The 55,251-nt window shown below is 30.6% G+C and overlaps 4 protein-coding genes across 4 annotated transcripts; 2 read left to right on the forward strand and 2 right to left on the reverse strand.

Moving 5' to 3' along the window:
- Positions 1 to 28,556: 28,556 nt before the first annotated feature.
- Positions 28,557 to 32,527, forward strand: LOC148311926 (uncharacterized). The gene is made up of 2 exons (XM_088278224.1): positions 28,557 to 28,604; positions 31,475 to 32,527. Exons 1-2 carry the CDS (start codon positions 28,593 to 28,595, stop codon positions 32,426 to 32,428), a joined length of 966 nt encoding a protein of 321 aa, XP_088134350.1. The 5' UTR covers positions 28,557 to 28,592; the 3' UTR covers positions 32,429 to 32,527.
- Positions 32,528 to 35,502: 2,975 nt separating this feature from the next.
- On the reverse strand, positions 35,503 to 43,765 carry Srp54k (signal recognition particle 54k). Its single transcript, XM_088278225.1, has 7 exons — positions 43,569 to 43,765; positions 43,287 to 43,463; positions 41,966 to 42,195; positions 40,041 to 40,191; positions 38,960 to 39,108; positions 37,965 to 38,223; positions 35,503 to 37,025 (listed from the first exon to the last, which is right to left on the reverse strand). The coding sequence occupies exons 1-7, from the start codon at positions 43,644 to 43,646 to the stop codon at positions 36,558 to 36,560; spliced, it is 1,512 nt and encodes a 503-aa protein (XP_088134351.1). The 5' UTR covers positions 43,647 to 43,765; the 3' UTR covers positions 35,503 to 36,557.
- A 170-nt stretch (positions 43,766 to 43,935) lies between these two features.
- Positions 43,936 to 45,611, forward strand: mRpS2 (mitochondrial ribosomal protein S2). Its single transcript, XM_088278228.1, has 3 exons — positions 43,936 to 44,068; positions 44,218 to 44,325; positions 44,903 to 45,611. Exons 1-3 carry the CDS (start codon positions 44,050 to 44,052, stop codon positions 45,547 to 45,549), a joined length of 774 nt encoding a protein of 257 aa, XP_088134354.1. The 5' UTR covers positions 43,936 to 44,049; the 3' UTR covers positions 45,550 to 45,611.
- Positions 45,612 to 45,726: 115 nt separating this feature from the next.
- Positions 45,727 to 54,347, reverse strand: LOC148311929 (dehydrogenase/reductase SDR family member 7). The gene is made up of 5 exons (XM_088278226.1): positions 53,768 to 54,347; positions 51,817 to 51,966; positions 50,725 to 51,077; positions 48,631 to 48,917; positions 45,727 to 47,879 (listed from the first exon to the last, which is right to left on the reverse strand). Exons 1-5 carry the CDS (start codon positions 53,889 to 53,891, stop codon positions 47,807 to 47,809), a joined length of 987 nt encoding a protein of 328 aa, XP_088134352.1. The 5' UTR covers positions 53,892 to 54,347; the 3' UTR covers positions 45,727 to 47,806.
- Positions 54,348 to 55,251: the final 904 nt, after the last annotated feature.

A 55,251-nucleotide genomic window follows, 5' to 3' on the forward strand; every position in this document is an offset into this window, starting at 1 on the left:
CAACCCTTAATATACCAATATCAATAAATGCGTGTAAGGTTGTTTATATTCGATGTGGAGAAATATCAAATCAGAATGAATATTTAAATAACCAATTTCTTTGTAGTTACATATGAACGAAAATAAAGGAATCTTTTTTTGTCGAAGAAAAACAGAGTGGGATTGACACCGCAGGGTGGAGGAAATTCTTATAAAAATACTTGAATGGATAACGTAACATGGATTTCTCTCTGCCATTATTTACATTCAATTTTTAAAGCAAACACTTTTTGGTTAAAGCTTCAGGGTAAAGTGGAAAACTTTTTTGATGTAACCATTTATACATGTATTTGTGAAGGGTAAAAAGATATTGAAGGTCGATGAAAAATATAATCATGAGAATTTTTTTATATATTTTGAATAAAAATAAAAATGAGTTCATTAAAAATATTTAATGGAATAAAGAGTTTACGATATGTAATTTAATGAAAAAATACACATTAAAGAATATGTACGAGTAAATAAAATATGTCCGCCTCCGTAGCGTAATGGTCAGCACGCTCGGCTACCGTACTGGAGGTCCCGGGCTCGATTCCCAGGGGTGGTCAAATAAATATAAGTGATTTTTTTCACTCTTATATTTATTCAATATTACCTTGAACTGGTACCGAAAGCGGAGGGCTGATCACCTTTCCTTCATGTGTTAACGATCGAGATAACACTGCATTTATATGATGCAGTGCCCTATGCATCATTGGGGTGCGGATAAATGTTTGAATTTTTAATATAAAATATTCATTAAGAAAACATAATCTCTAAATTTAAATCCACCGTAAATTTCTTAAAATGATATATACATATGTATGTATATCCAAAAATGGGGTTATTACAATCAATTTATGTAGATCAGTTCGCATGTACATAGAAGCTTTTACTGAATCCATCAAAAATACGAGTTAATACATTTTTTCAAAAAATATATTCATATTTCTTTATAAATTGAATTCGTGACAGACATATTTCAGATTTTTCGACATTTCACTTACTTACGAACATTAATGTTTCTACGTTTTCAAAAATAACGTAAGCAAATACCGTAAATAAGATACTTGTCAATATCACAATAATTAAGAATGATTTATTGGATACGTGGCACTAAAATTGGATGTCGGGAAGGATAAATAATGAATGCTAATATTCAATAATATTTATTATGTAAATTATTCTAACGCGAAGAGTTACTCTAGAGATATTAAATTACTCTTCTTGACAGATTGTATCAAAATATTAAAGTGTGCGTTCGAATAACACATCCTACGCAATTAAACGAAACCGATACGTATCTAACTTGTAATTAGTTCATTTTGAAATTCAATCAAATGCGATGAAATTTCATTTGCTCCTACGTATTATTCGTATAATGAATGAGTGAAGAAAGGATGTAAAATAAATTCATGAGGCGAATGTGTTATTTTAGATGGGAATTTCATTTTTTATTATTTACCTTGTTTACTATCTCCGCCTCCGTAGTGTAATGGTCAGAACGTTCAGCTACCGTTCTGGAGGTCCCGGGCTCGATTCCCAAATAAATATAAGTAATTTTTTCACTCTAATATTTATTCAATATTACCCTGGACTGGTACCTGACGGGGAGGGCTGATCACCTTTCCGTCATGTGTTAACGATCAAGATAACACTGCGTTTATATGATGATGTGCCCTATGCACCAATGGGTGAGGATAGGGGTTTGAAGTGAAGGAATTATGTACAAGGAGCGAATGTGGTTGGTAATAGAAGTGGAGTATATCGAGGAGAACTTGACATGATCAAGTATTTCAAATTCTTGTAAGTGGTCAGGCTAGGAGTCGGAATAATCGGCGAGTATGTATGACGAAATGCATGAATGTTGAAGTGATGAAACACATTATTTTGTGGCGTTCTATTCTCTCTGCCCATCCCTGCGGAAAGCTGCGTGATGGTTAAAATATTTTTTTATTGTTTCGGCATTAACTTTGTGGTAAGACATGTTACAATGATTAAAGAAAACACTTGTTTTTTACCACTTGAGATTTATTATAGACTACATGTTTCAAAAGTTAAACTTCCATTATTCAGGTCTGTATAAAAACTAAAATATAAAATATAAAATTGTTCTATAAATAAGGAGAGGGGAATGTTAGGGGGAGGGGGTTAGTCAAGGGGCGGAGTTTAAAAACAAAGGAAAAATGGAAAACAAAGGTGAAGAATCTTGAAACAATATATTATTTAATAAATTATTATTAGAATTTAGTTTTTTTTTGGATTTCTAAATTTTAAAGATAATTCATAATTTGGCCTTTATATGGAACAAGGTGCAATAGTTTTAATTTATGAGAGTGAAATGAGTGATTAGTATCTATTATGTGATTTGCAAATTCCGAAAAATAATTACTAACAAGACCGCTATGATGTTCTTTAATTCTAATCTTTAAATTTCTCGCAGTTTGGCCTATTTATTTTTTATCACAATCTATAATAAAACTCAAGTGGTAAAAAACAAGTGTTTTCTTTAATCATGGTTTAAATACATTTATTATCCTTAATTCGATGGAAATATCATCGATTTTGTATAAAATTTGTTGAAGTAGTTTAAAATAACTATTACCGGTAAATTTATGTACATAAAATGTTAAAATATTCATTATTAGTAGATACATATCTCGGTTATATTATTCTCGGGACAAGGGTTGATTCTGTTATGAACAATTATTATTAATTTTAGTGTCTGGCCCTTTGAAACTCGTGAAAGCCAAGTCCAATGGAAGTTTGCGAGTTGAGACCAATCAGAGATATTGTACGAGTATAACTTATCTGGACATCAAATATAACCCAATTATCCCAAATATAATTGGAACAAGTTTATCACTAAAATAATAATTGTATTTGCCTCATACTGAAGGTAACTTTATCTGAGAATTCTGTAATTTCATATATACTCAAGCCTTGTCCTGCCTTAAGAGCTTAGTGATAATAATTGTCACCCTAAGTTTGATTAATTGCAGTGGAATTATCTCGCATTTGACATTTTCTACAATATAAACTGAATTATGTTTGTATTTTACAGTAAAAAAACAAGGTTTTTTATGAAATTATAAAGTAGACATATTTTTTTAATGAGTGTGTCCAAATCTACAAAATACATATATATCAATGTGAATGTTGAAAATATCACTACTTCTTAAGTTTTCTCGGTCTTCCTGTGCTCCTATTTCCAATTACATTCGCCTCATGGATTTGTTTTACCGTTCTTTCCCATTAATTTGCTCCACATGTCAAAACCACCCCAGCATGCCTTTTTAAATTTATTTGATAATGCTTATCTCAGTCTTGCATTCTATTTGTTTAATATATTTGATAAAATTTAAATGACGTGAGTGAAGGAGCTCTGGGTGACGAATATCAATATTATTTACAAATTGAAAAGTAAAGATTTGTTTTTATTTTTTATTTAACACCCACTCAATGGTGCATAGGGCACTTCATTGTATAGAAGCGATGTTATCTTTATAGTTAAATAAATTAATGCTAGGTGGTCAGCCTTGCACTTTAGGTACCAGTCCAGGGTAATATCAAACAAATATTACAACGAAAAATTCAAATACAATTATTTTAAATTTCCTAGGAATCGATCCTAGGCCGTCCAGCATGGTTGTTAAACGCTCTAACCACTTAACTACTGAAATATACAAAGAAAGAGTAACTTTTTTTAAATCAGAGTAGATTCTTTTAATTAATACTATGGCATTTGGAATTGCATACAGGTATTTCCACAAGCTTTTGTAAATAGGACATACGCGATTTTTCCAGTCTCCTGAGGATGAATGTAGCTTTTAAACCAACGACAAAATACGCTTTTCTGTTTTAGAATTAGCAAAACAAAATATGTATATATTAAATTATTTGAGGTGAAACAAATCATTTGAATAATTAGAATGTTTGAACTGAAATGATATTTCAAAGCTTTGAACTTTTCATAACGTCAAACTTAATAAACAGACCTTTATATTTCCCTTGATAAATCCCCTAAAATTTCCCTAAACAATGATTACGTATTTATGTAGTATATGCTATTCCGACGGAATTGAATAGTCCTTGAATTATGATATAAATATATGGGCATCAGCATACGCACGGGTAATCAACATTCAAATGAATGAGTCCCTTGTGACCCATGTGTATGAACTCGTAATATAGCGATGTTTTTTTTTTAAACTAATGTAAATGAAAATTGTTATATACCAGAATGTCTCTAACAATTCGCAATAAGTTAAATGATGTCTTGAATACTATTAGCTAGTATTAAGTAAAAGAGTATGATCGATATTGATTTACAAATAAATTTGTCGCTCTATTTTAAGCGAACATAAATCTAAAAGAACGTAAAAACACGATTTCTCTTTCATTAAGAAACACAATTATTTTTTAAAAATAATTCTAACATCGCTTTATATGCGAGTTTGTAGCGGTATCTATGTTTGATTTGAGTAAGCTTTTTTTTGCAGATATCCTTATATACATATATATAATTCATACGTCCCTTCATGTGCAAGTTTGCAGCTGTATCTGTGGTTGATTTAAGTAGGCTTTGTTAGCAGAAACCCATTTTTTTTAAATGTTTGTAATTAAAAAAATGTATGTAATAAAAAAAAACTCGTGGAGAAACCCAAATATGTGATAAAAAATTTGGCCAAACCAAAATGTTGTGAACTAACAAAAAAAATTGTTGAAATTATTTTTTTTACAAAATACGTATTTAAATATACAAAATAGTTGGTAAATATACAAAATATTGAAAATATAACGTTTCTACCTCTCTAATAAAGTAGATACTTGTGTTTAGAGAGGGAGTTTGTTTTACTTTTTTTTATAAACAAAGCAAATTACATATAACGAAGTAAATTATAACGAAGTTTCGCCAACAAATTAATTGATATCATATAGATTTTGTCTAACATACAAAGCGGCCTACCCTAGTATCAATAAGGCAATGGAATAATAATAAATGTAAAAATTAATTAAAAACAAAACAAAACCATAAAAGTATTAAGAAACTTAAATAAAATTGTACGTTTGCATTTCATTGTATATTTTTTACTTAATAAAATAACTTTATAAATTAGTTACGCCTACTTTGCTTAGCACTGCAGAGTACAGGCGACCTAAAGTTCAAAGGTCCCTAGAGTAAGACATGTTCTGGAACGACTCGCAAAGGTTAATCACTGTATAACTTTACTGAGACCCTGTAAATACCTAATTTTAGATCATGAACAGGGCTGATATATTTAGCTGAAAAACCAGAGTAATTATTTTATATTAATGGTTATTTATTTTATAGTAATACAGAAAATTGTTTGTTCCGTTAAAAAAAACTATATCGGTTAAACGTACTTAAAAAATCACCATCCAAAAACTTGAGCATAATGCAATTTATCAAATCACCCTCTATTTGTTTTTTAATATCCAATGAAACTAAGTACCTTAATATTTTAATAAAATTAATAATGATATGAAAGTAATTAAATTTATTCTACGCTACAGATCTTTATATCAAGAATTATGATATATTTAATGAAATACACACACACATAAATATATATATATATATATATATATATATATATATATATATATATATATATATATATATATATATATATATATATATATATATATATATATATATATATATATATATATATATATATGTATATATATATATTATAAATATATGTATATATATATGTATATATTTATATATATAATCTTCTTCTTCTTCTAACCCTCATCCACACCCAATGGTGCATAGGGCACTGCATCGTATGGAAGCAATGTAATATTGATCGTTAAGTAAACGAAGGAAAGGTAATAAGCTTTTTGATTCAGATACCAGTCCAGGATGATATTAAATAAATGTCAGAGTGAAAAATCACCAAATCAAAAAAGGTCAAAAATCGAGTTGAATGATCAAAACTGTATAATTATGTAGTAATTAAAGGTTAATTAAAAACGTGATTTTTTTTCGATTAAAAATGAGAGGAAATCGAAACTTTTAACAAAATACTTATTATTATTTTTTAGCTCCCGTTCGTTACACTATACATTTCGTATCCAGTACCACCCCTGAAGATATCATTTCGCATAGATTACAACCCAACCTCACATTATCCAAAACGTACATACATATTTAATTACAATGTTTCACAAACAGATGAGATTGGGAGACGATCTAAGCTGTCGAATTTGTGGCAGATAATGAATCAGTCTACCTTTGACGACCGCTGAAATGGAGAACTAATGAATTATCGATTTAATCTTAGTGATTATTTTCGTAGATGGCTTATTAGGCATTGACTAGTAAGTCATATGTAGGTATAGTAATTCCTATATTCCAGAAATACGTTACGAGTTATGTTAGATTAATTTAACGGAAATCCTAAGTTCATAAATCTTGAATCATCGTATAGGTTATTAATTTACCCCATGTACTAAACAACGAAGTAAATGTATTATTTTAAGATGGCATATATTTTTTCAATAAAAAAAAACCTACAAATAATAAAATCATTGAATGTATATACTTGCTTCTAGATATATTCCATAAATTGTCTATGCTTAGCGTATTTGCTTAGCTGTATGAAGAGACTGTCAAATTGTTTTATAAAGACGTATAAAATATGTAAGGAAAGAATACAAGGCCGACATATGAAGCATTATCGATGTGTGTTAAGATGGTTTGGATATGTGGAATATATAAGTGAGGAAAGAATGGTAAAACATTTTTGTGAGACGAACGAAGGTAGTTGGAAAAAGAAGCAGATGGAGACCGAGGTAAACTTGCCACAGTCAGATATGTTAAAAAAACCACAGATATATAAAAGCGGCCAGGTCAGGAGACGAAATAATCGGCGGGTATGTATGAGGAGATACATGAATGTGGAAGAGGCGAATAATGTTTGAAAAAACAGGGTGTTAAAGCGTTCTATTCTCTCTGCCTACTCCTACGGGAAATGGCCTGATGGTTAATTAGTTATTTAGTTACAAAAAACGTCGTAAAAAAAAAACCTTTTTTTACTATTTAAATACTATTTTCATTGTATAATTTCATTCCTTTTGCCTATTTTTTCGATTCGTATCAAATTTAAGATGAATAAAACATTGACATGAAAAATAACAGACACATTTCATGATAATAAGCGAATACATTTCTCGTTTTACCAGTAATGATTACCGAAAACTGTAGAAAAAATATATTTTAAGAATTCGCTTTTTATACGAAAATAGGGTATGTATTTGGACACGTAAAATATTCAAGCGTATTATTAGGCTAAAGGGTACTGTCGGTGGTCTAAATTACTAAATTTTACCCTTTTCGTAAATCGTATTTGGACAATATATACTTACGTGTGTAATAAGCAACTTGAATAATATACCGAATTTTTATTCGACTGTTATTTGAGGGTAAATGTTGGTAATTTGGGATATTTAGTAATTGTATGCAATACTTTTATATTAAATTGATATAACAATTAAATTTTAAATGTTCATTTAATTTTTAAAATATTTAATACACTATTCCTTGTGTGAGACTTGTATCGATCCATTAAGCATCATCAAATGTCATTTGCTGCCAAACGCATCGAAACACGTGCCAAAGTAGATTTAAAGAAATAGTGGTATTTTCAAATGGAGAAAAAATCTTCAGGTTTTACCTAAAAAGATCTGTTGCACTGTAAAACGTTCAAAAAGCGGCTAGTAATTTATTTTTAATACATTTTATTATATTTTTAAACTTTAAAAACGTTCTCCTGAAAAATCAAGTTTTTATTTTATTTATGACGTTCTTGAAAGGATTGAGTGTTATGTGCTCTACACGCAGTTTTATGATGAGGTTGGAAACTCATCATAAAACTGCTTGAAGCTTTTTAAAACATCATAGAATCTTGACTGAGCGGTGAATGCAAAAGTCAGTTAAAATGGATTCACGACTTCATAGTATTAAAAAATGTAAATTGAAAGATAAATATTGTAAAAAAACATCATTATTATGGAGATATTATATAAGAATATTACATTGCTGCAATTGCAATACTGCGCTCCAGTGCTACCATATATCCACTGATGATCTATCAACCTTGTACACAATAAGAAAGAAAAATTATAAATACAAGTGGCAATTAAAAAATATATAATAAATCAATTTAAAAAATAGTATGTATATCTGTAACTAATGTCTCATTAGCCCATTGCAGTGTAATATGTGTGCTAAAGCAAATATTTATGAATTTATTTTTAAATCAAACACAGATTTTTTGAGTCTACTAAGTTGTATTTTATTATTATTATAAATACATACATAATACATAAATTTTCAAACGAATGTGCACATTTGTTTGAAAATGCCATAACTAGCCGAAACAATTGTCACGATATTAATTTTTTATGTGTTTTTGTTAATAAAATACTACTTAGTAGACTTAAAAAATCTTTGTTTGATTTAAAAATTAATACATAAAATCAAATGGAGTTCTACTAATTAAACGCCAAATCAATAAATAACTAAAGCAAATATACAATTAATCTGTTTATTTTAGTATGGATATTTCGTTATATGGATCAAACTTAAAGGGGATTCGTGAATACGTCTATGTGCGTCCATTTTACATCCACAATTTCATCGACGAATTGACACGCCGCGGCGTGTCAATTCATCGTGGCGTGTCCGGCGCGCCGGCAGATTGAGTGACTCAACCTGCCAAGCGGGTAGGTACTTTTTTATAGTCATAGAAGTCGATCGATTAGGCGTGGCTGTTTTCTTTGGGCAATCGAGTCCGAGTACCTACACACGTTTGGCGCCCATCTACCCACCCGCTGTGGCGATGAACTCTAAAATACGACTCCGATGTCACACGTTGCTCGAAACCTAGATAATTAATTGCCCGACTCCATTTACCCGAGTAGCGACGCGAATAAAACACGTTTAATTATGACAACGTAATATGAAGGGGAAAATAAGGGGTTATGAAACTTTCAAAGGTGTATTCTTCTCCTTCCTGCTAATTACTATACTTTTCTCCATCCTGCTAAATCTATTATTTTATACCATACCTTTTTTTAAATCTCTGAATGTTTTTTCATAGTTTTATAACATAAATGTGGAATTGTTTACTTGTCTTTTTTTATATAACTATTTTTGTTATTGTAATGTAATGTTTATTATTGTTAATGTAACTATTGTTTATTTTATATTTTTTTATATATAAAGCTGTACAATTCCCGAACAAATAAAATAAATAAATAAATAAATAAAGTACTACTCCCTTGTTTTTACCCCGAAAAATCGGTTTAAACACTTAATTGATTTGAAATGAAACGTACGCATTATTATTACTAAGTTACTGACTAAATATCACGTCGCTTCCCCGCAGAGGTAGGCAGAGAGAATACAATGCCACACCACTCCGTCTTTGCAAACATTCTTCGCTTCTTCCACATTCATGCATCTTCTCATTATTTATCTATACATTATTCCGCCTCCGTAGTGTAATGGTCAGCACGCTTGGCTATCGTACTGGAGATCCTGGGTTCGATTGCCCGGGTGGAGTCAAATAAATATAAGTGATTTTTCACTCTAATACTTATTCAATATTATATTTTGTATATTAAAAGCATTGTTAACATGGGTATGGTAATATAACACATTTCTTATTATTCATCGTTCACTTTGTGTAATACCACTTTAATAAGCATTCATTCGTGACTACCGGTTTCGGAATAATCATCAGGTCATGAAATTGAAATTATTACGGTCTGACATTTATACAAAAATATAATTTGAGTAATTTTGTCTTCTTTTTTACTAAAGTGGTATTACACAAGGTGAACGATGAATGATAAGAAGAGTGTTAATCAATATTACACTGGACTGGTACCTGAAGCGAAAGGATGCTCACCTTTAATTCATGTGTTAACAATCAAGATAATACTGTGTTTATATGATGAAGTGCCCTATGCACCATTGGGTGCGGATGAGCGTTTGAAGAAGAAAAATTATTATTATTCAAAACGGAGTCCTGGTTCCAACCATAATGCAAAGAAGTGAATCATGTAGTTTTTTTAATATTGCCAAAAATAGATAGCCATTGTGTATAGTCTAACAAATTTTCGGTAATTCAAATGTAGTGGTCCTGTTGAAAATTTATCGTCCCATTTCACGACGGTGTTAACTGCCTTTTTGACACTTATAATGCAAATGATAGACAACATTTTTTGCAGACACCAAAACAAGTCGTTCCACATCCTTATTTATGGCGACAGATATGTTAATTTGCCAATGAACTCAATTACCCTGGCGTCTCAGAAAGCTCTATAGTATTTTTTTTTCAATCCAAAATTATTCTTGATGTCATTGACATAACAAGGCTACTCTTACATAGAGTCAATTTAAGTAAGAGCATTTGGCTTTTATGCTAGAGGTCATAGGTTTGATTCTCAATAGGGTCAAAATAAAGACGTGTGATTTTTCACTCCAATATTTATTTTATACACGCCGGGGTGGTGGCCGAATCGAAGGGCTAATAACGCTGCCTCAATTTAATTTACGATCAAGATAACACTCTGGTGCATAGGGTACTACACACAGATGTGGTGTAGTACCCTATGCACCATTAAGTGCGGATAAGGTTCAAATAATATATGTTTACTATTTTTATTATTATTTATTGCATCAATGACGTCTAACGTATAACGAATGGGACATCGAAGAGAAGAAAAAGTTCCCAAGTACGAATAATTAATATCTTATTAATTGAACCATATCTTTATGTATTAATTAAATAAATACATTGTTACATGCATTTTCTTACATTTGCAAAAACGTTACGTTTGTCAATTTTTTATCACAATTTTTTTTTATCCCACTGATGATATATCAAGATTTTTTAAAATTTTGTATGGAAATTTTACCGAAAAGTTATATTATTCAAGTCACTGACATAGATGAGTAACACAAAATAAGTACTATTACTATTCCACTTACAAAATTCCACAATTTCTATTTGTGAAAATACCTGAGGGATAGGAGGGATGAAAAGGGGGAAAGGAAAAGATCAAAGCTTAATTCGAAGACAAATTGTATAATGAAACTAGGGATATACCACGATATAAATGTCGAAATATATGAAAGGTGTCACTGATAACACGAAATATCTATCGTTTTTATACGAAGGAAAGATAAAGGAAGATCATTTCAGAACTAACGACATGACATTTGGCTGGCTTAATTGATCACTTTTTATACTTGTGTAACGTTTACCGTTCTGCCAAAAATCGTTAAATATTCGTATATTTAATAATATTAAATATCGTAGTCGTACAGGAGAAAATGACCAACTTACGAAACGTAAAATGTTCAGGGGGGCCATTTAAGTCACTTTTACTTGGCAAGAAAATAAACATCAATGTAGTTAGTCATTTTTAGTCAATATATTATACTTCCAAGTTTAAAATCGCTTTGGGATTTTTTCAGGGCAATATTAAGGTAGTAAGATATCAAATAGTCAATAATCACGTTTTTGTAAAAAATGCACTTGGTCACTTTCTCCTATATGACTACGATATATGTATTATAATACTAAAAATATTCGAAAAAAATATACTTTATTATGATAAAATATTTTTATTATGTACTGCAAGTGAGAGTCGCCTTGTTATGTCAATGCCACAATCATAATATATTTACTTTCCTCGGGGTCTTTATCCGGTTTAATGAATTGTAAATCAGTGGTTTGCAAACCAATTACCATTAATTTGCACAGTACAATTGAGGTATTATGATCTTGAATCGTTTGATTAGTAAACTCGTTTGGTTTCGTCCAACTTCAGGCGGTGGAATCAAATACTTTTTAAAACGATAAAAAATTATGGAAAACTATGTTGAAGCTTTTGTAATAAACTTTAAAGCTCTTAATTAAATAATAATTTTTATAAGTACACTTAAACTTAAATTATAAATGTGTAAAAACGTAATTTTTAAACATGTGCACGAAAATACATCCCATATGATTCTAAAAATACATTCAAAAACAATTATTTTCTGTCCAAGCGGCCAGATTATGAAATAAATTTATTACCTCTTCATATGAAAAATCTCCGATGATTTTCTAGAAAAGCCTGAAACATAATTAATATCCTTGGAACCTTATTTATTATAATTATTATCAAACCATATCCGCTCCCTAGGTGAAGCATATGGAGTCCACAAACTGTCTCCAGGCTTTTCTGTCGGCTGCCAGCTCCCTCGCATCCTCCCAAGTCAGATCCGCGTCCCGAAGTTCCGAAGAGAACTGCCGACGAATTTTCAGCAGTAATCGTCCTGGGCGGCGCGAACCCGATGCCTTGTAAAAGAAACAAGCTTAAATAAGGCTCTCAGGTGGCATGCGGCGTACATGGCCAGGCCAACTGAATCGCCTTTTCTTGACGACAGTTGTGACCAAGATTTGCTGCGTCTTACGCCTTATCTCTTGATTCCTCACAAAGCCCGTGGAACCTTACGATAGTAATATATATATATATATATATATATATATATATATATATATATATATATATATATATATATATATATATATATATATATATATATATATATATATATATATATATATATATATATATATATATATATATATATATATATATATATTTATATATTTATATATATATATATATATAATATATATATATATATATATATATATATATATATATATATATATATATATATATATATATATATATATACATATTCTTAACATTTTTGAGTATGTCCAATTCCTGGTTTACAAATCTGGGTTTTTCCACCTAGGAGTTATTTTCACATTTTAACATCTTAACATCCTACCTATGATAAGTCATAAGCCTTGTAAATACCCAGACTTCCATATTCTTCTTCGTCTATGTCAAAATGTATTTTAATTCGTATTATTATCTTAGCCTTAAGCGAAAGCCTAAGTTTTGAAATGATTATTCTGGATAAACATTAAATGATCTCCATTATTGGAAATACAACTTCAATTATATTTTAAATAGGCGGGTGTGATCTCAGAGAACCTGAAATCTAATTCCAGGTTTTCAACGAGCGTGGGAAGGGGATCCTTTTAGTAGCTCACCCCATATCCGGGTAACGACAGTTCTATCCTACGAAATATAGATTAGGCAATCCCATATTCTATACAGCCTCACTAAACCAGTCTACGCCTGAAGCCTTAACTGAGAAATATACATAGAGGTGGATGTGTTATTTTCTGAGCGTTATAATACAAAGGTATAATGGATTAAACCAACCATATACATTATAATACCATTTTGACATCTCAAACAAGAATAATAAGAAGAAGAATATCGAAATCTCGGTATGTACAGGGATCACTTTATGTACTTGCAAACTTTAAAATGCTACCCATGATTGGACAACCACACAACTCATTTTTTTTGGAAATACTACATAATCGTTAATCTCATTAGGTTTTAAAAATTAACGCAGTGTGGTTGTCAATCATGAGAAGAATGGTGAATGTTGCATTTGTATAAAGTGATCATTTGGCTAACCTATGACCGGTCGTAAGCTCTGTACATACCCATAATTCCATATTCTTCTTCAGCTGTGTTGGGATGTAAAAATTTTAAAATAACTGATAAATGGAGAAACCCAGATGAGTGAACAAGTATTTGGACACACTCAAAATGTTGTCATTTAAGAGATATTTATCCACACAAAGAGTACGTTTTGTGCCTTTTAAAAGATCGTTTTGCTTATTGTAAAATAATAATAATACTTGGCTTATTTATATAGTGACATTTTTCACAAAATGTTATATCAAGGGAACTTACCATTTTCCTTCTTATACTGTGTTATAAATATTAACTTTAATCTCGCTGATTGAAATATAATTTACAAATTAATAAAAAAAAAAAAGAATATTGGTTGATGCAAAAAGATGCCATGTACCTACTAAGTATATCATATGCAATTTGAAAATGTACTTATAATATGTTTGAATTTTTATCAGCAGTAAGCACAATTATAAGGTAATCAATATTTTTTAAATGTTTTAAAACATATTTATTCAATCGATAATCCAACAGATTTTTAAACAAAACTAAAGTAAAAAACTTTTTTAATTTTTTTATTTAATTTAATTTTTCATTTAATATAGTTACATTTTTAAGCACAACATAATACAATTTCTAAACATTTATACATATGGCAAACTTACAGTTTTAGATTAGATACAAAGATACAAATGTCAATAATACAATTCCTCCGATAGTAAAAAGTTTTACAAAAAATATAATTCAGTGATACACGTAGAGTAAATAACTATATAAAAGAATATTGAAAAAGTTATAAATGTATACAATAATATAAATTTAGAAACATGATCTGAAAAGTTCCAAAGATAATTTATCTTAATTATAACCAAAATTGTAAAATACCTTCATTTATTGATATTTAAATATGCCAGTAATGTTTGATATGAAGAAGTCCTTATGGCAGTTTTATTGTATTTATTTTATTTTGCATTTTTTTAACGTCATATTTTTTCATTAAAATATATTACGTGGTAATCACCATAGTATGGAAGTGGACTTAAAAAAAAACATTATACCACAAGCAAAACAATAAGTCAATTAAGTGATGACGTGTGACCAAAATACGTCACTAATTTACGTTACTCAATATATTATATGGTATGAGAACCAAATTTCTAGTAATATATTGTGATAAAACTATACCTACACCAAAATTGTATTCAGGCATTCGAAATTGGGATATTAAGAAGATGGATGATAATAATAAAACAATGCTGAATTTCCTCGAAGGACTGACTCCAGTAGAGAATTACTGATTACGGTAAAATTCAATGTTTGAAACAATCAATAAACTTAGTTGAATGAACACTTATTATTCAAATTAGTTGGTAAAGAAAAATAAGTTGCATCAATAAGTTATTTGTATTTTTTTTTTGGCAATGTACTTGAAATTTAGTGATACATGCGACAAGCAACTGGTATTGTTTTAATGCTGTAAATTAGCACTTTTTAATGACCATTAATACTCAAATGTTTTTGTTATATTTTTTCAAGTGATAGGAGTTGCTGGTAATTTAGTGGGAAGGACAAACCCTCTAAGCAAATATCCTGAAGAATCTCAAGGTGTAAGGGGATTTAAGGGAAGGGGATTTATTAGCATTTGAAGCTCATACATTTTTTTTAAAAATAAGTACTTCAACATAAGAACGAGTACTCATATTACATTACCTGGTCTTAGGATTAAGCTTAGAGATCCGATTTTAACATTTCCAAGTTACTTTTTCTCTCAGTTCTCTCAACAAGAAAATCGCTGATATGTTGTTGTCCGTAACGATTAAAAAAAACTCTCAAAAAATGGAAACCTATTTTTCCCAGAGGCATTCAATTTTTACAGGCTGACGTGTATACAATATGCTGTCAAGAAATATTATGTTTGGCTGGAAACAAATTGAAAATCTGTACAAAAGAAGTATTTTAAACATATAAAGGAGACAGTTGGAGCTCCAATTAAGGGTTTGTGTGTAATACAGTTTTTTAGTCAGTGTGGCGTGTTTTAAAATATGATTTTTTACCAAATTTTATGTATTATAAATTATTTCATTGGGTTCTATTATTTTCAGTTTTACATACTATTATATATATACCTTTTTAGAGTTTTTTTTTCTACATATTTTTTTCGATGCATACATTTTGCCAGTAGTGTTTAAGTTTCTTCAAACTTTCGATTTTTATTTTATTTTATATAAGACTTCCATATTAAAATTAATTTTGGACATTAATAGGACAATTTTTTTTATATTTTATAAAAAAAATGAGTAAATGCTGCCGTCCTCAGAGCAGGTATTTGGCATACCTAATAATGATACAGTGTCTCATGTGTTTTGTTTGAATTTTAACCTAATTTTACAAATAGACCTAAACTGTTTACTACATAATAAACAGTGATTTTTGGAATTGAACTGAATTTAACTGATTCGTTTTGTGATATTTGCTCAAAAAGACTCGCTTAACGGTTTCATTCGTCCAATATTTCTCCTCTTTTAAATCTGTCCAATGATTTAATTCGTATTTATTTCGAATCAATTATGTAAATAAAATACTGTATTTTCAACATTCCAACAATTAGTCACACAGATACTGCCTTACATAAATAAAGAAGAGTACAATGTAGGTTTCGAAGATATTAAATATCCTTGAAATTTTATACACATGATTCATCCCAAAGTAAGTTTTTTAAGCAAAAGTAATACTAATATTCTTACGTGGGAATATGTTGAATTCGTAGGATTCCTATTTTGTTAGTTGACAATAAGATAAGTTCAATATAAGGATGAAGTTTGAAAATATCAAAAACAATATATTATGAATAATATCATTTCCTATGACACTTTTTCTTTAAATAATAGTGCATAAGGATTACATTTGCCATATCTTTTAAATAAGTAGGTTTGTTCCGTAGGTGGTTTACCTAACAAACTAAAACTCAAAAGGCATCTCCGGAAAACTGTCATGTATAAAATTATTAATATCGGAGTTTTGCCAAATAAATATGTATCAATAAAAAATATGTAATTTTTTTTTGACAACTCATCAAAGATGAAGAAGAATATGGAAGTCTGGGCATTTACGACCATTATAGGCTAGTTTAAGTGATCACTTTACACACGTGTAACATTCACCAATGGAGATAATCACGATTTTGTGAAGTATATGGACACACTCAAAATGTTGTAAATATGTAATATTTTCATATTCAATAATAAATGCTTAGTAAATGCTCGCATTCTTTAGCATAGGTATTGCGTGTGTTTGATATTTAAAGCCATTTAAACGACTTTATGTCAGCCTTAATATTGGTCAGAAATCAAAGCCAGATAAATGAATATAAAATTTTCGTAGCAATAACAAAACCAACTATGAAATTTGGGCAGAAAGATGGCACAAACAAAAGGCAAAAATTATATATAATAATAATAAAAAAAACACATTTCTGATTTAAAACGTGAAAAATTTTGTTAGGGGTAACGAGTTACGTTGAAATTGATTTTATGTACATAGTTATTTACGAGAATAATTATGGATTTAAGTAAATAAGAGTAGGCTAAAGGAGGTGAGAATCGGTTTAATCTCTTGTTTATGTACTTTTCCTTAGATTCATAGATACGAGTATATGAGTGGGATATATCTGTTATATGATACAGATAGCACCATAACAAATACTGCAGGAAACATTACATAAAATATATCGGTAGTTTAATGGCAAAGGGGTATATCTGTCAAATTTTTCATTTTCTAAGTTTGTTCCACAAAATGTCTAAAATAGTTTATTCCATAATCTGGCGAAAGGAAATAGCTGTAGTTGCAATACTGATTTGGTTTTATTAAGATATGTACATATAAAAATACATAAAACAAATGAGTTATTTAATTTCACAAGTTTGTTTTTGTTCTCCTGTAAAATTTGGTCTAAGACAGATATATCCCTTTGCCTTTACACTACCGATATGTACTAACATGAAATTAAAAAAACAATAACATTTAGGATCATTTAGCTTCTACATAATTCATTAAGTGGAAACAGCAACGTAAATCAATATAGTTTATTTTTACCCTATTCAACCCTCGTAAATTATTAACGGTTATTTTACAACTGCGAAAATAAAAAGCAGAAATAGGTTGCGTTTCTAGCAATTAAATTGAATACCCGGTAAAATGTAGGAAAAAGTAAATAGTTGTAATCGTATAATTGGATTGAATAAATATTTCAGTACGCCAAATACTGGGTCTCGGGTATTGTTATATTTCTATATATCCACCGTCCTTAATTCAATTTTCATTTAAACAAATATGTATAAAGAGAAAATATTACTTTTCCTGCTATAATACTGTACATATCATACTGTACTCTAATAAATTTGAATAATCTAATTTTATATTTCTGAAAGCAATTTTATATTACGAATATTTAATTTAATGTGATGTGTAAGACGCCACAAATCATTATCATTACACTTTTTTTTTAAATAAATATAAATGAAAGAATCAGTGTCTGTCGGGGTAGGATAGACTGGGTTGCTCAGCGGATGAAAGCACCTGACCGGACATCAGAGGACCTGGATTCAAATCCTGGTGCAGAACATTATATTTTCTTGCAATACGATGAATTAATACCAGAGTAATTTTTCTCTATTGTTTTTCTAAATGTATTGAGCTAGTATTCAATTAGAAAATGTCGTGCGTCAATAAATTTTTTTGTAAGCCGTTCAGAGTGACGTCACAATGTAATGTATTTTTTTCTCCGTTAGATTTGTGAATATTATTAATTTAAATTAATATTCACAAGTCTAATAGGGATAAAGTCTTAACAATGAATCTCACTTTTAATAATATTCTTTTAAAACTAATATTTGGTATGTTGAAAACGAATAATCATTTTTCCACTGTAATATTATGTAATAACATATATTCTGATATATTATATATTCTGATAAATATTTTTCATGGCACATGAAAACTGGTTTTAATTTATGTTATTCAACTTCGTGACCTTAAGTGAAGAAAACCCGTGCTAAATGATAAGGCATGCTGAGAAAATGCAAAACAAACTTTACTGTTTTAAGTGGTAACAAAATTTTATTAAAATAATTGTCGACAGTTTTCTTCATGGAAGGGGATAGTAAAAAAAAAATAAGGGAATATATTATGCTTTCAAGAGCTCTTACAAAAATCTTTTTAACAACGTTATAAAAATGTTTTCTTAAAAACATTAAAATTTATATATATGGGTGACTTTTGGACATTCGAATTTAATACATTTTAATATTTTATGCATCCTATAGGTATCTAATACTATTCTTAGAAAACTACGAGATCAGTGTAGTAAAAAAAATATTTATGTTTCGGTTATCAGTTAGCTACAGAAGTTATAGTGTGGTTCAAATATTATAATGAAACAATCTGTAGGCAATTATGATTTTGACAAGTAATTTGACAGTTCCTGATCTGATCGGAATGAGTTTTAGTCATTGTTAAGACAATAATATAAAATAAACTTTTATGCTTGTAACGTATATTTGTTTCAAATTATGTTCTGGCATTTTTGTGGTAACTGCACTTTATATAATAAAACTGAAGAACAGAATTTAAAAAAAAAAAAACATATATGTATATACATATATATATATATATACATATATATATATATATATATATATATATATATATATATATATATATATATATATATATAAATATATATATATATATATATATATATATATATATATATATATATATATATATATATATATATATATATATATATATATATATATATATATATATATATATATATATATATATATATTTATATATATATATATATATATATATATATATATATATATATATATATATATATATATATATATATGTATATATATATATATATATATATATATATATATATATATATATATATATATACATATATATATGTATATATATATATATATATATATATATATATATATATATATATATATGTATATATATATTTATATATATATATATATATATATATATATATATATATATATATATATATATATATATATATATATATATATATATATATATATATATATATATATATATATATATATATATATATATATGTATATATATATATATATATATATATATTAATTATAATGTGTCATTTATTTTATTAGTTGTTCCTTATATTTTTGGTACTACAGGGCGTCACAAAACTAATCACCCTATAGGAAGATGTTACAATTTTTGCAGATGGCGTCGTACGTCAATCATATTTGACATTTGTGAACGAGTCAGCTGCAGTATATTTGTATGTATGCATATTGATAAAACGGACACAAATGCGCATCAACACTGGCAGCAGACACTTGTTTTCAGTTCAACAAAAAAATGGTTAAAGTCCAAATAAAGATTTATATTTCTCAAAATCATTTTTTTATTTAATAAAAAAGTTATTTACAAAAAAAAATTAAAATAAATTTTGCGCTATCTATTATAGTTTACATGTGGTAAATATTATTGACGTACGATGCCATTTGCAAACTTTATAACATCTTTTAACCCGATGGTTACCAGAGACGAGATATCTCGGCAAATGGCGGAGTGCCCGTATGGCCAGAGACGAGATATCTCGTCAGTACTTTTGATGACGTATTACTCCGCAGTTTTAACTCATATTGACAATCTGTCAAAAACGGAACATACATTGCCATCAGTTGAAGTTGTCACAAAATATTTTATAAAGTTTTTAAATACTTTTAAGTGATTTATCGGTATCACTTTCAGCTGACAGTTGACAGATGTCATTAGGGCTACCACTCAAACCACTTGAAACATTGATTATTTTAATCGATTGTTTTGAACGCCAGGGGTTTTTATTTTGCTCAATTTTTTTGTGTTTTTCTTATTATTTTAAAATATTCCATTGATAAATAATACTTGTGTGTTAATATTAAATTTAATAAGAACTTGCGTGTGCGACTTAGTGTGACAACCCTGAAAATTTGAAACTGGTTTAACTTCAAGAATAAAACTCTAACAATCGATGCGGGATATAATATTTGGTAAGTAAATTATAATTCAATAAAGACAACAACAACAAAAAATCTTTAGACAACTTTTTTTTTTCAAAAAAATACTTGGCCTGTTGAGCACTGCGGCGTAATTTATTTGCGGCTATGAAAATGTTAATAGAGTGATTAAGAGATTGAGTGATTGAGCGCAAAATGCGCCCCCTGTATTATTCCAACTAGTTTCGACAAACATATGTCTTTTTCAGGAACGGATACCTTCTTTTATGTTTTATTAATTTCGTAAAGTTTATAAAATATACCACAAAATGTCAGCCTAAACATTTTTAAAATCCATTAATTGTGTTGACTGATGACTCATTCATGTATATGGACCCTTAACTAGAAAAATCGATAACAAGTTAATGTCCACGACATATTTCTTTTTAATGAAGCAATTTGAAATGATATATTTATTAAGGGCACGACATGGAGCACAAACAATAACACGGCTGTTCCTCCAAATTGAAATCATTAAAATTTTATGCCTAATGACAGCACAAAAGACATAGCTACCAAAATGGAAAAAACTTTCACGTTTAAAGAAAACATTGTTAAATAAACGTAGGTAAAGTCAATAGTCAAATATAAAGTACAAGTATTACATATCGTAGGTGTACTGGCAAAAAACGTTAACTCGAAAATATACAATTTAGACTTAATGATGCAAATTATAAAGTTTTCAACTTTCTACGAACTGTCAAAATACACTAAGTATTTTAAAATGTCACATTTATGTGGTTTTAAAAGTAGATTCAACTTTAAGTTTAATAACGGGTATTTTATTCAAGCTTAAAGCATTAAATAACAGGGATTTTACAGTAAACGCTTTTTGCCAGTACACCTACGATATAATGCTAGTATATTTGCTTGGTTTTATAATTGTCAGCTAAAAATTTGTGCTGTCGGTAACATGGCATAAAAGCTTTTCTTTTATCGTTTTTTACTGTATAAAAGAATGTCACATTATTTTTCGCTAACTAACTAACCATCACGCCGCATCCCCCCAGGGGTGAGCAGAGAGAATAGAACGCCGCACCAATCTGTCTTTAAATACGATTTCGCCGATCATATATTACTATAATTCATATTTGAAGCACTAACTTGGTGATTTTACATTTTATAATTTAAACGTAACTTTGTTTAAAATCACTATGAATATTATATTATAACTAATTATCATGTCTACCGGTTAGCTTCGAAACCGGTAGACATTATAATTAAGTTTTGATAAAATATTTATAGTGATTTTAAAACAAAGTAACATTTTAATTATAAATATTTCTATTGAAAATTTAAACCATATAATTCAATGATTAAAGAAAACACTTGTTTTATATTATACCACTTGAATTTTATTAAAGACTATATGTTTCAGAAGTTAAACTTCCATCATTCAGGTCTGTATAATAACAAAATAATAATAAGTTATTATACAGACCTGACTGATGGACGTTTGACTTCTGAAACATGTAGTCTTTAATCAAACTCAAGTGGTATAAAACAAGTGTTTTCTTTAATCATTGTAACATGTCTTACCACAAAGTTAATGCTGAAACAATAAATAGAATTCAACAACATAAATTAAAAAATTGATTTGTTTTCAATCTTGAATTGCCCATGTATAACTTTTTTTCGCTGAACTCAAATAGTTTATCTTCAATCAGTCCATGAACCTACATTCTCTCTATTATTTCTCACAAACTCCAATCTACTATAAATATTTTAATTTTACTAAACACTTTATGTATCTTTCTGATCACAGTCTATCGCTTTGCTATTCTCAAGAGGAAACACTTTCCATTCATCGATCGTAATTCCTTTTCTGCCAGATGCAAGATGGAGGAAATTAATTATTCGTGTGAAAAATGCACCAGCTTTGATAACTTGAAACGTCTGAAAAATTACTTTTAAGTTTTGTACTTACATTTCTTGATGGAACTGCATTTTATACAACTTAAATTAAACTCTTGAATTAAATCACAAATTGAGTTTTATTTAACACGACTAGTTTCTAAAACTACAAATGTTTTAAAACATTTTGAGTGTGTCGAAATACTTTTTTACAAATCTGGATTATCTCCAATTATATTATATGACAGAGTTTCTCCTCAATAAAAAGTGTCTCTCATCTCACCATAGATATCTCTAGTGAAATTCTAGTGACTTCAAGCACTATGTTTCGAATTTGAATAATATACATTTATAGAAGATCCAAGAATTTGAGTAGTGTGCTTGTCAATCATGGGTAGAATTGATGAATGTTACACATGTGTAAAATGATCACTTAAACCAACCTATCACGGTCGTTAGCCCCGTAAATGCCCAGACTTCCATATTCTTCCTCACCTATGCTGAGATGTAAAAAAATAATACAATTGTTTTCATCGACAGGTGATCACAGAAATCTCATAGTTTTAGATCCATAGTTGTTATTTTTCATTTTATTTAATTGTTTTTAAATAAAAATCACTAAGCTTTAATAAATACAAGTAGATACTTTTGGTGAGATGTCAAAAATAATACAAATGTTTTCATAGACAGGTGATCACAAAAATCTCATAGTTTTATGTATAAGGTTTTTATTTTTATTTTATTTTATTGTTATTAAATAAAAATCATCAAGCTTTAATAAATACAAATAGATACTTGGACCATATATACCATTCATTCGACGACAAATACATTTCAGCAAATAAAAATGCCTTTTTATAGCCGTGTCCCATATAACCTTTTGTATTAACGGCCTTATCTATTTGTTATTTCTAGATACACGAATATCTGGAAAAGTCATTACATTTAGGGGTGAGCCAGGAGGAGCTCGTGCGAGCCCCCTGTTAAATTTAAATGTGATAGCGAGCCCCTAATTAAATTAGGAAAAATAAAAGTTATTTGAGCAAATAAATTATTTTAAAAGTAATTAATTCCACATGGGTCGTAATCCACAATAATGAGGAATAAGACGGAGGAGAAAAGGAAATTTAACAAAAGTAGTAAAAAAAATCTTTTTACGAAAATTCTCATTTAATACTGTAAATTCTATAATAATATAATAAAACCCTTATCCGCACCCCAATGGTGCATAGGGCACTGCTTCATATGAACACAGTGTTATCTTGATCGTTTACACACGAAGGAAAGGTGATCAGCCCTCCGCTTCAGGTACCAGTCCAGGGTAATATTGAATAAATATTACAGTGAAAAAATCACTTATATTTATTTGACCCCCCTGGGAATCGAACCCGGGACCTCCGGAACGGTAGCCGAGCGTGCTGACCATTACACTACAGAGGCGGACAAGTTCTAAAAATTCTATAACATTCTTTATTTAGCATTACAGTTTTTGTAATATTTACAAGCATGTATTAATATTTAGTTAGGATTTAATCTGAAAATATAATCAATGCATAGATTGTGGACGGTTTATTATATATTAAGTTTGTACATGACTATGATATGAATCAAAAATACTTTTTCTTCTTCTTCTTCTTCGTAAGCCTTGTGGCCTGTTTTTAAGATGGATTAGCCTCCTGCGATGATAATTCATAGATCTCTCTCGTGGTCTGCCTGGGAGTCGTCTACCTAGGGGTTTGCCGTGCAGTGCAATATGGGGAGTCTGGATGGTTCCATTCTCCTTACTTGCGCATACTATTGTCTTCTTCGTTGTCTTCCCCACCTAACGACGACTTGGATCAGATTTCTCTTATCCTGGTGTTCTTTATTCTCTCTCGTAGGTACTTCCAGATATATTCCTTAGTCTTCATTTCTCATCAAAATACGAATTAAAAAATAACTAAACATTTGTTTTTGTGCCAAAATCTATGTTCGTGAATATTGACTACAGGGGTCAGGACAGGTCATATGTCATAACCCCTGTAAATATTTAGACTTCCATATTCTTCTCTATCTGTGTCGAGATCTCGAAATCTCAAAATAATTGATCAGTTACATTGAAATAGTACATCAGGGAAAAGTTAGTAATTAACATTAATGTAGGAAAAAATACAATTCACAATATTAATGTTTATTTATTTGGGATTTTTACAGCTTTAACAATAGAATATACAAAACAATTAAACACAACAATTAATAAATCTACAGCCAATTACAAAAATCCACCGATAATGTTATTCTTATTATAATTAGTGATGAATGAAAGTAATGTTACTATGTTTTAAGGAAATATAAAAATGTTTATAACTATAAAGCTAATTATTGTCATAAAATTTATCTACTGTTATAAAACTAATCGTATTTTGGCCTGATTGCTGTAACACATTTCTTAGGGTGAAAAATTACCACCATCCTTGCCTTAATAAACATATAAAAAATAAAAACCCTTATCCGCACCCCAATGGTGCATAGGGCACTGCTTTATATAAACGCAGTGTTATCTTGATCGTTTACACATGAAGAAAAGGTGATCAGCCCTCCGCTTCAGGTACCAGTCCAGGGTAATATTGAATAAATATTATAGTGAAAAAATCACTTATATTTATTTGACCCCCCCTGGGAATCGAACCCATAATAATAATAATAATAATAAACATAAATGTAGGAAAAAATACAATTTACAATTTGAATGTTACTATGTTTAAAGGAAATAACAAAAAAAGTATATACTTAACTATAAAGCTATTTATTGTCATTGAATTTATCTTATATTATAAAACTAATCGTATTTTGGCCTGATTGTTGTAACACATTACTCAGTCTTAGGGTGAAAAATTACCACTATCCTTGCTATAAACATAAATGTATGAAAAAATACAATTTACAATATGAATGTTACTATGTTTAAAGGAAACAAAAAAAAGTATATACTTAACTATAAAGCTAATTATTGTTATGGAATTTATCTACTATTATAAAACTAATCGTATTTTGGCCTGATTGCTGTAACACATTACTCCGTCTTAGGGTGAAAAATTACCACCATCCTTGCCTTAATGCGACCGCTTTAAAAATAGCAAGCAGCACACCCCTGCGTATATTACAGTATTGTTTGTAGCTAGAAAGAATATCTAAAGGAAACTTTTATTATCCATTGTACGTAGAACTGATCAGACGCTAAAATCAATATCTCACGTTATACGTGATGGGACTATGAATAGAAAAGTAAAGTTTCTTTCTATTTTCTTTTTCTTTAGCTGAGTCCCAAGACGATCGTACCTGACTAATTACAGACACCCCCGTAAAGCTTCCGAGCTTTGTAATCGGGAGAGAATGAAAGAAAATATCTCATAAGGTACTACGGTAAAAAAAATGCTTATTATATAGCTATCAATGTTATATTTGGCATACTTTGTTAATGAAAAACAAACATATTGTTTTTTATATCTATATCTCAACTAAGATAAAGAATATGAAGTTTGGGTATTTACAGGGTTTACGAATTGTTAGGCTGGTTTAAGTGATCACTATAAACACAGGTGTAATATTCACCTGTGTTTATAGTGTATAATATATATATATATATATATATATATATATATATATATATATATATATATATATATATATATATATATATATATATATATATATATATATTTATATATTTATATATATATATATATATATATATATATATATATATATATATATATATATATATATATATATATATATATATATATATATATATATATATATATATATATATATATATATATATATATATATATATATATATATATATATATATATATATATATATATATATATATATATATATATATATATATATATATATATATATATATATATATATATATATATATATATATATATATATATATATATATATATATACACATGTATATGTGTATATGTATTAAAAACATGGTTTTACATATTTTTTTAAACTGATATTTTGATCAGTCATTTTATTCACAATGTTTTCAGTGTGTCCAAATCTGGGTTTTATTCACTTAGGAACAAAATTCAGATTTGTTAACAACGATTTAGAAACACTCAAAATATTGTTAAAGAGATATTTCTTTTCATTAGTTATATTCTCTAGATTGCGTTTTATAAGCTGTGTAATATATTTCTTGTAATATTTAACTTGATTCTTATTATTGATTCTTCATTGTTTTTTTTTGTTTTTATTTTTAATGTTTATTTATATTGATGATTTAGCATAACTATTGTTACTATTATTTTGTACCCGACTACACGTTGCTTTGGCGCAGTCTGGTTAAATATAAAAGAAAGAAAACAATATGGTACTCTAACTTAGCATTTTCAATGTTTTCGGTTGCATTGCTGTTTCATACATTTTTTATATATTCATTGCTTCGCAGGCGTTGTAAAATAATACATATTAGAAATGTGTGCTCAGTATTTGCCTTCTTTTTCAATTAACCAGACGTAACCACAGCAAGTTCTGACCAGGCACAGTTTTATAAATGTATTTTTTCTTTAGCAAAGAATTCATGGTACAAATAATACATAATTCAATTAAAGTACTACGCTGCGATAACTCTTGAAATAAAATGACGTAAGTTAAAAATGTTGTAACGGTTTTCCAATAAAATAAAATTCTCGATAAAATCGATGTTAATGAGCTAATAAAAGTTTTACAAGTTTTGTGAATTTCTGTTAATTATTTTTATTTATCGTTTTAGTTTCGACTCACACAGAGTGGCTGTGAATTTATGTGTTCAAAGCTCGGTTAAACCTTTAATTTATTTACCGAACGGGAGCATTAATCAAAATGTGTCTAGTCTAATTCAAAAGATCCGGATGCTTCTGGTGGTATAAATTTTTATTTTACAATTTCATAAAAATGGATTTTGTATTTCAAAAACGTTGCAAGTCACATTTTTTTCGCGAAATGAATCCAGATTTGATTAATTTAATTTAAATAACACTTGGTCTGAATGTAGGCTTGCCAGATTTCTAACATATTCAACCGGGACACCGTAATACCCCCAGCGAACAGTACAGTGAAATAAATCACAAAGTGAATATCCTAAATAATCCTAACAGTTAATTATTTTTAGACTTTTTTGTCATCTTTAATCAAATATATTTTTACCGGGACGTGAAGTAAACCGGCCGGGGCACTGGGATTTTGTTTTAAAACCAAGACTTCTGGCAGACCTATTTAAATGACATGTTATGTTGTTTTTCATAGGTCAAATCATCCCTACAAGGCAACAGTGCTCGACGTTAAAAATATACAATTCTAGTATTAAAAAATAACCGTAATTTTTTTTCAATACTCCACATTAAACGTCCAAAGATCAAAAAAGCTGTTTTTTATTTATTTATTTTTTGTTTCGACGTTTCTACTCCTATTATTTTAATATACATAACTATAGGTCAGGAGTCGATATAATCGGCATGTGTGTATGAAAAGATGCACGAATGTTGGTTTTAAGTTACAATTCAATCATAATCATAATATTCACCATAAACGTTTGTGTATAAATGCATACAACCATTCATAATTTTTAATACTTTTAAAATGACATAATGTATTATATTTTTATATTTTACGTCAGAGTCAAAAATAACGTTAGTATTTTTTATAACATACTGTGCTTGAATCACTTTTCGCTTTCCTGTCGAATAAAATTTGGTGGACTTATAACGTTTTCGAAACACATAATCTATTAACTATTAGGTATACATGTAAAAAATAAATTATCGCCAGTGTATTTGACATCCGTTAATTTTTATCGAGCAAGGACATGACCGGTGTAGGACGAACTTACGAAGGCGGACGTAGCCTGTAAGCTTGTAGTTCGGTGCGGACCAAAATTGGAGCTGTGAAGCATATATAAACTGGAGGCTCGCTCCTGGAGCATCATTCGAGATAGTTTCAGTCGACCCGAGGGATTCGAAATGGCTTTCAAGGTAGATTGTGAAACATTTCTCTTGGCGTCCACTGAGTGAAAAGTGCTTTATTATAGTGTATACCGCAAAATACATTTTTCCAACGATAAAGTGACCGAATTTACCAATTTTAATTTAACAGAACAGTTGTTTGAAATAAATTGACAAATCATATACGAGTACAAGCCAGTGATATAAACGAAGATTTTTTTACAATATTTTTTTAATTGAAAAAGATAAATATTTGTGTATTTATTATTTTCAAAATACTTTAATTTTACACCATTTTTGTGAACCTAAGCGGTTCATTATTAAAAATAGGTATCAAATTGTGGTAGAGTGGGTTTGAACTTGGTAACTCAGACTCAAGTGTCCGCGACACGTACCGCGGGACCACAACCCGACACATTTTTAAATAAATTTTTACTATATATATATGGTGATATAAGCAAGCCAGTGATATAGACGAAAAAAATATTTTAATATTAGAATATTAGAGCGTTTTGCTATCGTGTACGGGGTACAGGTTCGATTCTCAGAGGGGGCAAAATAAGTAGAAGTAATTTTTTCATTCCGATATTTATTTAAAATTTATTTTTCTGACTGGAACTTGAAACGCAGGACTGTTTACCTTGCCTTCTTTAATCAATGATGCATTGCAATGTAAACAATGCATTGCTGCGATGCGGTGCCCTATATACCATTGTATGCAAATTGAAAAGTGTTTTTTTTTTTAAATAGTCAATTTTATAGTTCTGTTTCTTTAACCGTTAAAATATACATTTTACAATGCTGAAAAAACTTAACTTATCTTAATAATAGCATATCTTGTTCAGTGGCGTGCAATACTATTAATATATTATACACACATTATTAGATTTTTTTATTTGACTGCGAACATTTAAAACAAATAGTACACTCTTTTTCATTCATGGATAACATAGAAGCAAAATATTAATGGATATGCTCACTTTGTTAAATCGTTTTAAATGCATCTTGCTATACAGCCTGCTACATAAGCAAGCATCATTTATCGTGTTAATTGGTTTCAAAATCGATTTACTTAAAAACTGACAAACATGACTGGAAAAATGCACATTTTTTTAGTTATGGGAAACCATTGTCGTTGTTATTTTATTATTGAGTTATGTAAATAAAGGCATAAAAACTTCAAACCGTTCCCGTATGAAATAGCATATCTGTAAATCCAATTTTATTCATTGTATGTGTAGATTATATTAATTTTATAGCTCTGCCAACGAATTTTGTCGCTCCATTTTACAAATATTTCCTCCACAAATATACGCTTCCAACGAAAAGCCTTAAAAATGTACTTTAGAATTTTATATACCTTCTCGTACATCGGTTTTAAATTGCATACTCGTAAATTGAAATATTAATAATGCATACACTTTTTAATGTAAAGTATTCGAGGAGTTGAAGTTGTTGACAGAATATGCAATTAAAGTTCATCTTCAAAGTTCACGAAAGCTTGCTCCAGAATTCGCTGAAATAAAATTAAAGCATGTAATATTAAAACCATTCGTTTTACAAACCGAATAACTTTGTGGACATTCGTTATGATTACATCCTTATGAATACGTATTAAGTACATTCGTTTCTCGAAGAAATAATTATGTTCAGCAAATGTCTGAAACATTATTACATTTTCTCTTACATCTGTTCGGAAAGCGATTGCTAATTAACGTTTTCCTTTGTGATGTAAAAATCTTAATTTCTTTTATTAATTAGTTCAAATTAATTACATTTTCTTACCACAACCTTATCTTCTCTTATTTTGTCTTCTTGTGACTTATCCGCATCCAACAGTTCATAGGGCACCATTTCGGATAGACCAAAGTTATTAAGACGAAGCCAAACTGATCGGTCCTGCGCTTTAGGTCTAGGGTAATATGTAAAACACTTATATTTATTTTGATATCCTGGGAATCGAACCCGGGAACTCGTGCATAACTGCCAAACACAATAACGTCTACACGATATATGAATCATTTGTACATAACGATAACAAGCCACTAAATGATTTGATTGAGATTTCTTTTTGTATTATTACCATAAACTGAATTTTCATCCGTTTTACTTGTGAATTGGATACACATTTACTGAACATTTGGGTAAAACACCACGAATGTATGTCACATAAACCCGTTTCTTAAGAAGTCAGTATAAACTAATTATCTCTATTAACATTTGACGTAAGGCAGAATTTATTTCATACCGAAATAAATTTGGAAATTTGAAAAACATGAAAGGCCATGCCTTCGAATCATAGTATCTTTCTGTAGCATCCATGAATTTTGTCTTCCTCTAGATGTCTTTCGAGGAAGATCCACGGCAATCGCCTGTTTACAATATGATCAGGTTCTCTACGTCCTATGTGCCCAAACCATCTCCATTTCCTTTCCTCTACCTTACTATTGATGTCAGTTACACCCAGGCTTCCACAAATTCTTTATTTTCGGGGTTGTCGATTACAAGTCAAGGAAAATTAATTTAAAAAAATTAAAGTCTCAAAATTAGTAGTGCATCCTCCGTAGTGTAATGGTCAGCACGCTCGACTACCGTTCTGGAGATCCCGGGTTCGATTCCCAGGGGGGGATCAAATAAATATAGGTGATTTTTTCACTCAAATATTTATTCAGTATTACCCTGGACTGGTACCTGAAGTGGAGGGCTGATCACCTTTCCTTCATGTGTTAACGATCAAGATAACACTGCGTTTATATGATGCAGTGCCCTATGCACCATTAGGGTGCGGGTAAGGGTTTGATTTTGTTGTGGGTTAGGCTTTTGTTGCACTAAGCGACTCATGTTAGATATAAATGGTCATTGTTTTTAGTGTGATAATAATTGTTTGTATTTTTTTTCAGTTTTTAGTGCTGGTAGCTTTGGTTGGCTGTGCGGGGGCTAGCGTAGTGCCCCTTCACACGGCGCCCCTATCGGCCGTTAAAGCAGATTTCGACTCCAACCCTCAATACGCTTTCGCCTACGACGTCCAGGATTCCAACACGGGAGACTTCAAGAGCCAATACGAGACCAGATCTGGCGACACCGTGAAAGGGTCGTACTCCCTAGTGGACCCCGACGGCACGAAGAGAACGGTTGACTACACTGCTGACGATATCAACGGATTCAACGCTGTTGTAAAGAAGGAACCCCTTGTCAATGTTGTCACCGCTCCAGTTGCCGTCCCGGCTCCCGTGGCTGTATCTCCTATTGGCGTATCACATGCAGTAGCCGCAGTAGCAACTCCAACAGTTTCCCATGTTGAAACCGCAAACGTGGCTCCTTTGAAATACGTAAACGCCCCTTCGGCTTCATTCCAACACGGAGCTTTAGCAGTCGCCGGACCTAACTCCGCGTACGCCACCGGACCCGCTCCGCAATACGCCGGACACTTAGCGTCATACGCTGCTCCCGTAGCGTCATACCCCGCTTCCGTTGCGTCATACGCCGGACCTGTGACATCATACGCCGGGCCCGTTGCGTCATACGCCACCCCCGTGGCGTCTTACGCTCCTGTCGCTTCTTACTCCGCTCCAGTTGCCTCTTACTCCGCTCCAGTAGCGTCATACGCTGGACCGGTAGCTTCGTACTCTCCTTATCCCCTCGCTTATACTTCTTACCCCGGTAATGTTGCCGCTTACCCTACTCCCGTGGCATACGCCGCACCTTACTACACATCCTATGTCAAGAATACCCCTATCTCGTACGCCGCGACCAGTTCTTACTCCGCCCCTCTGGTCACCAAGGTAGCTGCTCCTCTTCAGTACACCGCTTTCCAAGTGCCCAATGTTTACTCTTCCCCGGTTGTTCAATGGTAAACATTTACTAAATCAATATATTAATTTATTTCGATTATTATATTTCGATGAGGTCTTGTGAAAACTAATCTTAACAAATAAAAAAGTAAACGATCATAATTATGACTTATCATTTTTCCACACACCCTGTATTGAGTAGAATGATGCATTATAATATCTGGATACTAAATGAAGTGAGTTAGCGATGAAAATTCAATATAAAATGTTAACGGGTATGTTTATTCGTAGCAGAGAAATGCAATTCAAAGTGTTTAATGATGCAAAAACGTAACTCCATAGAAGTAGATGAATGTGGGAACTTGAACATTTTTATTTTGGATATGGATCCGTATGTTTCTAATTGGCAAAAGATCCTTTTTCATTCTTGAAAGCAGAGAGAACGGTCTTGAAATGCATTTCCTCAGATTAATGCGTGGAAAATCGAGGTATGACAGAATTAAAAAGGAATGTGAGGCTAAACCAGGGAGAATTGAAAAGATTAGAAAAAGTTCTGTAAGAATGTTTGGATACACAGAGCGAATGGATAAAAAGAGAATGACTAAGAAAATATAATTGTAAAATGTTAACGGGAGAAAAGAACGAGGACAGCCAAAAAAGACTTGGCACGACCAGATCAATCAGAACCTAAAATCTGGTTGCATGAAAAGTCTACATAGGAGGAAAAGCTTTATCCTCTCTGCCTAACCCTTCAGGGAAACTGTGTGATGGTAGTAATAGTAGTAATAAAATGTTACAATTTTGTAGAAGGTTATCTGGTAAAATAAGTAAAAAAAATAATAAATTCTTTTTATTTATTTTTTTATTCCATGATTTCTAAATATTTTCATTTAATTCACATTGCAAAGGTTATCAAAAAACTTAAATACTCATATTATGTATTAAACATTACCAACCTTAAAATAATATACTATTCTTACCTTATTCCAATATTACTAGGTAATGTAATGCTTAATTTATAAAAACAAAACGAAACACTTCACTAATTAAAAATAATACAAAACGAGGTAAAAATAAGATTCAATTATTTATTTATTTTTCAAAGCCTTAAAAATTTCCTATAATTTATATTTGAAGCACTAACTTTGTAATTTTCCATTTTATAATTAAAATGTAACTTTGTTTTAAAATCGCTATAAATATTTTATTATAACTTAATTATAATGTCTACCGGTTTCGAAGCTGGCTGCTTCTTTATCATTAATACTTGTATTAATCAGTAATAGAATTAATCAGTCTTGATAAAGAAGCGGTTAGCTTCTAAACAAGTAGACATTATAATTAAGTTATAAAAAAATATTTATAGTGATTTTAAAACAAAGTTACATTTTAATTATTAAAAATTTCCCAATACGTAGCAATAAAATCACATTGTTTAGAGTAATATTGGTTTCCGGTACAATTTATTTATATACATCAATCTATGTAAAACCACAATTTAAATAAATAAAAAAACTAGATTAACCAAAACTGTTTAAAAATTCATGGAATATATTATAACATTGTAGGAACACATCATAGAGCAAAAAATCAATCTAAGTCAACAACTAAGTTCTTGATTAAAATGGTATTAATTACGAGATGGAGGTGTTTTAAAACAGGAAAAAAGTTTTAAAATGCACAGCAGAACTCCAAAAAAAAAACACATGGGAAAAATGTCTTCACATAAGGATTGTTAATTCTTTGCTTTAAGATTTTTTTATTTTATTTACTCAGTAAATATTTCTTAAAATATATTGTTAAAAGTGTTTTAACTTTGAGGATCATTATCAAACACTATTATAAAATTTGAAATAACGGTATTTACCAAGTAAAGTTTAAATAAAAAATGGATAGGTATTACCACAAAGTGACTGCCAAATTGATTGATGAAATAATGTTTAATGCTGTTTGATAATTATAGATGCCGTAATGCAGTTCAAATGATCGGAAAAAAGCGATAATAACATGATGGTATAACAGCCCAATTGTTTTATTAGATTTGTATATTGCGGTAGAATCTCCATTTTTCAAACTAATTAGGAATAAATGTTCATCTTCTTAATTTTTGGTGTACAGAGCAACAAATATTCAGTATGATTTTTTTGTGAATTGTCTGTGAATTTATAGGTACTGTGTTATATAATCTGAATATTTGAAGAAACAGAAAGTATATAATATATTTAACACATTGTTGTCAGGACATTTCGGCTGTCCAAACTTAAAACACAGTAAGGGCGTTTGTGCACTACACGGAATTTTACCGTCCGGCACGTCAGTTAGCATATAAAACAGATGATTGGCTTGTGCTTTTGCCCATCTTTCTTCGGATCGGTGCTCTTGATCGGTGCGTCAACACGTTGCCTGTAAATTCAATCACGCTAAACTGTCGTAGTCTCTTTCATTTTTCAAAACCGGTCTGCCAGATGGTGAAATTCCGTGTAGTGCACAAACGCCCTAAGGGACATTTATTTTCAAAACTTTTTTTGCATTTTTGGACTAAGTAGATTCTACTTAGTCCAAAAATGCAAAAAAAATGTCCCTTACTGTGTTTTGGACAGCCGATTTATAAAAATGTTTTTTCTTAAGTGTGCATTTTTTCTGAATCGTCCTGTTGGTTGTTTACGAGACACGTTTATATATACGGGTTTGAATGTAGGCGCAAAATGAAGGCATAGAAAGAAAATATATATGCATTGGAACTGTGATCGATCAACAGTAACTTGTTAGCCTATAAACTAATGAATTAATGTATGATTTGTTACCTTTAAGGTGGAGACTGACCGGAGCATTTCGTAACGTAACACGTTACGATGCGAGCATTCAGGCAGTCAGTACACCGAGCCGAGCGCTCCATCCATAGTCAGGATGCTTAGTGACGCCTGCCGCGAGCGATGATACGACGTTATGTTACGACGAAATGCTCTGGTCAGTCTCCACCTTTATGCTCCATAGTAAAAACATTATTTATTCCGACTTAGTCGCAAATACTTGTATCAAAATACATGCCTAATATTTATGTAATGATAATCGTTAACGTTTTGCAAAATATTATACACCTAATTCAATATGAATTACTATCAGTATTCAGAGGCATATTTTTTTTAAATTCTTAATAAGATACTAGATAATTATGTATCATGGATTTCATCCGTGTGCAGGCAATAAATTAGATTCGTAAGATGAAAAACAAATGAAATTTTATTTTTTTATAAAATTTTTAATGCATGTATTACAAAGTTTTTTATTTTTTTTAAAACTATAAATTTTTTATGCAATATTTTTATTTCTTGTTTTTCTATAATGCATTCCAATCATAAAAAAAATATATAAATAAAATACATGGTCAGAAAAGCCAAATATGTACATAGAGAAAAGTATAAACTTCACTATTCACATTAATAGGGTTTTAATAAATAGGTGGAAGTTTATTTTTAATAAATTTGCGTGATAGTTCAATTCCTATTGTAAGAAAGAATTCCATTAAAAAATAATTAACATAATTTAAGGAACACACATTCTGTTTTACTTTAAAATTTAGTTCTATTTTAATATGCATGTGGCTTTTAGTTTTTTTAAAAAAAGCTTTTGTACAATTTTCAGTTAGGTATATACTTTGAAAAATATTTTCGATAATAATGCAGCGACCAAAGATTTACTATTTAAAAAAATGCAATAAAATAATATAATTGCAAAAATTCATTACTAATTTGAAATAATGGTTAAATTTCAATGTGATTATTTAAAAAAAATATTAACACTTGTATAATACCACTTCATGTGATTTATTTCATTACACACAACTAGTTTTGAAAACGTCTGTTAGTTTTCAAAACTAGTCATGTGTAATGAAATAAAACTCACTAAGTGGTATTATACAATTGATTATTTTTTTACAAAATAATCGATGTGATATTCCACAAAGTTTATGCCGAATCAATAGATGATAAAATTTCAATGTAACCTAAAAACAACGAAAGGTTACTATTTTCACGCTTGAATTGTATTGCAAGAAGAATTGTGTACAAACTAAATAATCCAATCAATAGTAATGTCTCACTGCTCTTGATCATTTTTTTAAACCTGCAATGGAAAGTATAAAAAACGAAATCAAGAACCAAAAAACTTTAATATTTCTAGATACAAACATATGTTACTTTCCCCCCATCAGGCTAGAGAGGCCTCCCAGGCCGCCGGCCCCTTGCTGCAGCTGCCTCATCATGTTCTGGAGGCCGGAGACTCCGCCCATCTGGTGCAAGACCCTCGGGTCCATCATCTTGGCCATTTGCTGGTTCAGCTTGGCCATCTGGGTCTGGTTGACGTTCTTGGCGGCGTCACCGCCCTTGAACAGCCCCTTGATGCCGCCCATTCTCTTGACCACGGCGGCGAATTTGGTGTACTGGGAAATGAGATCTTTGACTTCCTTCTCCGTGACGCCGGCGCCTTGGGCAACTCGAATGACCCTCCCGTTCTGCTTAGAGAAGAGCTTCGCCCCGTCTCTGTTGTCAAGCTCCGCGTCGTTCATGGAATCCATCATTGTCATGAGCCGTTTTAATCTAGCCATTGATTCTTGTTCGCTGCCTTTCGATGTGAGGTCTTGGGAAAATCCAGGAATCATGCCCTATAGAGCAAAATATTTAATAATACATAAGTAACAACACAAGATTTTTTCTCCTCTAACATGTAAGTAAAACATAAATAAGTATTATATGTATATTTTAATCTAGCCATCGATTCTTGTTCGCTGCCTTTCGATGTGAGGTCTTGGGAAAATCCAGGAATCATGCCCTATAGAGCAAAATATTTAATAATACATAAGTAACAACACAAGATTTTTTCTCCTCTAACATGTAAGTAAAACATAAATAAGTATTATATGTATATTTTAATCTAGCCATTCATTCTTGCTCGCTGCCTTTCGATGTGAGGTCTTGGGAAAATCCAGGAATCATGCCCTATAGAGCAAAATATTTAATAATACATAAGTAACAACACAAGATTTTTTCTCCTCTAACATGTAAGTAAAACATAAATAAGTATTATATGTATATTTTAATCTAGCCATTCATTCTTGCTCTCTGCCTTTCGATATGAGGTTTTGGGAAAATCCAGGAATCATCCTCTATATGAAGAGCAATACATAAGTAACACAATACTTTTTCTTCTCTAACTGTGAGTAAAATATAAATGGGTATTTTATTTATATTTTTTACTAGCTGTATGCAGCCACACGTAGAAAGATAGATAAAAACATGCGCGTATTCAAATGCTCCATTGTGTAAAATTTTCAAAGCAATCAGTGAATAACTTTATTTAAGATTTTGAACAAATAAACTGTGCCCTCGGCACGGGAAAATCCAGTGGGGGCACATTATTGTAAATTGTAATTTGTAATTAAGTGTACAATGAAAAATAAATACAAATATAAATTTTTTTCATTTTATGGTATTTTTCTACAATTTTCTGTTATTTTAATTTGTAAACTGTAATTTTATATACTTGATTATGGTTGTTATTTCGTATTTAAATTGGTATGTGCAAATAATCAAAGAGAACTTACCATAATTTGTGAAAAAGGTCCCATCTTCATTATGTTTTGAAACTGTTCGTACATATCTCTTAAAGTGAACTGTCCGTGCTTAATTTTTTCCAATAGCTCATTATCATCTAATTTGAGTTCGTTAACTTTGTCTATAAGGCCTTCAATATCTCCCATTCCTAGGAGTTTGCTAATAAATGGTTTAGTTTTGAACGGCTCTAAATCATCTATGTGTTCCCCGGTTCCTATGAATATAATTGGACTTTTTGTTGCTGCAACACTGAAAAATAATACAAAAAAAAACCTAAATAATAATGTATGTATCCCTTTTATTTTGATGTCCTCCTTCTAAAAAAAATCCTTTAACCACACTCATTAATTCCTATCCTTTCCTTTTCCTTCCTGCAAATTCTATTTTTTATACCATACCCTTACCCTTTTACTCCCTTTCTCACACACACACTCCCACTCTTTTTCCTTTTTTTTTTCTCTTAATGCTTTAATAGTTATTATAACATAAATGTGGAATTGTTTAATTGGCTTTATTTTTATTAATGTAACTAGTTTCGTTAATGTAATGTTTACTATTGTTAATGTAACTATTTTTTATTATATACTTTTTTAAATGTAAAGCTGTACGATTCCCGTACAAATGAAATAAAAATTTATGCATACCCCAGATTTTTTTACATACTGGGTACATATGATATTCAATTTTTAAAATTTTATTTATGCAGCTTATAAATTGACAAGTAATTTTTTTTCACAACATTATCACAACAGCCATCTACGTTGGATTGAGAAAGCTTTTATTTAGCAGAAACCCTTTGTGGAGACACTTAAGTAGAGAAAACACAGATGTGCAAACAAGTATTGGGAAACATTCCTTTTGACAAAGACAAATAATGAATATTTTTAACCCTAACATGACACTACATTTGAATCGTAGGTTGCATTTGAAATTAAAAATTATATAACGGAGAAAAATTATAATAAATCGCATCAAGAACACTTACGCTGAGAGAGCACCACCTCCCTTGGCGTGTCCGTCAAGTTTGGTAATGATAACTGATCCAATGTCGACTTTGTCTTTGAAGGCCTTGGCTTGTGCCTCGCAAGCTTGCCCGATGGTGGCATCCATCACGAAAATAATATTATCAGGTTTCTGTGGAAAAAATAAATATGCATTAACCATTTCATGCTTTTGAATGAGCAGTGTTCACAGACATCGCGTCAGCCCGAGTACTGCTCGCGTGTTTCGACATGCGATAAATAACCCAACTGAGCTCGCTAGTTGCCACTTGATGCCTGTTATTGGAAATTTTTTGATAAATGACTAAATTTTATATTTTTATTGTTTTTTTTATGATGTTCAAAATTGTTTTATTTTTATTTTTATGTTTGGTTAAGTTTTTTAAAATACAAATATTTATTCTGTTTTGTTTAAATTATGTAAACTTAAAAATACAAAAAAAAAAACTTTATCTGGAGTGTGAATTTATTTTAACCAATTTCATCACAAATTATTGATAATTAAGTGTTTCATTAGCACATTGTGTGTCGGTGCCAATGTGTTACAATATTATATTGTGTTACCCTTTGGACGTGTAAATCGACTATATTCCATGGCTTTTACAAGCCATGAACTAAAGTACACAAATAAAAGGAATTTTAAAGAATACTTTATTTTTTATGGAAAATTTGCATTTTTCAAATCAACTTTTATTTTTTACTTAGCGCGTTCAAAGGGTTGAAATGACTGCCTAACAAATATCTTTGAATGTGTCTCCTCACACTAAATCACAAATTTATAAATTTTAACACTCTAATGCCCTTGAGATAGTGTACACATAGTATTGTATGAAAATGTCAATCAATAAATTGTAAAAAATAAACATTATTTTTAAATGAGAGTTAAATGATTATTTAGCTTTATCCAAATCTGAACTTTTCTCAACAGAATCAAATTGTGGATTTGAAATCAAAATACCACAATTCAAGACTCGTTCCTGATACTGTGATGCTGAAGTTTTCCTTGATTACAACGAGTTATAAAACAGGCAGATAAATACTGATAATAATACAACGACCACTTACAATGGCATTAGCAACTGCCAACATCTCCTCGAAAAGTGACTCTTCTTGCTTATGTCGGCCACTGGTGTCCACAATGATGAATTCAAAGCCTTCTTTTTTGAAAATTTCCACTCCCTCTTGTGCAATCACCACAGGATCAACTTCTGTATAACTGAAAATAATTTAAAAAAAGACATGCATTATAAATATATTTACGCAAAAATAATAGTTAGTAGAATGGTTAAAAAAAATTACATCAACGCCATCAGAAACAACGTCCACTGAATACTATTTAATTTTTAACTTTGCCCTCACAGTGCTATAAAACTTCCGCGTCGAATGATATATATTTTGTTCACCATGTAAAAATGTGATTTAAAAAACAGAAAAATGTGAATATTTCTAAATGTTGCTATTATTGACCATAGTTAAAGTTAAAATGTAACAATTTTGTAATGTTAGCTCTAAGTATCTATCATATTTTATATCGATATTCTTAATATTAAAGTCGAATTATAGTAAATACATATTACAGGGAAGGAAAGGTTAAAAGACCAAACTATAACTGCAAATAAACTAACACTTTGAACTCACGCAAACAATGTAACCATCAAAACAGCATATTGAAGACAGTATTCTAATGATGTAATTGACATGACTGATGTACTCCATTTTACAATGCTTTTCTGTGATTTTTTAATAAGGCAGTTTCACAACATAACTTTACCCGTATTTTTCATTAAACAAATGTGAGCCCACCTGAAGAGTAACATATAGTAGACGCTAGCTTAACCGACATTGCTTTAACCATCCCGCCGATCTGACCGGCCTCCTCTAGGAATGCCTCGTGCCCAAAATACATACAGACAAGTAGCAGCTTAAACTTGAAAGCAGCAGAAAATAACAGAATTTTGTAATGAATTGTAGGCCTACTTTAAAAAAAAATGGAGTTATGTGTGGCTTTTTCCTGTACATATTTTTTACAGTTTGAGAAATGTTAAATTTTAATGTGTGAGTTTTTAATACAGAATAAAAGTTGTTTTCTTAGTGTTTTAAAAAAAATGTATTTTTTTTCCTTGCAAGTTTTTTTTTTAATGTGTATTTCACTACCTTCTCTTTGACCGGCTTTTTGGTTATCTAGACCCAGGTCGGTCGGTCCTGTCAAGGCTGGTTAAGGGAGCGTCTACTGTACATATTAAATAGTGTGTTATCGTTTTGATACCATGGTCGCTAAATGACGTCAACCAATTAACGAATGTGATTCTACTAACACATTTATATACGAGGGCAGTCCAGAAAACCCATTCATTCATACTTATCTAATTAATAGGAAAGCACTGTAGGAATTGATAGTAACATAGTAGCTTTGTGGAAGGAAAGAGTTAGAGTTCTGCAGTATGTGGTGTGAGTTTTGTGACTATGTCAATTACAACTGGAATATGCAAAGTGCGATCTATGATTGTTTATTAATGCAGAAAATGTCCATCGAAGCGAAATTTGTCACTAGATTACTTGCATACTACACAAATTATTTAATCCTTAAATGTGAGCATCCTTATCTGGCGGCAGGTTTAAGATTAATAACAAATCACATTGCATCCTTGTTTTTATGTATTAATTATAAATCAAACACATATTTTTTGAGTCTACTAAGTTGTATTTTATTAATAAAAACACATAAAAAATTATATTGTGACGCCTTGTTAGGGCATTATCAAACGAATGTCACATTCGTTTGATAATGCCCTAACAAGGCGAAACAATTGTCGCAATACAATTTTTTGTGTTTTTATTAATAAAATACAACTTAGTAGACTCAAAAAATCTGTGTTTGATTTATAATTAATACATAAATTAAAATGGAGTTCTACAAATTAAACGCCAAATCAACAAATAAATTGCATCCTTGTATTCAAAACTTAAGAAAAATACTAATATATTTATACCTTCCGTAAAATGGTATTCTCGCTTTTGTCGCATTTTGCTTAATTTGATCGTAGGCTCCCGCTCTGAAGGTATCGGCACAAACGAGGCAAGATTTCCAGTTCTTTTTCAGATAATGATAGGCTAACTTTGTACACGTTGTGGTTTTACCGGAACCTTGCAGACCTACAAACATTATTATGTTTGGTTTCCCTTTAACTGGCTGGTATGGTTTTACGCCGGGATCCACAAGCTGAAATTAAACAAAATTTTTATAATTTGCAAAGATTATTAACTTTTAAAATGCCATTAAGCTGCAAAGATATATACTTACCTAAAGGTTCTGCTATCTTTTTTTTTTATTGTTATAAAGAAAAGAAATACATTTTGCTTTAATTTAAATACCTTATTACATTTGTGGAGGTCCTCACCAAAAAAAATTATTTCCGAAATTGCACAAAAGAATCCTTTAAATGCAAATCAATACTTTTTACTGTATTCTATCGAAATTTTAATTAAAGTTGCGACAAAACGTAACCAATCCTGTGTTAAACCAATATGAAATCATTAAATCGCACCAAAACGTAATAATTGTACAAGCTAGAACTCCTGTTTACTTAAAATCATTTACAATGGAAATGTAACGTTTTGGTGAAGACCTCCACATTTACATACTTAGAAAGATGAAAAACCAAAGGTTTCTTTGTAAAGAACTTGATGCAGATTGAAAAGCAAACTATTCAACTTACATCATAACGTAAGTTCCAATATTTATAGCATTGTTATTTAAGTTATATAGTGCCAATGGGGCCTGTATAGGTATATATCATGATGGAATCACTTAAAGTAAGAATATTCTACCAAATTAAAAATTTTCATATATTTTCACATCGCAAGTAACCGCAAACTTAATTCCGATCTGTACAATGTTTTTGGGTGTTTCTCGGGCTCTACCAAAAGTAAGCAAATAGAACGCTTATAAGCGTCTCCCACTCTACCAACAGTATGTAAAAGTCGCTCTTAAGCGTTTCCCGCAAAAAATTGTTAATATTGAATAAATAAATTACTAATTCATTAAATTATTTTAGGTAGCACTAAAACTCCCTCACAGCAATGTTAGAAAACTAATCATGTTTACCTTTGTGTTATGATTGCAAGGTAAACAGTTTTAAAAGATAATAAACATAAGAAACTTATGCAAAATTACAACATTATAAAAATTATACAATCCAAACGATAAAAAAGGATTGCAACTAGATAAATGAAAGTGGATGAGGATACATGATTGAATGCATTTTCCCATGTGATAAACTAATGCAACTAAAATAATAACAAAATGTTTACCTTTACGAGTTCCTTGAATACAGCCGACTGTATCATTCTTCTCTTGTTCAGCCCTCCCGCCATCTCCTCAAAGTCAATAACAGCTCTAACATTCTCTCTCAGCTTCTTGACTAAGCGTATATTTACATCAGCTTCCAATAATGCGGCACAAATTTCTTTTAGCATAGAACTTAAAACCTGAAATAAAGAACCAAATTAACACCATTCTTGATTGATAATCATACCGCATTTATGCATTCTAAAGAAGCATATGCCTTTCAAAAACTACAAAATTATATGCACCTCTTCATTTATTATCGTCGCTTTACTAAGGGATTGGAGGGCGGACGTAATCTTACGTCCTAAATCTGCTAACACCATTTTAACTGTTTATATCTGTACAATTTATTATAAAAACAAATATCTTTTTATATTATTATAAAATAACCAATGTGTTCCAATTTTTACACCACTCATCTGTCACTTCGCATGGCCAACACGTCAATATTCTGAAGTTGGCAACAGACGAATTGGACAGATAGCACGCAAAGTTTGAAACAATCAGAAATAAATATTATTATTATAGTCCGGTAGGTACCCGAGTAGTTTTCATATGTGTGTGAACACAAAGAAGAAATGCATAGAGAAATTTTCTCGAGCTCGAATAGCTGTCAAATGGAATTTATTTTAGGTTAGATTCGTGCGCTTTAGATGAAAGCGTATTTCAAAAATACATAATAATAAGTAACAGGCATTGATCAAAATATTTTCTTTAAGTTTCAAAATGTCAACGTCATTCATGTGTGAGTATATTCCGTTTAAATAATATATTTCATACTTCCACATACTAAACCATGGAATTAAATAACCCGTAACTAAACAATATACAATGCAGTAGGAATTGATTGTTATTGTATTCTACTATACTTATTCGTAATATACTTTTTTTAAGCTTTAAGTTCTCATAAACTTTTGAGAATACCACTGAATGTACTGAGAGGGCAATATTTTTCTACACAAGTAGAGCAGAAGCCACTAGAACCACAACCTATAGAGAAAGGTAAATACTGTTATTATTTTGTGTATCTGTGTAAACATTGACAAATAAATCCCCTGATAAATAAAAAATAAAATCACATAATAGCTTAAAGAGTCCATACTTCTTTTTTTAATCTTTTACACTTTATCTTATGGAAAAAAATATATAAATTATCATTTATTTATTGGTAATCGTCTATCGAACAGTCTTTGTTGCTTTGGCATATTTCGTCAAATTATAAAATAATTTTCAATTATATTGGGCATGTTTAAACCTACATAACTACTAAATTTTAGATCACTCAGTATGGGATCGTCGTTGCAATTTTTATTAATTCATCGATGGAGATGAATTTTTTTTATTAGATTTAAATATGAAAGTCTGAACATTTACAAGGCTTGCGACCAGCCCTTGACTGGTTTAAGTAATTACTTTATACACTGTGTAACTTTTGCCGTTCCACCCGTGATAAAATCATAATTTCAGTAATGCTCAAACTTTCATAACAATCATTTTTCATCTATGTTTAATCAATATCTATAAAAATTATGTACAATGTTAACTCCATGTTTTACACATATTTTTACTCATTTTTCAGCTTTGTCTCCAACGGTAGTTGATCCTCTGAAGTATCCAGACTATTTTAACGTCCACAATTTGTTCACTGTTAGGGATCTTTTCGACGCAAGAGTCCACTATGGTCATAAGATTGGGTCGTTACATGAAAAAATGCGACCGTACATCTTTGGTTCCAGACTCGATCATTTGATATTCGACCTGGACATAACAGCAGAACACTTGAGACAGGCGTTAAACATAACGGCGCACATTGCGTATAGAGGAGGGATCATTTTGTTCTTCATAAGAAGTCCAAACAATTCATACTTGGTTGAGAAAACTGCAAAAGAGTGCGGAGAGTATGCTAACACTAGGTTTTGGAGAGGCGGTATTTTCACAAATTCCAGCAATCAATTTCAAGCGGTCACCCGTTTACCCGACTTGTGTATTTTCCTGAGCACCTTGAGTCCTATTCTGAATTCACATACGGCTGTTCGAGATAGCGCCAAAATGTTGATCCCCACTGTTGGGATTGTAGACTCCAACAGCGACCCGACTCTTATCTCATACCCTGTTCCCGGAAATGATGATTCTGCTGCCTCTATGGAGCTTTACTGCAAACTGTTCAAAGAAGCTATCTTCCGTGGAAAGGAAGAAAGAAAAAAGGCTCTTGCGGAAGAAAAATAGATTTTGTTTATTTAGTTCTGTAGTTTTTTCTTATAGTTTATAATAAATAATTTTATCATAAATGGTGTTTTAATCAATTATTTATGTCACACTCTTATAATCTCTTAAGAAATATCTAAAAATATAAGTAAGGGCGTTAGAAACAAACTTAAAATTATTCACCAAAAAAAAGTTATTAATGCCAAAATATAGTTGAAACGATGAGAATAATTCTAAAATGACATGAATTGTGAAACTGTGTTTAACCGTTTTACTACTGAGCCTTTTTTCACATATTATGCAAAAATTGTGGAATAATTTTAGAAGAAAAATAAACTTTCAATTAAATGTTTACATTTTCATCAAATATACAGGGATTTTCGTAATTCTTTCGGTTGTGTGTAGGGAACTCAAATAAAAGATGAAAAATGGAAAAATTTTGGTCGGAAGGAAGTTGCACGAAAGTATTGGTATCAAGACCGTCCAAAGAAATAGAATCATCTTCGGAAGCTTCACTTTCACTACAAATACGCATTCTTCGATTTGTACATATTCTGATTTCATCCTCACTGTCACTAAAAGAAACATTTTTCAAGTTCCGCAAGTCTTTTCATCATCGCTACTTGACGAATTTGACATTGTACGAGGGAAATAAACAATTTTTACTGATAAAAAATTAATGTCATTTGCACCGCAATATACTTTTTTTAAATTTATTTATGATTATTATTGACAAATTAAAAATGATTTGCGCGCGCGCACCGCGACACGTCTACACAGGTCGATATCTAAAATCAAACCGAGCAAAAGTCGATATTTCGAAGGTACGCAGTTTTAGCGCAGTAACAAAGTGTCGATATATCGACGGTCCGCAGTAAAACGGTTAAATAACTTAAAAACAGGGTTTAATTATCAATATTATTCAAAATGGTGCGTGTTTTTAGAAAATGGTTGATAATTCTTTTGTAAATATCTCCGAAACTCATTTATGAGATAATTCTAATTTTGCCACTAATACCCTCAAATATTTATACGATAACAAACACAATTAGTTTATGCCACTTGCATATTGATAAAAAATATTTCTAGTGCGTATAATTTACAATTTACGTAAAATGTTTGTTGATTTTTTAGAATTATATTGAAACACTTTTGGTTTTTATTTTTTTTTTATTCATAATACAATGGCAATTGAGAAACATCAAAATACAATAATAGGAATTAAAAAATCTTTTGCTTTAATGATAGCTGCCAATTTCCAAAGATCTATTTTTTTAGTAAATGATTTGAAATATACATACATAATCTGCAGTAATTTAAGTAAATTAAATTATTAGTTACATTATGATATTTCTGAGCTAAAAAAAATAAGTAAAATAATATTTGTGCTCGTTTAAATGAAAAATTAAAATACATATATAAAAGTAAATTACGCAATTGTTGACACTTTGGTTTATGTATAAGTCAATCGATTTTACTGCTAATCAAACGGAAATAAAAATGGAAAAATACACAGAATTATTGTTCTGTCTGTCAAAATGGAATATTTTAATTACTGCAACTCAAGAAATAAGCAGCAGTGTTATTTTATTTACCTGAATACTGACTCTATCCCAGCAAAACATTGTATACCTGGAGTGTCTGGATTACTTAAGTGTATGGTTTATTCCAGATCATGCTTGTATTTAATGATTACAGATTTTTATTTTATAAACAGATTTATTGAAGAAGATTTTTTCACCAAACTAATGTATATATATGGTACCGAGAAGGGCTTATTTATCGTTACATTAAGGCATTGGTTAAAATCTAATATAATTCTCATAATAATTAAAAACGTAATGTCATACCATATTCAAATACAAAGTAAACTTTATGCATATGTATGTTGAAAAATTTGTAAAATGTATAAATGGCATCATAAAAAACTAATTTTAAACTTACATTATAAAAAAAATAACCCTGAAAACATAGTATTGTATTTAGTTACAATTGTTTGTTTATTTTTAAAAAGTTTTAAAATTCTCAAATAATGAATGAGAAGGAAGACTAGTGCATTTTAAAATGATGAATACAAAACAGGATATTTGTCCTTCAGTCTGTATCAATATATTGATATTTACATAATTAGAAAACATATCTGATTCTATACTTATCTTAAACACTAACTTTAAAAAGGCACAATTCAACATTAGTATACAACACTAACACACCATGTCTGGGTACATTTGATATTATCGATAAATGCACATTTATTATTATACAATTATTGGTTTAGTTATTCGACTTTCAAAGACACTCTGCTGTCTCGAAGTTTTATAAGTGTTTTTGGGCCCAGTATTTTAATAATTCTGTAAAAAAATAAAGAATAAATTAATATAAAACAAGGAAAGCAGTGCAAATTCATCAATCAAATAGAAGAGATAAAACCTTTTTTTTTTTTTAACGCTTTTCTCTGTCTAATTTTTCAATATCTATGCATAATTGTGTTCACAATAATGATTTTATATGCCGTTTTTTTAATGTTTTAAAATTATCAATTCTCATAAATCAAATTATGTAGTAAACTAATATTGACTAAAACTTGAAGAAATTAAATTAAATTTTGTAAATATAACGGACAACATAATTGGGGAAGAGGGTGTCCGTTAAAGCCAACAGTCTGTTACATAAAAATGGGATAAAATAAATCAAAAACCTTTTCTTTTTTAAATATAATCGCTGTATTTAGATGAAAATAACCAATACAAAACACAAACACAATTCTATTTATTGTCTTCGGACACTTGTCGCAAAGTGACGTTGCTGTTTGATTTTGACGCGCTTGCTTTCGTTAATCCTGCATTAAAAAAGGAATCAAGTTTTGTTTGCACTTTTGAAGTTTTGAGACATAATTTGTGTTTATCATGACCGCTAAAAATTGTTTACATGTGCCAATACTTGAATTTAATCATGTATAATATTAACAGGACGTTTTTAATTTTTTTACGTTTGACAGGATTTTTATCCGTTATATCCAAAGTGTGTTAAACAGAGGTCAGTTATATCGAGGTGTTACTGCAAATCATTTCATCACACGAAAAGATTAGATAAATGTTTTACCTTTTCAGTAGATTAGGAAAGTAACAGTTGAGGTATGATAAGGCCACAATTGGAAACACTGCGACCCACGCTTCGTCCACTTTGTTTGCTAGAGCTACAGCAAATAAATAGCCACATCTTTCTCCTGTCATTCTTTTGTCAGTGGACTGCACAGACTGTCCAAACTTTTCATTTAAATTCCCTGTAAAGCTTTCCTGTAGGAAGTTCGAAAATGTGGGGCCTGGACACACGACTGTGACTGTCAAATTCTTCAAGTACTTCTCTGCCCGCAAAGCATCAAAATAGCCCTGTAAATTGTAAAAAATAAGCCGTGTGTTGTAAAACATAAAAGTTCAACTAAAACTAAATAAGTAAATAACCATCGCGCCGCTTCACCGCAGGGGTAGGCAGAGAGAATCGAACATCACACCACTCTGTCTTTGCAAACATTCTTTGCCTCTTCTACATTCATGCATCTCCTCATACATACCCGACGATTATTACGACTCCTGACCCGGCCGCTTTCAAGTATTTGACATACCTGATTGTGCCAAGTTTTCCTCGGTTTTCCAACTACATTTGCCTCATAAATTTGTTTAACCGTTCTTTCTTCACTCAAACGTTCCACATGTCCAAACCATCTCAACACACCTTTCTTAATTTTATCGATAATGCTTATCTCAGCCTTACATTCTTTCCTTATTTCAACATTCGAACATCTATCAAACATCGTTTTGCCACACATTAGTCTGAGGGATCGGATTTCGACTGCATTCGGTTCTTCTAAAAGTTCAACTAATGCCAATAAATTGTCTTCCCCTTGTTTATTTTTATGTTTTATCCATATCACCAGAATGCTACTAGCAACAGAACTATCCTAAGTCACATACAAGTCAATTTAGTTTATTTTTATTTCATTAATGTATCATGTTCTTTAAGCCACTGATTTTTATTGTACAGATACTTCTTAACTTAAATAGCTTTTCAAACATGAATCTAAATATTCAACAGAAAATACTACTAAATGGATGAGAGAATTCACTTTTGAAAGTTTAATTGCTCCACTTGTAAAATTTCCTTATATGCAATTAGGACAATTCTGAATTCAGGTGATGATATTATATGGTGTAACAATGGTGAATAAATGGTTTAATATAAGATTAAGATGAATATGGGAAGGCAATGTGTATGACCAGTCACATTTTTTTAAGGAATAACCCGTAAATCAATATTTGGGAGGCTTGTTTGTGGGTACGATAATAAGGAAAGGTAAGGTAGAAGTGAAAATTACACGAGACCAAGTGAAAATGGATATTTCTCGAATTCATTTTGCAATTGGCGTGACTCAAACCTGCGGTGCCAGTTTCGCAGTCGTTCATCTACCTAACTACGGCCCTGCAGCATTGACAAGATATAAGTGCTGTAAATGACCAGACTTCCATATTCCCTTAATATAAAAAGTTAATTTGTTTCTGTTCAGATATCTATAATAAATCTTTGTCACCAGGGGTTAAATCCAGTGTTTAAGTACAATAAAAAAAAATATATATTTGACATCTTTCACAAATAAAAAAAAGGTAAATAAATAGACGTTAATTATGAGTCTGAGTTTTTTGAACAAATGAAAGTGCATAAATAATAATTTTCCAAAATTCTTTGACTCTGTCTGTGACTGCAGAGTATTTGATTGTACTTATTTGTTTTTTTTTACATGTGTACTGAACAGTGGTAATTTATTAGAGCAAATAATCATTTTATTTATATTAGAAGCATGTGTAAGACGGAGGATATCGTGAGGTGGGGACGACAACGAAGACGATACTGGAAGGAACATATAAACAGAATGTCAGAAGACAGACTTCCACGTATCGCCCTCCAAGGTAACCCTGAAGGACGCAGACCCCCAGGCAGACCTCCGAAAAGATAGAAAGACAGCTGGGAGTCGACATCCCAAGAGCGACATGCGGAGGCACAAACAGATCCCTGGGATCTACATAAAGAAGAAGAAGATAAAGATTTATATTAGGGTTGGATACAGGGGGGTGAGAATCCACTTAAGCATTTTTTATATGGAAGTTTAAGGTTTAAATAATAATGTGCTAATATCTTACTTACATGAATTGCATGTTTTGTTGCTGTATAAGACCCTGAATATGGTACTCCCATTATACCTGCTGTGCTTGAAGTGACTGCAACATGTCCATCTCCCTTGGTATTGAAATATTTCACGGCTATTCTTGTCAGGTTAATCAAACCAAATACGTTCAGTTCAAACATACTTCTGTCAACCTCAATTTCAATATTCTCCCACGTACTTCTTTGCGATCTTCCAGCATTGTTTACTAGGATGTCCAGAGTTCCAAAGTGTTCTATTACTTGGTCGAAAAGTTTTTGGTGTGATTGTATATCTGATATGTCTAGAGGCAGGACCAGAACATCAGATTCAGATAGTTTTCCCTTCGAAATAGCTGTAAAATAATAGTACTCGTGAAAATATTTCATTTCATTCAATATTTCATTTGTGAAACTTTTATCGACATGGTTCTATAATTATAGATTACGGGACATTTGTAAAATTTACAATGGACGTCCAATTTGTGGGGAGCACCGAGGCAATACATGTAAAGAATGTAGTGACAACTAGCATTACCCTAATTTTTTACCGATATTTTATGTTCATATTTTTATGAAAAATTCTCAAAAAACATTTTCAGGGCTATTTTTTTATGTTTTTCTTCTTCTTCTACATGAGCCCTCTGCCCTCCACTTTTGGATATAGGCCTCTTCCCCTTCATTCCATTTCCTCCAGTCAGTTGCTGCTTGCAGCCACTTTCTACCTCGCACAGCGACTATGTCGTTGGACCATCTCTTTGTGAGTTTTTCTTATTGTCGTACATTTTACGATAGCCCTGTATTAAGATACATTGTAACAAGTTCTGTGGTGTAGGGTTGAGTAAAAAAAATATGCGTAATTACAGTTTTTAAAAAATTACAAGTATGAACAAAACTCATTTTATGTCACGATTACAAAAAAAATGCACATTGGATTGGATTTCTCCTATGATTGGTATGAATCAAACCCATACCAACAATTTTGAAGTTAGATATCTACCTAACTGCACTACAGCATCTGTCAAAAAGATGGGGTATGTTTGAAATAATCTTGAAACTTAAGAATGAACAAACCATTAATAATACCATACTAACCTATGCAGTCTTTCTTGACTCTTTCTAGTTCATTTTCTCTTCGTGCAGATAGGACAACTTTAGCTCCAACTTTAGCGCATTGTAACGCCAAATGTTCACCAATTCCACTGGAAGCTCCGGTTATCCAAATTACTTTTCCGCGCAGTGCATCTGCAAAATACAAAATATAATGATAGTGCCTGACAAATCCACCAGTTTTTAGTTGTGGCTTAACAGATTGTTTGCGGGTTTTTTTTAAAGATACTGTTGGTAAAGAGCGGGACACGCTTATGAGCTTTGTATTTGCTTACTTTTAATAGGGCGTGAGAGACGGTTAAAAACATTGTACAGATCAGAATTGGGTTTGCGGTTACTTGTGTTTATAGTGCCTGAAAAAATCCATCAGTTTTTAGTTGTAGCTTAACACATTGTTTACGGGTTTTTTTTAGATACTGTTGGTAAAGAGCGGGAGAAGCTTATAAGCATTATATTTGCTTACTTTTAGTAGGGCGTGAGAGACGGTTAAAAACATTGAACAGATAGGAATTGGGTTTGCGGTTACTTGTGTTTAGTATACTGAGGGTCGGTAGACTGAGTATAATTAGGATCGGGGTTGATGAAAAGACCGCCCGACAACAATGTGGAATAAGGGATAAAAACTAATAATCATATATCAAGATTTATTATAGAATACTAACCAAAAAGTAAATGTTAGCCGTTTATAATCATTAAAAAAATCTATCAATGTTGCAAACTTTAAATTACATCAAATTACTAATTTTTATAATTCACTAGTCATATAGATATCCTCTCTATGTTGTATTGTTTGGAATGTTAATAGTTAAAATGGAATTGAGTGACAAATTGGTACTTTTCGCGAGACACATTTTGATAATTTGGTTACTATACTATTTTCAATTATTGGATGGAATGGGGTGAAGAAAGAGCAGTAGAAAAAATATAAGGTTGGCGAACATGGTTGGTAATAGAAGCAAAGGAATACCAAGGAAAATGTCATATAATTAAGTATTTAAAATACTTGAAAGTGGTCAGGTCAGGAGTAGAAATAATCGGTAGGTATTTATGAGGAGATGCATGAATGTGGAAGAGGCGAAGATAGTTCGCAAAGACAAATTGGAGTGACATTTTATTATTTCTGCCAGCTTCTACTGGTTAGTTAGTTAGTTTAGATGGAATAAAGAATAAAGAATTGAATAAATCTGGTGGTGTCAAAAGTCTGCGTAGTCAAAGGGCATGTATGACTAGATGTCGGTAGTGTAATGGCAAAGGGGTATATCTGTCGAATTTTTCATTTTCTAAGTTTGTTCTACAAAATGTCTAAAATAGTGTATTCCATAATCTGGCAAAAGGATAAAGCTGTAGTTGCAATACTTATTTAGTTTTATTAATACATGTACATATAAAAATACATAAAACAAATGAATTATTTAATTTCACAAGAAATATTTATGTTTTTATTATTCACACAAATATTTAAATTTTATACTATTTCTGTGAGCCTAAGTGGCTCATTATTAGAAATAGGTATCAAATTGTGGTAGAGTGGATTCGAACCGAGAAACCTGACTCAACAGTCCGCGACACTAACCACGAGACCACAACCCGAAACAAACGTGTGTTTTTGCTCTCCGGTAAAATTTGGTCTGAGACAGATATACCCTTTACACTACCGATGTATGGATGTGAAGGAGGCGAGGAGTGTATGTTAGGACAGAAGAGTGTGGCGTTCCATCCTTTCTGCCTACCCCTCCGGGGAAACGGCGTAATGGTAGTAGAAGTATAGTAGATGGAATAAAGCCTTGGTGATACAATGATGTACATGGCTACCTAAGTTATAGTGCCTAATACGAAACGTTAAAAGCACCCATTTGTCACCCAAGTCATTTTGTCTAAGAACAGTCAATATTTGATTTAATTCCTTAATCATCCAATACACGAAAAAATTTCTTACCAATTGATTTTCCAAACTTTTCTGCATACAGCATACCGGCATCACAGTCACTTAACATCAGTATCAAAACATAAACTAGATAATATAAAAATACTATCAATCCTAACCAAAAAAAGAATTCCATTTTGACTATGTAAATATCTTCTCGCAGTAACTAAATGTCTTCTTTATATTCAGATAACAAAATACCTCTGTATGCTTTTAGCTCTTACAAAATTATCGCTGACAGAAAAGACAATATAGTGCAAACGTGTAAACACTCGATAAATTTCAACAATAGACTTTAGACTTTCGTTATGATTAGCAATTATATTAACAATAATAATAATTATAACCTATGAATATAATATGATGAAATTATAACGTTACAGAGATAAAGAAAATAAACATATAATTTAGTTTTGTTTCTAATTCCGCGCCAACTTTATTTCTTTTACAACGATAATTTCCGAGCACTATTTTTTTTTTTAATTTACAATTACATAAAAACCATCATTATTTTTATCACAATTTAAAATAAATATTATATATTACAAGACAAAAAATATACTTGTACTTGACATTGAAATATGACAGATGCGGTTGATAAAAGATAGTAAGGAAGTGTGTGTGCGTCGTTTCATTATTGACTTGCGTTCAGAATGTATGTTCAATCTACTCGACGATATTGGAACCGCGCAAGCGATCACTTTTTATACGATGAAATCTTCGTAAAAAAAGTGATCGCTTGAGCGATAATTTATGATAAAACAAACATATTATTATTTTAAATAAAGAAATTGTTTTGAACAGTAACCAAATTTTCTTCATTACATGTGACGGATTATCCCAAAAATATTATTAATACATAATTAATCGCTATCACTTTATTAAAAATACACAATTTTATTTGATGTATTTTATTTACATTGTTTTACTTACACACTGTTCTCTTTGTGTGTAGCATTCACGCGCGCCTCACGTTCATACTCACAACTATCTATTAGACACCCAATTTTCTTTATAGCGCGATGATCGCGTCGTTAATTCGCACGATGATCGCGTATTCGAATTTTATTAGGACGACGCCTAAAAGTATATGTAATGTCAATTATGTAATAATACTTTTAAGCCATTTGAAATTGTTACTAACCATACGCGCCTAGCGCGTATTCTACTCTGTGGAAATGTTGGATTTACGCTCCTGACGCGTAAGCCGCACCCAACGTGTTAATATACATGTTTTTGATATAATCATACTTAGAGTCTGCCTTCAATATTACTTACTCCATATTTAAGTAAACTTTTAAACATACAAGAAAAATTAAAGAGATCGGTGGATGTTCAAAGGTGGAGCGTATATGTATGTATTTTCAAACTGCTCCGAATCCAAACTCAGTAAATTTCTTTGGCAATAAAGTAACGGAATTTAAAATGACCAATCAAGTTTTATTACTGGAATAAGGGGTTACAAAAAGCGTGTTTTCAGTTGATTTTGATTCAGA

This window comes from Brachycentrus maculatus, unplaced genomic scaffold, assembly GCF_059751285.1.
Source record: "Brachycentrus maculatus isolate JH-2025_06_01 unplaced genomic scaffold, ASM5975128v1 h1tg000055l, whole genome shotgun sequence".
In the NCBI taxonomy this organism is placed as follows: domain Eukaryota; kingdom Metazoa; phylum Arthropoda; class Insecta; order Trichoptera; family Brachycentridae; genus Brachycentrus; species Brachycentrus maculatus.

Excerpts from the sequence above, each read along its gene's own strand:
- Srp54k (XM_088278225.1), bottom strand. The coding sequence starts at position 43,646 with ATGGTGTTAGCAGATTTAGGACGTAAGATTACGTCCGCCCTCCAATCC. Across the intron at positions 43,464-43,568 it reads CGACGATAATAAATGAAGAG|GTTTTAAGTTCTATGCTAAA; the intron begins GTGCATATAATT and ends TCTTTATTTCAG. Across the intron at positions 38,224-38,959 it reads GGAGGTGGTGCTCTCTCAGC|TGTTGCAGCAACAAAAAGTC; the intron begins GTAAGTGTTCTT and ends ATTATTTTTCAG.
- mRpS2 (XM_088278228.1), top strand. Across the intron at positions 44,326-44,902 it reads ACCACAACCTATAGAGAAAG|CTTTGTCTCCAACGGTAGTT; the intron begins GTAAATACTGTT and ends CTCATTTTTCAG.
- LOC148311929 (XM_088278226.1), bottom strand. The coding sequence starts at position 53,891 with ATGGAATTCTTTTTTTGGTTAGGATTGATAGTATTTTTATATTATCTA. Across the intron at positions 51,078-51,816 it reads AGTCAAGAAAGACTGCATAG|CTATTTCGAAGGGAAAACTA; the intron begins GTTAGTATGGTA and ends ATTATTTTACAG. Across the intron at positions 47,880-48,630 it reads TTTCCTAATCTACTGAAAAG|AATTATTAAAATACTGGGCC; the intron begins GTAAAACATTTA and ends ATTTTTTTACAG.